Genomic DNA, 72,089 nt, shown 5'->3' on the forward strand with positions numbered 1-72,089 from the left:
ATGCAATACAGATTCAAATACTTTTCACGTCGCAGAAGATATATAGGTACAGGCCTTTCTATACCTTTCCTACAAAAATTTCTGTCGTTATCGTTTTTCTCATCACGTGTCTTTCGCTAAATTTCTGGCGACAACTTGTCGTAAGATCCGGCGCGTCATATGAATTTTGTTCCGGAATTTGGCACGTAAGACCTGCTTCTAAGGCTATTTCCTGGTATCAAAACTTTGAGCGATGTAAGTGCGTTATTAGGCGACGAAAAATTATGCGTTGTTGTAGTATTATACACAGATAAACTACTTAAAATATTTTTTCTACTTTCTTGTTATATCTCAAAGCTTCATCGTTGCCGTTTGTATATTATGCTTCTGTTCCTATCACCATAGCACGGTTGTATGGCCAACAGCCCACTTTGTGACTTCTGCGGGTGCAATGAAACAATCGAGCAACTTCTTTGTCAGTGCTCTCGTTTTAACCCACAAAGCGCGATCCTCTCAGCCACCCTAGACAAACTGGACAAGCTCCCAATGTCAGAAAACAAGAACCTTGGAAACTGGCCTACGCGAACATCAGCGCGATCTGCTATGAAGGCGCTGCTGCGATACTTGAAAGACACGGGACTTTCTGACAGATTGTGAATGTACACTGTGTGACGTAGGACTGTACGGTGACACTGCGTAAGACTAGGAACGCCTTTGCGGCTGCGTGACAGTGCCCACAGAAACAGTTCGTGTGTACGTGCGTGTGTGTGTTTAGGTTTTTCTTTTCTTTTTTTAACCTTCTCTCTCTCACCTATTGCATCCCCTTGCTCCTCCCCCAGTACAGGGTAGCCAACCGGAGATAATCTCCGGGTTAACCTCCCTGTCTTTCCTTTGCCTTTCTCTCTCTCTCTCTCTCTGATATCCACTCTGCGCAGGATAAATTACATTAAGAACAAAGTTCACACAATATTTTCTTTATTCGTATCTTGTTTACCTTTTATTCTCTTTATCCCTTTCCCCAGCACAGGGTAGCCAGCCCGTACTTGCACTGTCTAACCTCCCTGTTTCTCCTTCCATTCTTTCTCTCTCTCTCACTACATTGAGAGCTTCGAAAACAAAATTTCTTCGAGATCTTCCTGCTGTCTTAGTTCACTCTGGGACCACTCTAGATTCCATGCCTGGTAAGTAAGAGCAGCGAACACATCATATACTTCTGGAAAGCTCCTCTAGTCTTTGAAAAATAAAGGATTTTGACTGGACACTTGCTGAGGATTCCCTTTACTTCTTTTTGCTCTTATGTTCATTTCCTTCCTTCGCTTATCCAAGGGTCGATATATAAATAAACATTCCTTGCATCTTAAACGCAACTATCAATATTTACACAGTATACCTCTCATCGACTTGGCCAATAAACGCAGGGGATTAGAAAGACAGCTATTCGTATCTCAAACGAAAACCCTAGCGGAAACTTACGTTTCCTCGAAAAAGACTGTCGCCTTCTTTTTTTCCAATCCAGTGCACAGGACGAGCCTACGTTATGTACACCCAAAACCGCGAAGGAAGCGTCATTTGCGCGCGCAAGTAAGAACCAGCCCAGCCAACAACCTGTAAGCTGCGTCCCGACGGGCCATCCTGTCTCAAGCAGTTCTCGCTAATAGCCACGGGCCAACTCGCCGTCATTGGACGCAGTTTAGGCAGCGTCATTTTTTTTCTCGCCGTTCGCGACTCGCCAGACGCTGTCCGTGCTTGCGCGAAGACCGTGCGGAGGGAGGCCGGGCAACTGGCCGGGCGACCGGGTTGGGCGGAAGAGGTGGGGAAGAAGGGAGGTGGAAGGGGCCACAACCGAGCGTGTTTTCCACCTCAAATATTTAGCTGCCGTCACGCCCACTTCCTCCGCGTTGCCGCGACAGCGGCGGTGCAGCGACGCGACGACGATTCAGCTCCCGGCCCGGTGGCAACGCTCTGCGCAGCTCGCACAGAAGAATGGAGTTCACCTGCCCACCGTTCTCCCTCTCTCTCTCTCTCTCTCTCTCTCTCTCGCCCTGTGTGCATGTGTGTGCGTGCGCGTGTGTGATTATACATACTGCCCACGCGGCCGGACAGGCAAACGCGAGGAAAAAAAAAATAGAAACGAAACCGAAAACATGAAAGGCTTGGCCGCCGGCGTGGACGCACGGTGGCACATGTTGTCCGGACGAGGCCGCCCATCCTTTTGTACACATCCGAGCGTATATACACGGTGTGCTTTTATTGAATTTTGTTCGTTCTTTTGGTGCTAGAAGGAGCAGAGACGGGCTTGATGTATTCGCGGACTACGAAACTAACCGGCAGCTCTTTCTCAAGCTGGAACTGCAGGGTTGTGAAGAAAAGGTAAGGGTCAGTGATGATATATTAGTCAAAACAGGCTGCCCTTAGGTCGAGTGTAATCCACACGTTGACGTACTGTGCTGATTACAACTTGCTTTCAATTTTCAAGTAACGCTCTGCTCGAAAAAGTTATTGCCACAGCCGTAGGTTGTCAAGCGTGTGCCAACAGTGGCCCATCTCATTGGCAAAGTCAGCGTGATGCGATCTATTTAGTAATGCGTCGCGCCCGTAGTCACGGCCCTCTGGAGGGACTTTTGCGATATAAGGAACTGAACTGAAATGTACTATTCGAGAATGCGATCTTTTGTTCATCTGGCGTGTCGCACAGGTTTGAAGCCACTCATCCGGTTATATCAAATTTGTGTTTTCATTATACAAGCTTCGGTGAAAAAAAAAAAAAAAGAAAGAAACAATTTAATTGCTTCGTCTTGTTGTTACCGGGATAATCACTTGAACTGTGTCAGCCTTTTTCACGCGGCTTGATACAAAGTAAACGCGTAGGAGTTGAACTTGTATCTTAATATTGTTGTTCATTGTTATGCCAGCCCTCACCAGGACGATCAATTGACTATAACGCTCCTGCCGAGCGTTGATTCTTTAAACCACACTCATGGGATACAGTGTTGATTGAGGCATAGAAAACGTGCCGGAATATCGTTAAGAAATGATGACTTCTACACCGCATCGCGTTTTGCACGCTTTGAAACTTCATCACGTAAAGCTGCCCGTTGCTGTGAATTGGTAACGTCTTGCATTCGCATTACAATATCTATATAAATTTGACCCTCTATACATATATTACGCCAGTTCTTCTAATAAGTATATCGTACTGTACTCAAATACTTACCATAAATATTTCCTGTACATAAGGCTGTTTTCTCGATAGATTACATGTGTTCATCGGAAGTTTTGTGAATTTCGAGTTATTTGATAATACAGTACAAGTAGCGCGTATAAAATCTAGTCGCACACCGTTGATGTCGACAGTGTGCTCTCTTTTCGGAACATTATCGCTTACATTTTGAGGACATCTTCAGATAAAACCCTAATGACCCCATCATTGCCCTTAGCTTCACTTTTACTTTAACATTACTGTTTAACACAGCATCACGATTGCTAAGTCCGGAATGCGCGAATAGCCATATTTATTGCAGGTTTTGCCCATGGTTTGTTCATGTCGGTTCCGAGATTTTCTCTACGCGCACGCTCGTGACCCACTCAGATCCGAGGTGCTGTGAACCACGGGACCGGTCTCCAGAGCAATGCAATTAGCGATTTCCTCATAGTGGGCGTTTTCGCCGAATAAACCACTCAAGCATCGCAGATGACTGCCAGCTCCTGCTGAACCATACAGTTTGCATCTAGAAACTAATTATTTTAAGTGGAAAATTGCATCTTTCAGAAAAAAAAAACACGTTTACTTACAACGCGGACGCAGAGATATATATCAGTCTGAAGGGCATTCACTTAGCCAGCTAGCCTGCCCTGGAAGAAAGAGAATAGGGCGTAGAAAAAGGAGTGATGGATGACACAAAAGCGCTGAGAAGAGGCGCATGAACACCTACAACCGCATGAAGAAAGACCTGCAGGGGTCCACATTTGTGCTGTTTAAGAAACGTGTTAAGATTTGAATGGCCTAAGAACCACATATACATTCAGGCGCGAAACTGATATATAAGTTACTTTTATAACCACACGCCATATAGACCATAGCGGCAGAAGCGGCCACAGTTGTCAGTGAGCATTTTCCCTTTGTTTTGTTCTCTTGTCTCCGTTTCAACTGAGTACGAAAAAGAAGGTTCGCATGGAACCACGATTAACGGAGTAATCTTAGTGCTTAAAGCGGTCATGTTGAAGCGATTGAAATTAAAAATTAAGGGATTTAACGTTCCAATAAGGCCCATGGTGGTATATGAAGGAGGGTTCCGGGGTAATGGTGTTCACCTGGGCGTCTTTAACGTGCGGCACAGCACACGAGCGTTTGTGCATTCAACCATCTTTGGAACGCGGGCGCTGTGGGCGGGCAGTCGAATCCGTGACCTCGTGCTAAGCAGGAGAACGCAATAGCCGAGTCAACGTGGCGAGTGTGAAGCGATCTTAATGCAACAGTTTAACGCTCAGTCTTCCACTCTTGTCCCCTTTCACAACCACTCAGATGTCTCATTCAACCCATTATCCATCAGTCGGCGCGAACGCCTGCAGATCCTTCATCTTTCTCGCTCGTGCTTTCCAAAACAATGTACTGCTCGCGTTATAAACAAACTATTACATGAACGGAGGCGATCGTTAGAATCTTTCGAAGCCTTTTTCCCCAAAGCCGCGCCGCCACGATCTCATCGGCCGATTAACACTTCAAACGCGGAGGCCGAAAACAATGGGCGACGCAACGTTTTGATAAGCCGCCATCGCCGAAGTTCAGCGTGCGACGAGAGAAAAAAGAGAAAAGAAAAGGGGGGGGGGGGGGCTGAGGAAGAGGAACGAAATGTGTGCGGATGCATCTCAGAAACGGAGCCTTTTCTAAAGGAAAGGAGAAGCGGGAGTGGGAGAAAGGGGGGAGTTCACAAGCACGAGCGCCCTCGAGCGATGAGATAAGGAAGCTCTGGTGTGAACTGGGCGGAGCTGGACATTATATCCCCCCCTCATCCGCTGCTGTCGGCTCCACGCTGGTGCAGCCTATCGGCGCTCCTTAGATGTTCGCCGACGACGCGCCGTCCTCACCGGCGAGCCGAGCGCTAATCACGCTGATCGTTAACGCATGATAGCTCCATGTTTAGGCTCCTTGCAGTGTGCGGGGCGGTCGAACCGCTCTTTTGTCATGACTCGCTTTGTTTCGTCGTCGCCTCCGCTGCTTGAGCGCTAGCTGTTGGGTTGCTTCTTCATTTCTGCGGCGTGCCCCTTTCCGGCGTCCTGTCTGACCGCTCGCGCGCCGTCTGCGATTTCCTGGCATCGGGTGTACTCGTTGCGTGACGCTTTGACGCACGGCTCGAGGAGAGAAGTTAACGCTTCGTGTTGGCAGCTTCGTTAGTTCCTGTGACGCAACAAACTGTCTCTGGTAGCGCCTTGTGTACTGTGCTGCTCGAACGAGTCCTCCCTTTTGGTTTTGTTGGGTGATGCTTCTCTGCCGGTATTGGTGGCCTAGCGTTCCGCCCGCCAGAAGTCAAAAAAGCTGACTCTTAGTCTCCACTTATCGCTGATTGCAGCCGCCTGTGAAAAAAATAAAGAAAGAAAGAAAAGATATGACGAGAGAGAGAGAGAGAACGACGGAAAACGAAAGGAAGCAATTGTTACGGAAAATGACCCGAAGACTTGTCTGAAGAATAATGAGCGCACTGCCCTTGCCTACATGAAGGACAACTCTATAATCATGGCCTCTAGTGTATAAAACTTACTGTGATGGCCGTTAAAAGCTCAAAATGGGATTTTCTGAGTTCATAGAATTCTCTAAGCAGATATACTCATCGAATGATGAGTTTGCAGGTTCTATTACCGTCTGTCGACCATCGTGTGAAACTCCTTCGCCTATCTTTGACTTTTCCACACACGCACTTGAACAGAGGAACAACCAGACGCCTTTATTGAGTAATCACATGGCCACTGACTGTGCTGTCCCCTCGCAGGTCTATGCCACCTGAGTGACTGTATAAGGCGATTCCCATCATTCGACGATTATGGATTGACATCGCCTAATGAGAACCACTTACATTCAAAGCAGTGTGGTGGAGAGCATTGCGCGATCTAGCGCACCCACCGCATACATGTGATATCCGTACCACATCTTCTGTCGCGTGCCTCTCTATGCCACACCGCTCCAGCGCTTCTTTTCTGCTCCATCGTTCTCACTTGGACAGTTGCCCCGCCAAGAACATACTTGCTTCCTTAAGACGCTGAAGGCTGCTTTCATTTGTATAGTTATATCGCACGAAAATACTTACGAATAAAGGAATGACAAACTCGACCCACCCACGTCTTTAGTTGCACTTTCCATAATACAGAAGAAAAAAAATTCATCGATGCCGACACTAACACTATGGAGCCAACATTGAGGAAAAAAAAAATGGTCATGTAATCTCCTTATTGCTAACACTAGTGTCCCTGCTATAGGAGCAGAGTTGCGCCTCTCTTTTCCCTGCGCCGCTCGGGCCAGTCCTGTATATGCTGCGGGAGCATATGCAGGGACACTATAAGGCCATTACACGCCGAGTGCCAAAATAGTGCTTCAAAATATTACGCCCATCTACGCCGCGCAGACAACCGAAAATTCTAAAACCCCGCTCGCCCTTGTCAAAGCGGCCGATCTCTTTGCCGGTTAGCATGGAGAGACGACGTCGCACCTTTCGCATACTGCATCATTAGTTTCACATGAAGAGCAAAATCCAGCAGGAACGCGAACTTTAAGGTTCCTGTGAAATGCAGAATGTCAGTATAGAATTCCTCCACTGCTTTCGCTATATTTTCGAGATTGGTGATGATATTACACTGCTTATCTTTCGGTGCATACATCTTGTTTGTCTTATGCCAAGTTTCTTTCTCACTGATTTCAGGCTGCCTCCATTTTGTGCGGCTTCTTCAGTGTTTCTCACGTTATAGTATCGAATATCACTTATTTTCGCCTTGTTGATCAATTTTGACAGTTCCATGAGTTCTATCTTACCTCTTGAGTTGAACACTTTCATTTTTTGTCGTTTCTTAGGTCCTTTAGGTCCTTTGTTACTTGGGAGAGCTTGCCTACTGGTTGCCTTGGTGCCTTGCCTCCCACTTCAATTGCTGCCTCTGAAGCCAACCTAGTAACGGGGTCATTCGTTAGCTCTATGTCATCTTCCTCTCTCTTTTCCAAGGCTGCATATTTGTTTGCAAATGTCAACCTGAATTGGTCTGCTTTCTCCCCTTACTGCGTATAGATTTACCTCTTTCTTCTTGACCAAATTTACTCTTTCTCTCTTCACATTGAGCTGAATCCTAGCCCTCACTGACCTTTGATCACTGCACTTTACCCTACCTAACACTTATACATCTTGCACTATGCTGGGATAGGCGGAAAGTATGAAATCAATTCCAGTTCTTGGTTCGCCATTAGCGCATTTCCAAGTCCACTTTTTGTTCCACCGCTTCCTGAAGAAGGCATTCATTACTCGCACCTTATTCCTTTCCGCGAGTTCTACCAACATCTCTCCTCGAGATCGGCCGTAGTCTAAAATGAGGCAAAATGTTCCATGACACTGCGGAGAAGCCGATTTAACGAACGCGACGTCGTTTTTTGTTTTCTTCAGTGCCATTAACATCGCAAACCGTAGCTTCCGTCAACGTTTATAAAACTTCCGTAACATGCACGACATGTAATGACATCATGACATGCCATGACATTAATAACATGATATGCATGACACGACGTGCATGATATGAATGATATGATGACATGCATGCATGCTATGAATAATATGCCATCACATGAATTACTTGACATGGATGGCATGCATGACCACAACCACATACCTAGTGACCCAAGGTAATCCATGACAGGACATGAATGAATGGATTCTGTCGCCAGGCCTTGCCGCATAGCTCTGAAGCAAAATTGCGGACCTTTGCACAACTGTACTCCCTTTGAGAGCATATGCAGGGACACTAAAACTGACAACGCCGCCATCATATGTCGAAAACTGCAAAACAAGCTGACGGATATACTTGTCATTGGCTTGTACTACAAGGTACGTTTGCTCATGATTACTATACTCATCATCGGCTGAATTGGCAGAAATTCTGATGACGGCCACACTCGTCAGCGTTTAGAAGACACTAAGAAAACGCATATCGCGCACTAGCACGTACCAGGATGAGTCCACCCGCGCCTTTTACACTACATCCGGGATAGGTTCATTTCCTGACGTATGTACGCCTCAAATTTTCGGCCCATCGAATTATTTACACTCTGCTAACACATTACAGGTGGCGTGCGTGTCGGAGCAGTTCATGTTGCTTTTCATCGACTGCCTCTCTTGCTGTCGACTGAACAGGACGCCCGCCTTCTGAATACGCGCCAGCGCAACAGCAATCACCACGAGCCGCGTTTTCATAACGGGACGGGCAAGCGCAGGCCATGCGCGGGCTGTGATGAGCTATACGTACAAGACCTAACGGGTCTCTGATGAGTGCGGTATAATAGCATGCATCAGGCGCTCAAGCGCCCGGCCTTGCGCACGCGTCGCAGCGTCGAGGTCAAGGCGACGTTACGGGAGAACCGCTCAACCGGTATACACACATCGCACTCACTGTCGACACGGAAACTTCATAACACACGCGCCCGAGGCAGAAATTGGAGAGGCACCCTCGGCCGCACGCATTGAGTCCAAGGCACGCGGTAGGTGGCGCGACGAAGAACGCATATACTGCGGCAAAGAAGTTCTACCGCGGTCATCATTGCTTTCCAATAACCGCCGCTAATTTTCGTGCTAAGGTGTTCGGTCACGCGTCCTTTGCGCCTTCGTTTTAGCTCAGCCTTGGGCAGTGTACGTATGTGTCCGAAAGTGCGACGGTCTATTCTTTCCTTCATTACCACGGGGAGCGCAGATGTAGGTCGAGGACCTCCGCACCCTGGAACTCGGGTCGCGAGCGTAGTTTTTGTGCAGATGTCAGCGTACCGAGGACAAAGCTGTGATTATAGGCAAGGTTAGAGCTCGCTCAAAGCTATCGGTTTGTGTTTCTGAAAAAAAGGAAAAAAGAAAAAAGGAAGGAAAAATAAATTAAAATAAACATAGATAAAGAGGAAAAAAATGTCAAAGTTGGTTTTATGGTTCGCAGTCGCAAAGTAGCACCTGCAGTAAAGGATCTTAATTGCATTTCCACTCCGTTTTCAATTATTATTATTATTATTATTATTATTATTATTATTATTATTACTACTATTATTATTATTATTCCCGTCACTCAAAGCTGACGCTGTGTACTACGACCTCAGCAAAGCCTTTGATGTAGAGAGAGAGAGAGAGAGAGATGAAGAGGAAAGGCAGGGAGGTTAACCAGATATGAGTCTCCGGTTTGCTACCCTACACTGGGGATGGGGGATAGGGGATAGAAAGATGACAGAGAGGAAAACGACACAAAAGGCGTTCGCAAAGGCCGGTAGATCGCAGAAAGCGCAATAGCGCTTGCACGGCCTTCTTCTGTGCCGTTAGCTCCCTTCGATGTTCTTGAATTCTTTTTTCGGATAGCGGTTGGTCGTCCAGTTGGTCAAGTTCGTGGCGAAGGCATTCCCTCTGTGGACCGTGCTGCGGGCAGGCGCACAGAATATGGCCAATTGACTCTTCATGGCCACAGTGGTCACAGGTTGGGGTGTCGGTCATCCCTATGCGGAACGCATAGGCTTTGGGAAAGGCAACACCCAACTACAGTCGATGCAAAAGCGTGGCGTCTCCACGGCGAAGCTGTGATGGCGCTCGAAGACTTAATGTTGGATCAAGCGAGTACAGTCGCGTATTCCTTAAAAGGGGTCATTCCATTATGACATGGTGTTCTGCCGAGCAAGCAGGCGGAGCTTCCGTGCTGCGTCAGTTCTGGAAAGTGGAATTGGTAAGTGGTGCTCGTCAGTATGGGCTGAACGGGCAGTTTATCGGCCTGTTAATTGACGATAATCCCGCAGTGACTTGGAAGCCATTGGAAAGTTATTTTATGGCCTGCATCACTTGTATGGTGTATCGTCTCGGTAATGGGAAATATTAGCTGTTCGTGCGGTCCGCGTCGTAAAGGTGACAGTAGAGACTTCAGTGCCACTTTAGAATCACAGAATATCGTCCACTTGTGTGGCTGTTCATTACCAATGTATTGAAGGGCACTAACGATCGCTGCGAGCTCTGCTGCCGTCGACGTTGTCGCGTGAGTCGTCTTAACTTTGATTGTTGTGGCTGTCGCTGGTATCACGATTGCCACCGCGGAGCTGTTTGGCAAAACAGATCCATCAGTTTAGATATGTGTAGAATCCCGGTAGTTCTCGTACAGAAATAGTAGCGTGAGCTGTTTAAGGGCTGGTGATGATAGATCAGCTTTTTTCGTGATGCCAGATATTGTGAGATTGATTTTTGGCTGAGCGAGGCACTATGGAGGAACCGAAGGTCTCGCAGCCGGAGTGAAACAAGTTGGCAATGATTCATCATGTGCGGTGATTGTTTGGCTGAAAGATGTGCGAGGTCTGTCCGCTGGTAGAGAGGTTAAGTGGTGACGAGGAGACCTGATTAGATGCATTATATGGGTCCTGAGCACTTCAATTTCAATGTGGGTCTTCACAAAGTGGTCTCTAGCCATTGCTATCGTATCCGCTGTTGATGCACTCTGAGGCAAGCCTAGACAGATCCGGAGCGCTTGAGCTTGAACACTTTGTATTGTACGTAGATTAGTTTTACCTGTGTTGGTTATTGCTGGCAAGCTGCACCGCAGAACGCCTAGAAAAAGCACGCTGTACAGTTGTAACGTGGCACTTGTCGACATTCCCCAAGTCTTGCCAGTGAAAAACTTGAATAGGTGGCAGATGCCTGTCAACTGTTTTTTCACGTATGATACGTGAGGGCTCCATGATAAGTCCCTGTCGATTATGACGCGTAGAAACTTGTGTCATCGGACGTGTGGTATTATTTGGCCATTTATCATTACGCCGTAGTTTGTCATGGGTTTGCACGTAAATGGCACTAGTGCGCATTTCTCGGAGGAAATTTCCAGGCCTCGATTACGGAGGTACATAGCAGTTTGGCTGGCGGCTCTCCGAATTCTCGCTCGCAACTGTAGGCGTGTTACTGCAGACGTCCATATGCAGATGTCATCCGCGTACATTGATAACCTGACTGTACTTGGCACGTGCTCAAGGAGAGCAATTAGAGTTAGATTAAATAACAGAGGGCTAAGTACACCGCCTTGGGGGACGTCGCGGCAACTATAATGTAGAGAAGCATGGCCTTCCTCGGTGCTTACAAAAATGATCGCATGGAGAGATAGCTCCGTATCCATTGAAATATCCGACCACCCATTCCTGCGTCTGTGAGAGCAGAGAGGATGGCTTCATGCGTAACGTTGTCATATGCCCCTTTGACGTCGATGAACAAAGAAGCGCAGAGACGCTTACGGCATTTCTCATGCTGAATGTAGGTGACCAGGTCGACGACGTTATCGATCGATGATCGACCATGTCGAAAGCCCACCATGGCATCCGGGTAGGTGTTGTGGTACACCAAGTACCACTACAGGCGTCCTAGGACCATCCTCTCCATTACTTTGTCCACACAGCTTTCCAAAGCGATCGGGCGATATGACAGGATTTCCAACGGCGACTTGCCAGGTTCAGCAGTGGAACAAGGTGACTTGTCTTCCAGCTTGTTGGTAGCCCACCATCTCTCCAAGATTCATTGTACACCTCAAGAAGAACTCCTCTCGCTCGCTCCCCCAGGTGACACAGAGCTCGGTAGGAAATTCCGTCAGGTCCTGGCGCTGATGCACGGTTACACAAAGCTAATGCTGCCTTGAGTTCATGGATTGAGAATGGTAGATCCATGCGGTGATCACCTGGTGGCGGACTCGAAGGCGCTGGAATGTTGGGACGTGTGAGTTGGCCGGATAATCAGGCGCAGAAATCCTCTGCCACGTCAATCTCCGGTCTCTTTTGATAGAGGGCAAGAGCCCTGAATGGGAACTGCTGTACGGGGAGTGTCCGGAGAACGCGCACCGTTCTCCATAGTTGGGATAAAGGATTGTGTGGATCTAACGATTCACAGAAGGCAGTCCATCGTTGCGATTCGAGCTTGTCTAAGGGGCGTTGGATCTTCTTTTGCGTGCGTCTGGCGGTCTGTAGGTCTCCATTGTCTTCGTACGTCGGTATGTTCGTTCAGCACGTCATCGGATTGCTCGAAGTCGTTCTCGTTCCACATCAAATTCCGTGGGTTTCGAAGAGCATGTGAGAGTGCGCATAGTGTCTTGTTCCGCGCTCTTGATTGCCTCTTCCAAGTCGAAAGATGGATTGGCGTCGCAGTGCTCTTCCATCACAGACTGAAATTTAGACCAGTACACTCTTTGGATCGCATCTCGTATGTTGGAAGGGGACAATCCTCTGATCTTGACGTACGTGGGGCACGTGGGGTCGCTCCCGTGCGTCTTTATGTTCGAAAACCACCGTAATTTTCAAGCTGCTATTGTAGCTTTACTATGCAGCTATCTGCTCAATATGTCCCAGTTTGTGAGTGTCAATAATTAATAGTCTTTTGTCTGTAGGTGTCCAGTGATGTGCCCTAAGGTTCCGTATTAGCTGCCTTTCTCGTCTTAAATTTCATGAATGACCTTTCTTCAACAATTAAAAAGTCTTAATTTCTACTATACCCTGAGGACATCAAAATATTTAAGGACGTACACAGTATTCAGGACTGCCGCGCTCTGCAGTATGACCTATCGTCATTCTCTGAATAGTACTAGCTAAAAGGTGCTACGTCTCAGCCCGGCCAAACGCGTTAATTCGACGTTTGTCACTAGGCAGCCCGCACCCATCCATCAGCGCCTACCAAGAAGTCAACGCAGCATTGACACCGACTGCTGACGGGTCCACAAAAGGCAACCCCCACCCCTACCTGACAGCCTGAACTAATAAGGAAAAGGGCCAACGTCAAATGCTACAGAAGAACGACAGTGTCAACCTTGGATTCGCAGGTTGCTATCCTGCCACATATTCCATGCTTTGGAGGTGCACCTCGAGCCGCAACAAAGGGCTCATTCTAAACAAATAAAAATCATGAGTTTGTCATAATCGCGTAACACTCTTGCCTTATTCTGTTGATCGTGCATAGTTGACGAAGGTTGTTGAACTAAGCGACTTCAGTGGGTTTTTTGATACTGCGCTAGCTCTTCACTCCTCTAAGAGCGTAGCTTCACTTGGCCTGCGCACGCTTGGTTGTGTCTGCAGACAAACCAAAGATTTCGGCACCCTATTACTCTTTCTCAAATTGTTCCCATCTATCTGTCTTCCATTACCTGAATACGCCGCAGCGGTGTGGAATGTCACAAAGAATTCAAATGACATTTTAGTAGAACGCCCAAAAAAATTTTCGTTTGAATCAGCCTACATTTCCGCCACTTAGCTGCAAAGGTAGTCATAGCGGCGCCCTCATTTTATACAAGATCATTCATGGAATTATTGCATGTTCGGATCTACTAGCTTTTGTTTCATTGTGGTTTCCGCAGGAGACTACCAAGGAGCATAGTCCTTTCCAAGTTCCTGCCTCTTTGAGCAGAGACTCCCCTCTTAACAGAATGCAACCTATACAATTGCCATTTTCTCTGTCATGATATCTTTCAAAACCTGTTGTCTTCTTTCTGTTCGGAGCTTTGCACTTTCTCTTTAGCCTTCTGTCCAGCTGCATTTCTCTGCTGTGTTGGTGGTGTAGGTGGTGCTGATGTTGAAGCAGGCGGGGTTAGCCTGACATACATAGCCGGCAATTGTTCCGCCTGATCCTCCTTCGAGTTCCGCTTGACCCTTCGAGTTCCGCCTGACCCAAGCTTGTGTCCAAGTACCAGGGTCCCTACCGTGTCATCAGTCAAACGTCTCCTGTGAACTATATGGTAGAACCCCTTGAGCCGCCTTCCGATAAGCGCCGCCGAGGGCGCGAAATCGTCACGTTCAGCGGCTCAAGCCGTACTTTGACCCACCTGTGCTATCTTGCCCGTAGGTCGCCGAGACGGCTCCTCTTTCCCGGGGAGGCAATGAAGAATAATGAGCAGTAGGCACTGCTTAGAGAAAGACGACGACGACGACGAGTGCTTGGAAGGCTTGTGCCTGTGTCGCCGAAGCTCTGTGTCCTCTCGCTGCGGTGCTCTGCTATCTGAGCGTTTTAGCAATCGAACTATAACGCCTCTTGACAATATATCTTTGCCTTGTGTCTCGTTTGTTGTGTGCGCGTTGCGGTTTCATAATAAATAGCTACCGACTAGCCCAACTTTCAGTACTTTTACAACTTATAGGACATTTTCCTTGAACCCACAAAGCCCCGCAATAGAACTTTCAGAAACAAAATCGAACTTATCTTGGCCTTGAATGTCTAATTTCTCGTATTTTCACACGCAACACCTACGTACTAAATGAATGGCCGAGTAAAGACCAAAATGCATTTGTGCGACCTCATGAGTTCTCTTATTGCACATATCACATTAGTAACGTTCAAAAAGGTCTATAAATTTGCTTAAGTGACTCGAAGCTCTTCGAACATTCCGTTTGTCAGGAAATATAAAATCTGAATTTTTTATTTAACTTTCGGTCTAAGCAGAAATAAGATAAGTAGGTCCAATGACCCTTAGACAAGGTCAGTTACAATATTAGTTCATCTAAATGCCTTAATCAACCTTTAAGGCAACCTTATAAACCAGCATTTTACACTTTCTTTTGGCCAACATGCTTCGCAATTCAATGTGAAATTAGGCTTTCGTTCATATAAAAAAGGAAACAAAAACATTAATGAAACATTTTGCTCTTAAACAAGATTTTTCAATACACTTTTCCTGAAGCAGCAGGGGCACACAACGCACTTGGAACATACTGGGTATCGTTTGGCCTGGTGCGTCAGCCTCGTGATAACTCGGTAGATAATACACAAAACCTTACAATTGGTATTTGGAACAGACGCCTGATGCACTTATTTGGTAAAGTGCCTAATAAAATGGGCACTGAAACTATCGTAAGTAATTAGTCTGTCAAACGGGGAAGTGTGTTATAGTTGAGGTCGTCATGGTACGGCAAACTAATAAGCAAAGATTACAACATAAACAGTAGAACCTTTCATACGGGCAATAGATCAAGATAGAAAGCGCATCCTAATGTATATACATAGACCCTGAAAGTGACGAAAACAGAAAAAAAAAACGACTAACGAGGCAGAACAGTGTACAGCTGTTCGTTCCCGGAGGGTGAACATGCTAAGTAAATCGAAAGGCGTTGGCTTTAAATATGGTAATTAGGGCCGCTAATTAGAATAACACCGCCGCTCATGAATCGTCATATAGATATATGTGTTGCACCTTGAGCTGATGATGCAAACTGGGACAGAAAGGCATATACCGTGTTTTTATAGAGGCATAACGACGCAGAGAAAGCACAAACGAAAGTGCCGATACACCTCCTCATCCCTGTTACGCTTAGCACTGCGCTAATTCCTGCTTACATTTTCCCGTTGACCTAAAGCAAACACGTTTCCTGCAGTCTTGGACAAAAGAAGCATCGCGCCGCGCGCACACCTTAAATTGTCGCCATAAATTTCAAACCCCCCACCCGTGTGGAATGTTTGAATTGCGCCTCTGCTGACAGGGAGAATCGCAAGCTGTTGCTTTACTTTTTGCAGGCTTTAAATAGCACCAGAGCAGCACTCTTGGCCCGCTATACGGGGCGCTAAATAACGGCGCTTTGTTCTAAAGAAGAAAAAAAAAAGTAGGAAAAGAGAACGAAAGAAAACACAGTAGGAGTGAGAGACACCCTTCCATTCCTCTTTCTTATCCACCCTCCTATACCTTTTTTTTTCTTTCTCTCTCTGTCTCGCTCTTTGTCATTGCTTCTTGTGTATCCGCTTACGTGTTCGTGTCTGTTGTGCAGATCGAGTTCCCTGAATTGCATTTCAAAAAAGAAAAAAAAAAGAAAAAGATCTAAAAATAAAATAGAAAACGAAAAGGAAAGAAAGGAAGGAAGGAAGAAACAATCGTCGCACCGCAACTCTTCAAACAGTTTGGTTCTCAGTGCTCGGTGCTATCTTTACACATGTTGGGTTTCCAATCGAGCCACCCGACCGAGGAGCAAAGAAATTTAAAGCCGCCAAGGCATGCGACGAAGAAAAAAAAGAAACAAGTCGTCCCTGTACATGCGGTGGAAGCACAATATTGGGCGAACGACGACTCGGCCCCAAGTGCCTGGTTCAGCTCTCCGCGCCGGAGTTGCGCAGACGACAGCCAAGGCTATTTGTTCTCGAAAGACAATATTGAATTCTCGGCAGCGAATTTTTCAAGGTGTTATAGCCTCTGCCGATGGCTTTCTCGCCAGCCTGGTTCCAAATGAATTGGAACTGTTCATTCCGGATCGCTGATGTCAGCGGGACTATTTGTTCCCGCTTCGCTTTCGCTTGACACTGTCCTTCGGCTGCCGCCATAAAAACGAGCTCTCGCCTCGCTTGAGTGCTATTGGTTTCCGAGAGGTGCGTATGAGAACGGTTTATATCTTCCCTTGAATTGTTTCTTCGAACCGCCGCTATAAAACACTGTAGCGCGCAGCCTTTAACTGCGCTGCACTTTATGCTTTCACTCCTCCGTGCTCCTTGAACAGCGCGGGGAGTTGTACTGGTGTTTCTTTTATATTCAAAATCAATATCTTGTACTGTGTAACTGTGTTCTTTGTGTGCGTGCTTGTGTGCCGGCGTGTGCTTATGTCTGTGCGCGCTTCTTTTCTTTCGCCCTAAAGCACACGCTGAATCGACACTATAAAGTTACTGCCGTTCGCTGCGCATTCCTTATATATCTGCCCCTGTAAAGAGCGCGTAGTTGCCGAGATCGCACTGTGAGGTCCCCATAGGATGCGATGGTGCTGATATGAAGGTCCTTGTATGTATACAGTTCACCACAGGCAACCTCTGGCGCCACACTTACCAGAAGAGAGCATCTTGCCTGAAGCTGGCTTCGGAGGTTGCCACAGACAGCGTATTGTAGCGAAGTGACGCAGCCGTGAGATATCTGACGCATCAACTCACCAGGGAGACGGAAGAATGGGGATGAGCTCCGGCAGGGGAAGTCCAAATCCGCAGGTACGACGACGAGAGTAGCATTTGAACTAGATTTATTCTCTTGGTATTTACCTTAAGTTTAAACTGTACAAAATATATACAAGCAAAACGATGTCATACCCGTCGTCGTCGGCCTGCCTGACCGGCCTGGTCTCCCCTGGTGAAGATGCGCCGTCTGCTGCTGTCTACTTGCTCACCCTAAACTACCCCAAACTATTCCTTAAATAAGTTTCCCCAGCATCCAAGAGACACTTTTCTCCACCAATGGGCTACTTCGTTACTCCGACCAATCAGGCAAGCCGACATCATCCAATAAGCGGCAGAGTTCAAGGGGTCAAGAAATGGTCGCGTCAACACTCCGTGCACAAAAGCGCTCTGACCATAACTAATTGGCCTTTGACAGCCGAGCGTGAGAAGACGACGCGACATGTGCAGGTGTGACGTCAGGTGCGGCGGGGGCGGCGGCCGCGCGGCAGCACTGTCCGCGGCGCCGTCGAGGTACAAAGGTTTGCCCCGCGTCAAGGACCCCACAAAATTCCCCGAAAGACAGCAAAGAAGGCCGCGTTACATTGTCTTCGCGACACCTCCCCCCTACGAAAAAGAGTGTCCCACTCGTCACAAAGCACTACTACAAAACCAAATTAACAATTTAAACACGTACAAATTAAACACGTACATTTGGGGATTCATATAAGAAAACTGAAGTAACCGTAAGAAAAATGGAACATCACATAAAACAAAGCACCAAACACGTTTTAACAAAATGGAAACAAAGTGGACAAGAAAAGTAACACCAAAGTTCATTCGCGCGCGCTACACAAGAAAATTAACAATGAAGATTATTCGCTTGAGCTGTAATACACATCAATGTCTGTGTCATACGAAGCGATGGTTCGAGGCTCAGCCTCCCTATGAAATGTCCTCCAGTTGGAGTAAAGTTCAGTCCCGTGCGGTTTCTTGGCTTGTCCTCGATCACTAGTCGACATCTCACACACACGATTACACGTGGCATGCCTCCGGTCACCACAACTACATTGACGCACAACGCGACGAACACAACACATTTTCTTTTTCTTTGGACGTTCGTTATCAGATTTGCCGTCTGCGTCGTCATCATCGGAGCACTCCCTGACGTGGCACGGTCCTAATCGCGCAACATTAAAAGCGTCGCGTTTGTTGCCGGTTTGGTCGGCTAGAATCTGAGCAGAGTCCATTTGGTGGGCCGCTTTCTTGGCATCCTCGGTTCCGCGTTGAGTTCCTTGGCCCACCTGAAGTGGTGGCTCATTTTTGAAGGTCACAAAGGGGGCGATACTGGCTGGCTTCCTGGGGGCGAGTGGCTCTTTCTGGCAGTCAGAGCAGGAGCGGACATACTTGGTGACGTGGCAAAACATCTTTGGCCAGAAATAGCGGCGGCGAACTTTCTCCCATGTGCGCTTGACACCGAGGTGGCCTGCCGTGATGTCGTCATGGCAGTGCCTCAGAACCTCCGATCTCAAACACTTGGGGACAACGAGTGCTGCGCGATCTTCCTGAAAGCCTTTCGCTCTTCTGTACAATACACCGTCGACCAGCCGAAAGCTCCGTGCCGTTCTTTTCATTTTTCTGACAACGGGCGCACTCGGCTGTTCTAGGTGCTGTATTATTTCTTGCAACCAGGAATCCTCTCTTTGCTTTTCGCCGATGTCCACATGATCCAGCACGAGCAACGGTAAGGGATTTTCGTCGCTTGCTGGCGCGGAATCATGCGGCAGTCGGGGAAGCGTGCGGGAGTTGCCTTGCTCAAAGTTAGAGCGCTGCTCCTTCCCCTGGGGTCCGTTTTCCTGGAGCCATTGCCGGCACTGGGGCGCAAAGTGGCCGATGCGGTCGCATAGCTGGCAGCGTGGTCGCTCGTCGTCGTCACGGGTATTTCCCGCTGGCCAAGGCACTCGAGGACGACGTACATCTTGTTCGATACCTTTCAGGCGGTCAAATAATGAGGCTATAGAGTCCGCGATCGTCCTCAAGTCCCTGTCGCGGTCGGTGGCCTCTCGCGGGCAGTGACGCTCTGCCGCAGCGCAGGTGGCGAGACATGTTGGAGGCGGCTGCACTGTTGCTCCAGCGGGTGTCACTCCGGCGGCAGGTGCCGAGGCGAATGGGTAGCACGACTGCTGGCCGGCAGAGAAATAGGTGCCGGTCGCTTCTGCTTGCGACGCACGCACCATCAAAAAAGCTGCCCAATCAATTCGGCGTAAAATTTCGAGGAAAGCAGAGCAGCTGTCCGGGTTTGCAATAAGAATCTTTTCCAGCACGTCCGGACGCAATCCGCGCATGAGGTGCCGCATCCGCTCCTCTTCCGTCATAGATGGATTGGCTCTGGCGCACAGCTGTACAACGTCATAATAATAATCTTCGGGAGATTCTGATGGCAGCTGCGTTCGGTTTTGGAGCCGCAAATATGCGATCTCAACTGAGTGGCGACTTGTGAAAGACGTTTTTAAGAGCGTCGCCCACTCTTTCCATGTATTAGGGGCACCCGTTAAAATTTGCGTGGTGTGCCACTTCTTTGCATTGCCCTCTAATGCCAAATATAAAAATTTTACTTTCGTCCCTTCAACCCAGTTGTTGAGGGAGGCTACGTATTCGTAGCAAAGCAGCCACTCGCATATTGACTCTTCGGGCGTGCCTCTAAAGACTGGCGGTCCGATGAAAGGTTCCGCTTGAGGGATGGACATGGTAGCGAGGACAGTAGGGGGTTCGGTCATGGTCGAGCTGTTAGAGCTAGGTTCTTCGGGTTTGTTGCCACGGCCGATAATATTAGTGCGTGGCCTTCGGTACCCAGCACACTCCACCACTTTGTAGCGAAGTGACGCAGCCGTGAGATATCTGACGCATCAACTCACCAGGGAGACGGAAGAATGGGGATGAGCTCCGGCAGGGGAAGTCCAAATCCGCAGGTACGACGACGAGAGTAGCATTTGAACTAGATTTATTCTCTTGGTATTTACCTTAAGTTTAAACTGTACAAAATATATACAAGCAAAACGATGTCATACCCGTCGTCGTCGGCCTGCCTGACCGGCCTGGTCTCCCCTGGTGAAGATGCGCCGTCTGCTGCTGTCTACTTGCTCACCCTAAACTACCCCAAACTATTCCTTAAATAAGTTTCCCCAGCATCCAAGAGACACTTTTCTCCACCAATGGGCTACTTCGTTACTCCGACCAATCAGGCAAGCCGACATCATCCAATAAGCGGCAGAGTTCAAGGGGTCAAGAAATGGTCGCGTCAACACTCCGTGCACAAAAGCGCTCTGACCATAACTAATTGGCCTTTGACAGCCGAGCGTGAGAAGACGACGCGACATGTGCAGGTGTGACGTCAGGTGCGGCGGGGGCGGCGGCCGCGCGGCAGCACTGTCCGCGGCGCCGTCGAGGTACAAAGGTTTGCCCCGCGTCAAGGACCCCACAAAATTCCCCGAAAGACAGCAAAGAAGGCCGCGTTACATTGTCTTCGCGACAGTATCGTGCCGAGAGAATCACAGTGCAGTGTGGCTGTCGGTACGGATTCGTTTCTAACAAATATACAGCACAAAAACATGCAATAAAGAGGCATATGCAAGACACTTCCCGTGTCTGCACCTGGCGTTCCATGCACATAACTTGTTCCTAATGCGATTATAAGTAAGCAAATGCTTATTGTGAAGATCTCTTCTATTTTTCTCCAGATATTTGACGCAAGTCTTTTGAATGTAGACTCGCTATACTTACGCATATCTTGCATTTTATATACCATATTGCTTAAATTGCGAAAATTCCCCAGCACTCAGGGAATCTCACAAATGTCACCTTATATATCCTTAGGCTGTTAAAGTAAAATATTTGTTCGCGGTCAAGTCCATCTTCTTGCGACGTTTTACATAACATGAAGGCGTGCCCCCTGTAGCTTGATTTAAGTAGTTATCAAAAGGCAACACCATCACGACACAAGCTTGAGTCGCATAGCCCTCATGGGTAATGATTAAATGCAATGAGCACGTCCAGCACAAGGAAGGAAGAACGAATATTTCGTACGGCCAGCTATAACGTTGCATTGTTAGCTTCAACGCCGCAGGAGGGGCGCTGCACTTCCAAAGCACGCACCTTTGTGTTTGCCTGCTCGCGGGTGAATTCACGCACCTATGCGTTTCGCAAGCGCAGCGTCGCCGCCAGCGCTCAGACTGCACGGCAGGCATGGTATAGGCAGTAAGTCAGCCGTCTCGTCGCGTTCTGTGTGCATATGCGCTGGACGCCCGGCCAGCAACCACAGCGCTCGGAACATGCAAAGCATCAATCAGACTCCAATCAAGGACGCAAAACAATGGCCCAAACCCGTGTAAACACGGACCATTCTCTCAGAGGTGCGCGCTCGCACGTTAGGAGGAGTCCACTCCGCTCGCACGCGGACGCAAACTGAATTTAGGCTTTCCGCAAACACGGCCGTCCGAAACGCAAGAACTCGATCTCAGCTCGGCTGCGCACCACGTTCCCGCTCACGCTCGGCATCTTCTATCTGGAGGCTTCCTACCTTCCTGCTCGTTTATACTTTTGATATCCCTGTTGTTACGTCGAAGCATGGCGCAGCCGTCGGACACTGCTGGGGGCATAGCGGCACAAGGCACGAGCCCATTCGAGCGCGAATTATGGTTCGTCCACGGCGAAGATAGAACGGACCGGAAGCCCGCGGAACGCAATAAGAAGATAGGAGACAGCGCTGCATCCCGCCCGTGATCTCTCGTGTGCCACTTGGAACGCCCCCGTGGTTGCGGCTGCCGCACGTAAAAAAACGCTTCCGAACGAGCAGGGCAGAACAAAGACAGATGCAGAGATACGTGAGAAGATACAAATACGCACACCCGTGCGTGAGCATCACAGTGAAAATATGGACAATGTGGGGAAGAGGCTAGGAAAGACCTCCCACGTATGACATATTTATACAGAAAACACATAATTCGGCTGTACTTACTTGTTTCCTGCCTTATATAGCGACAGGAACTCCGTTATTACATAGCTACATATAAAGTTTGCGGGCGCTGCTTGTTCTGACCTAAGCAGCTTTGTCAGCTGATGGAAGAACAGATCGTGGGAATACGGTCGCAGAAGGTGAGGACGTGGAATGGTTCATTTGGTTATCCGTGCAGTTTGATGCGGGAAGAATGGCGTTGCTTCACAACGTACAAAAAAAGGTCTTCCACACGCGAGCTTCGACGACGTAGTTTTCCTTGAAGGGCCTACAGTAATGCAGGAAGGGAGTTCTACGGCTGTTTATTGCCCTTCTTCGAGACAGAGTTGATCAGCGTTTGGTGACCAGTTAAACCTTACTGATGCAAGACCACCACCACTGCATAATACCGTTAATACACGAAGGCGACCACGAACACTGCGACTGGACTTTGCTACTTTAGTCAGCGTTCCTGTGCGTGTGTGCGCGTATCCGCTTCTTATTTTGGAAAAATTCGTTTAGTTACTTGATAAATGAGCGGACGAAGTAGTACTCTGAGGCAGAACGAAGTGTCAGCATTGGCTTAAGTTGAAATTCGAAAACAATAAAGAGAAACAAAGAAAAAAAAAACAGAGTGAGCTCCTAAAAATAAATAAGATGCCAAATAAACGAAAGTTGTAGACATTATGCAGCACAATACGGCAATCACAGCACTGACAGCCTACAGAATTTTATGCTAATTACCGTAGTGTACTGTAGTTAACACACTGATCGATAAAGTCCTGCCAGTGTTCAGGCGACATCGGCATGATGCAATTTTTCGATTTTCTAAAGGAACCACATTGCCTTGAAATACTAATGCGTAGTATATATATGGAGTGCTGGGTCTCTCTTTGAGCAGCGATGCGCGCTGCGTCTTTGATTGCATCGCTTTGTTGCCTATGCTACAAGAGATTTAGAGGACAACTCTGGCCATAATGATGCTTCGAAGAAATCACACGAGTTGTTCTAGAGGCCCAGCGCGTGTGAAACCCTCTGCAAAGGTCAACTGCAGGGATCAAGGAAAAGACGTAAATCGCGGCATCAGATTAACGTTCCATTTACTGGGACCTTGACGCAATCCACGCCTTATAGTCCTGCTCCGAGACAGTTCACTTTTACAGTGCCGGGTCGAAACGACCGACCTTCCAAGTCGAGCTGTGAACAATTGCTTATGCAGTCGAAAAGGACAACTGCACGGGCTTCATACACTAATAGAATTATGTGCATTTTTGAATGGCGCATTAAGTGGTTGTGTAGACAGCTGGGAGATCTTCTCATCTCAATAGCTATGCACATGAAAAGAAAGAAAGACTAAAATAGCAAACAAACAAACAGTTAACATGGGACGCCACTGACACCCCCAATTCCCGATTGTGCGCAGCGTGCTTCAAGATCAGTATACTTGCAATATGCAATATTGCAAGTATTGCAAAACCATGCAATAATTGCGCTGCAGCCGGTTATTACAATATTAGCATTCCTTCTCAAAAGCGTGGCAGTTTGGGCGAGTTGGTATGTCATGATGTTTTTTATGCTTGTAGCGAAGCTCAGAAAGAGCAAGAAGGAAGGTGGAAGGGGTAATGAAAAGGAACGGAGAACAGAGTGAGCGCTAGTGTTCTCCATTCCTTTTCATTACCCCTTCCACCTTCCTTCTTGCTCTTTCTGAGTTGCGCTACAAGCCTAAAAAAAAATAAAAAAAAAATAAAAAAAATACAGCATTCTTTCTTTTCAACTGAATTTTTATTCACAATATTTACAATATATATTGTAAATTTTACAAGTATAGTTGCAAGTATACTTCTAAATACCAGAGTCACTAAGAAGCAGAGGAAAAAGAAAATTCGGCAGAGATACTTAAGACTGCTTACGTCTGGGAATTCGAAAGCATTATAGTTTCCTTGGTGAAATGCTTTTTTTTTTTTTTTCATGCGCGTTCCTGTCGCAAGTTCTCGCAGCGTTCTAACTGCGCCTCGGTAATGCCAAACCAAAACGCGCCAAGCGTCTCAACGCGTTCGCTTGCCCGCATAACTAGAAGGACCGCTCAGCGCTGTTCAAGTGGACATTACTGCTTTTTATTTTATACACTCATTTTACACATTCATGACGTGGCGCCACTTCCTTCCCATTGACTGCACCGTCGCGAAACCAATGACGCACGCACTAGGCAACACATTTAATTAGTAATGGGGCATGCAATGCTTTCGCACTTATAAACAGTTTACAAGTGACGAGAGCTTCAGAATACTTGCTAATTTGAAAAGAGTTTACGAGATATAAATGCTTGCAGATATAGTAGCGATAAAGATGTGACATGAATGCCTACAAATTAACGGCTGGTATTTTGCAGGTATAAAATTACGCTGGTGATCTATTTTGTTGTGCGGAGAGGCTAGGAATTGCGAAAATGGTGAAGTATAAGAGAGAAAACCGGCACGGGGCCGTGAGAACCAGAAATAAAAAATGTTCACTTGTGCGTCTGTGTTGCCATCTGGCGCCCGACGCGCCTGATCGTACGAAGCGCAGTATCGTTCTTGTTTCCTAGATGGCGCAAGAAGCACGGAACTCGTGCAAGTATGGTGGCTAGAGGGGGAGGTGTCAGCATTGGCTGGGCTGCGCCGCGTATGTGCGTTGCGGCGTTTTTTCATGACAGCGACAGGTGGCGCGCTCGTCGTCTCCAAGATGCCTAGCGTGATGTGTTTGAGAAAAGGCGTTGGTTTGAGCAATCTCTCCGGCTCCAAGCGCGCGTCGTGAAGTCTGGTGAAGTTAGCTTCGCGTTCCCCGCTTTTGTTTGTTTGTCATAAGGAGTTCTGAGTAGCCCTTCCTGACCCACGCCACTGGAAAAATTTTGGTCGGTATGCAGAGTAAGCTGGATGATCTCCTGGATGTGGGCCACCTAAATGAAGTTCACGAGATGGTAAAGCATTGTGATGCGATGCCAGATCATCGTGAAATGGTGGGATCAAATAGCGACTCTACTACGTTAGCGGGTATGTTACTAGGAAAATGCTAATGAGAACAAAGTACGAAGAGTGTTCTCTAGCTGTTGCTTCAAGCAAAAGACTCGCGCTTGCTTCCGGAAGAGTCGTGCCTTACCAACCACATGGATAGAGGTGGCCTACTTTACCCATCTCAGGCACTAAATGACTTGGTTGCTGCGATGGAAGATGCCTTCGCGCATTGTTTCAGCTTTAACAAGTTGAAGGCTGACAGCACCATGGGCCTTATTTCCTGCCTGCCAATAAATAAGCTGGATATGGTTGGCTGTGCGCAGCATAGCGTAGAAATCACCAACCAAGTGATACGGTTTTTTGTCATCACGAGGTTCCACGTCCTTGTCGCAGCATAGAACGCATCGAAGCAAGGGAAGCGAGAAAAAATGAAATACCTCAAGTTGAGGCGCACAACATAACTGCAAAGTTTATATCAGCAAGGCCAACATAAAGCGTTTGTATATGTCAAACAAGAATTGTTCACATCACATTGTATGCCCAGCAATATCTGCATATCTGAACAGAATTTCCCACCCGACAAATTATTGTTTGCACTGCACCTTGTTCACCGTTTCTGGGTATATACCTGCATTATATATTGGATTTGCGCTCCATTTCGTGTCATATTGTTTGTTTGAGAGCTAACAGCCATGTATATAGAGTCGTGAGCATTATTTCATTAACAATAAATATTCTTTTTTAAGCCATTTTTGGCATTATCTGAGCGGTACTTAATATGCGAACTTAGTTCTTTGCAGGTTTCTAATATTGGAAACCAAATTTCCCTTAACGCTCTCATTAAGCTGAGTTTTGACCATTGGTGTCTACAGTTCTACCTTTCATTGCAAAACTAAATAAACTTGAAATAACCATGGTTCACTCGAGCGGCCCGTTTCAGCTGAGGCGCGCACCAACCAGTAGACGACTAGGACAAGCGCCTGTAGCTCAAGACACTATTAAAGTCACGCCAGACAGGTCTGCATACGGCACCCCATAATAGTCCCTTAAAATGTTAAAGCGCCACTGGCAAACTGCAAACAACCGCCTACTGCGGAAGCTTTCTGTTTGGTGCAATTATGAGTTTCACAAGTGTTGCACTGAGCGCGAAGCTAAAGCGCGGCGATAAAATGACCAAAATTTAGTACATAGTACGTTAGGCCAGCTACAGTGCTAAAGTCGCCCAGCCTTGAAAATCATTTTCCGATGCGTGTATTGCGCCCCAAGAAGCCGCGGAGCGAGAAAGCACTTTACAGTGGAGCCAAATAACCGCAGCGGACCTTAGCCAGCGTACGGGAGGCATCTCGGAGCCGACAGCAGCGCCGCCGCATCGTCCTGAAAAAATGCTGCCTCTCCGGTGCTCCGATGCCGACACCTCCCCCTCTAGCCACCATAGTGCAAGTTCAACGGACGTTAAAACAGAACTGGCGCAATTTTCACGCAGCACCCATGCGTATTTTGCAGCTTATTTCATTCTCCGTGTTTCTTCAAATACGAGATTGTTTGCGTGAACCGCGGTGCCAGGTTTGGAATCCAGCGTATAGGATCGGGGCCTGGGGCGTTCTGTTGATTGAACCCCACAAGGAAATCAAGTTTACAGAAATTCGGACAGCGCATCCGAGTGAAGTGCAAAAATGAAGGAAGGCTCCTGTGAGAGCCATGCATCAAGCAAGCTCCCGCTTATCAGAATATCGGCATTCATTTTCCTGGAGGTGTTTTCCACTTCTGCTGTTCGAAGGGATGTTCTGGAGTTAGACAGCTTTCTGCAATCATCTTTCGACTTTTCTTTGATGCAGTTTATCATCCACCCCACACGGTTTCGGCTAAGTCCGCAGAATATTTTAAATCTAGCAAGATCCATTGATATAGACGTGTGCTTCAACATAACTCATGAAGATGAACTGTCTGATCGTGATATCATTACAGACTCTCTCGCAGTTTTACTTAACAAACGCCTGTGCTGCGATAAGTAAATTCGATGCTACAATAGGTCCGATGTTGACAGAATCAACTCAGGCTTTCTATTCATCTTTGAACAGCTGCCAATCACCCACCGCTAACTCAACTGGCCATAGCTAAAATCACTTTTATGACCTCATTCGCCGTTTCGTTCATCTAATGTCTTGCCTTCGTAGAGCACCATTGTTTAACATAAAGCTAGGGCCCCTTAATAATAACAATAATAAAATGCTTGTACAGGAAAGCCGACAAGGACTCCCTCTCAAATTCTTGGCACCTTTGTAAGATCTGCGATATCGAATACAAATCACTGTTAAACTCTTCTGAACGACATGTTGTTCCTCATGAGATATCTTTAGGCTCACTGTATTCTCAACATTTTTGGTGCGAATAAATCCAAGTAGTTATCCCCATATAATATTCGTTAATGAGCACCGAAAAATTTATTGTTCATGGTCAGAACGTTCTGATTTGTAGGATAACGCCTTTTTATCTGTATTTACGCATGAAGACTCTACGTCATCACTGTCCCTGGACGATATGATGAATATATTGATGCCAGAAATTTGTAGTGCAATAGATTCGAAGTGTTAACCGTGCAATGATTTCTCTGCGAAGCGAGTAGAAATTATTAAAATAGAATTTTCAGATCTGCGCAGTCTCCTCTTAAGACGGACCCGCATGACACCGATTACAGCAGGCGATGGGACTAATGCCGGTAGAAATGAGAAACTGGAAGCGCATAAGGTTTCTGCAGGAATAGATCACCATAATCACGTCTATTTTTATGCCCTCTGCAGAATGAAGGCCTCTGCCAGCGATCTCCGATCACCTTTCTCCTGTGCTTGCTGATTCCAGCTTGTGCCTTTAGGTTACCTAATTTCACTACCCCACGCAATTTTCTGCCGTACTAGCTCAAATGTGCTTCTCTTCCCTTGGTAGCCATCCTGTAACTATAATGGTCTACGAGTTATCTGCCTTAAGCATTACGTGGCCTGCTTAGCTCCACTTTTAGCTATTTCTAGTGTCCACTGTCCACTGTCCACTGTATTGTAAGCTGGAATATTGGTTATCGCCTCTGATCCACAGCGCTCTCTTCCTGTCTCCTTACGGCACGCCTAACATTTTTGGTATACCATAGTTCTTTGCACGGTTCTTAACGTGCTCTCGAGCTTCTTTGTTAACCTTCAAGTTCCTGCCCTATATATTAGCACCGAGGAAATGCAATGATAGTACTCTCCTTTCGACGACAGTCGTAAGCGCCCAATCAGGATTTGGCAATGCCTGCCGTATGCACTCCAACCCATTTTTATTCTGTAAATTTTCTTCTCCTGATCAGGGTCCCCTACGAGTAATCGATCTAGATGAACGTACTCCTGCACATGCTCTAGATCATGAATTCTTGTTCACTTGCCAGTCTATTGAACATTACCTTTGTCTTCTGCATATTAATATTCAACCCTAATATTACAATTTCTCGGTTAAGGTGCCCTATAATGTGTTGCAATTCATCCTAGCGTTGCTGAACTGGACAATGTCATCTGCAGACCGAAGCTTGTTGATACATTCGTCGATCATCCTCACTCCTAAGCAGCAATGGTTACTTTGTGCAGAAGCCTGAAATTATTACTCTAATACCCGCCCTCAGTACGTAATCGGTTGCATAAGCCATAAGTTCTCTCTCTTTTTCCTTTTTTCTTGGGGGTGGGGGGATCATTTGTATATCATATTTCGTGTTTGCTACACGGGCAGTCTGAGTAGTCAGTGCAAGGCTATTGTGCGACATTCAAGCAGACACATTGGTGCGAGGAATACCTATATTATTATTGTGAGAACGCTGGCAACGTCGAAGGAAAAAGCCAGTCACAAAAGACAAAAGACAAGAAGAGAGCTAGGTTCACACTACAACGACTGGACTATCAACTGAGCTTTATTAGAAACGGCGTAGTCCCAGCAAGGCTATATACCAGAGCATGCGCAACAACAGCATCATTATACATACAGCATCAAAAGACAAGATATCACATCTATCGCGACCGACCGAAAAATGCAAATTCTTTTTCAAGTAAGCGCACCGAGGTTGTACTAATGCAGTCGTCACCTAATAAACTGATGTAGTTACGCTTCCAGGATTTCTCGTTCTTCTTTGCCCTTGCCCCTACCAAGAATAGTTACATTGCTGAACAATGGGTAACAGCCACATTCATTGTAATGGCAAGGCAAGTTCGCACCGTTATCGGGCCCCAGGGAGGAGTGGTGCTCACACGGCAATGTTGACAGCTTGACAAGGAAAGCGACCCTCCCCTCAATCTAACAACGCTACTCACACAGTTGCGCTTCGGCTTGCCAATAGGGCATACTCTAGGACCCATCGACGCACTTCTCTGTTCGTCGAGTGTGCCTCTGCCATTTGAGATCCTTTCCAGAGCTACTTCTCTCATGAACTTGAACATCTACAGAACAGCTCGGCCCGCTTTATTTATTCTCATTATTCACAATACGCTGGCATTCCTGCATTAAGAACTCGCACACAGCTTAAATACTTCCAAAATAAAACGTATAGCATGTCGCTTAATACTTTATGCTAATTATTTCATCCTCCGAACGATAGCTAAGTGGAATAACCTGTCATCATACACGCACCCTAGCGCGTAGATTACGCTTATGTGTCCGCTACCTATTTGTTGCACGCCTGTTTGCATTTCACTCAGTCGATATATTCTTTGATCAATGTTTTGTTCAAGGTTATATCCTAAGTGCACGTAAGACCATATTTTACTAAGATTTGTGTCTGTGTGTGTTCTTGTTATCTAACCATAGTTCTATTGGTGGCTGCAGCTTCGCTAATCTCCGATCCCCAGGCTCTGCTATTTTTTGTAAGCGATTTTATATTTCGTTTGCTTTTTAACGAATTCATTACTGCTTATTTGTACTTCTCAGTACTTATCTTCATTTGTCAGTATGTTATAACGTTGTGTTTGGCTTTATTTCTGCTGCAAAGTGAAAGTGACAACGAAGAAAAATAAACCGCGTTGGTCGTGACGTCAGACTGACGTCATCACACGTGCCAGAGCTTCTTGGGAACGTCTTGAAAAAGGGCTGTCACTGAAGAAACGGGCGCAGTGTTCCCGTTCTTGCGTGAGCGTTATTATGCTCCTGGCCGTCCGGCCGGATGCCGTACCTGCCCCGTAGCAGTCATAACAGTGGCGACGAGCAACGAACCAGCACCTTGATGACGGCGAACACTCCTGCCATGGCGTACCAAGTTCCACAGTTCGACAACGCCAAGGACTAGTGGTCGTCGTACTACATCAGAGTCGAGTCGTACTTAGAGGGTAGCGACATCGTCGACGACGCTAAAGAAAGAGCGCTTCTCATCTCGGCACTGGGTTCGAAGCCTATCGACGTACTGAGTGGGCATTGTGCCCCGCGCGGAAGGTGAGCGAGTTAACCTACGCGGAAGCGGTTACCATTCGCGAATAGTTTTACGCACCCACGCCAAATGAGATAGCCGCAAGCTTCAAGTTCTCTACTCGCATTCAAGTGGAAGAGGAATCAGCTCAGCAGTTTATCGTGGAGCTTCGACGCCTGGTTGATAAATGCAACTTCGGCACCATGTTGAACCGCCTGTTGCGAGACAGGATAGTGTGCGGAATTCGCAGCAGTGACGTGCAGAAGGCACTGCTTTCTCACCCGTAGCTAACGTTGCAGGAGGCAGAAAATATCGTGCTTGCAGCAGAGGCTGCACGAAAAGGTGTTCAGCTTATGAAGTAGACGCAGCCGAACGAAGAGCCCGAGCTTCACAGACTAGCGGGCGATAGACAGCAGCGACAGGCAGGAAGAACCTGCACTCAGGCGAGTGGATCGTCTAAAGGCTGTCACCGGTGTGGAAGCCGCGAGCACGGTGAGGCGACTTGTGCCTTTAAACACGCCAAATGTTTCCACTGTAGGAAAAAGAGGCACCTAGCTGCCGTGTGTCGATCTAAAGGAAAGCGACCGCAGCAGAGCTTGGCGCTGAGCAGTGGCCCAATGGAAAATGCCGAAGCCGAGCTCTCCGCATAGTTGTATACACTAAAGCCGCAACGGACTCGTCAGCCCGGTACAACGCAATTTTTGCTGTGGCGGAGCCGACATCGTGGCGGAAATTGAGACAAGCTCACGCGTGTGCGTGATGTCCTGGGACGTCTACTGCCAACGTCGCACAAGCTGACCCTGCCTTGAAAAATCGAGCTTGAAGCTGTCATGGTACTTTGGTCCTTTGCCTATAGCCGGGAAGCTAACGCTCCCAGTTTCATACCACGGCACCAATGTTACGGCGTCACTGACCATTGTTGGCGTCTCCGCATCGAGCCTGTCATCTCATCCAGGCACTGAACAACGAAGTGGCTGCGGTATTGAGCGCGTCCAGTATTAAGGAGCAAGGGCTAAACTTGCAAGCGATCCTATGTGAATACGAGGTCGTGTTTGGACCTGAAGTGGGTCTGTTCAATGTTCCTCCCGCTCATCTATACATAAAGGAGGATGCGTTTACAAAGTTCTTTAAAGCCAGGCCACTTCCACATGTAATGCGAGAAAAGGTTTCTGACGAGCTGGACAGGCTTGTTAAATCCGGAGCACTGTCTCCGGTAGCTCACTCAGAGTGGGCGACGCCCATAGTTCCGGTAATGAAGAAAGACGGAACAGTTCGATTGTGTGGCGATTACAAGCTAACGGTAAATGCCAGCTGTGTGACAGAGCAGTACCCACTCCCAGTAATCAATGACCTTTTCGCTGCAGTGCACGATGGTGACTTTTACAGCACATTGGACCTTCGAGACTCCTACAACCAGGTTCCCCTGGATGAGCAGTCAAAGAAGCTGACTGTCATTAACACACATCGTGGATTATTCTGCTTTATTCGCCTGCCATTTGGTGTGTCTTCTGCCCCAGCTATATTTTAGCGAATAATGTACAGCGTCATGAACGGGTTTGCGGGAGTCCAGGCGTACTTGGACTACGTTCTGGTTGCCGAGAAGGGGAATGACGGGGGAAAGAATTTCAAGGCAGTTCTCCAGCGCTTTCGAGAGTACGGCGTCAAATTAAAGAAGGACAAGTGCACGTTCAGGATGCCTGAGTTTTCGTACCTTGGCCACAAGATCAGTACGGGAGGGCTGCACCCTCTGGAGAAGAACATGGTTGGTATCACGAAGGCGCCAACCCACAAGAACGTGAGTGAACTGCGTTCCTACTTGGGTCTTCTCACGTATTACAGCAAGTTCCTTCTCAATATGACCACTCTGCTATCCCCACCCTACGATATGCTAACGAAAGAACGTCGCTGGAATTGGGGCTCTCAAGAACGGGAAGTTTCAGAAGTAAAAAAAAAACTCTTTATGCAATGCCAAAATGCTTACTCACTTCGATCCCTCACTGCCGCTGCGCTTGGAGTGCGATGCGTCACCGAATGGTTTCGGGACTACCTACTGGGAAGAACATTCACCTTGATCACAGATCCCAAGCCGCTGGTGGGTCTATTTCGCGAAGATCGCCCACGCCCATCATGGCTGTCGCAAGAATTCAGCGTTGGTCCTTGCTGCTGGGACCATACCAGTACAAGATAGTGTACAAACCTGGCTCGGACAACCTGGATGCAGACCCACTCAGTCAGCTTCCTCTAGAAACCACCGAGGACACATAAGAGGAGCTACACGAGTACGTACACTCGCTGCAGCAGCTGGTTGACACGCCCCTATCTTCGCAAGCAATGAGACAGTTGACTGATAAAGATCAAGTACTTAGAAACGTCAAGTCCTACGTGCTTCATGGTTGGCCAAAGGAGGGCAAAGCACCCGATCCGCGGTTGGAGCTATACTTCGCACGAAAGAGTGAGCTAACCGTTTACGAAGGTCTCATTTACTGGGGTCACAGAGTCGATTCCCGAGGCTGCTCGTGTTGACATGCTGCAACTCCTGCACGAAGCGCACCAGGGAATGTCTGGAATGAAGGCATTGGCCTATGTGGTCGTGTGGTAGCTCGGCATCGACGTAGCTATCGAACAAATCGGTAGGAATTGTACTACATGCATACAAGCTAGCGCGATGCCACTGACGAAAATACCAGTAAGCTGGCCACTAACGCACGAGAATTGGTCACGTGTACATTTGGATTATGCTGGTCCAGTGAATAACGCCATCATCCTAGTGGCCATAGATTCACATTCGAAATGGATCGCAGCCATTCCAGTGCGTCATGCCACAGCGCAATCGATAGTTACATCCTTGCGTGAAATCTTCTGCGGGCTGTGCATACCACGAACCATTGTGACAGACAACGGAACTCAGTTCACGTCGGAGACTTTCACGAAGTCTCTCAGAGAAAATGACATAAATGATTTTCGCACGGCACCATATCACCCCCAGTCGAACAGGCTTGCTGAACGCGCCGTGCGGACGCTGAAAGATGGCCTCAAGAAGGTTCGGTCAGGTGACTTGTCTGAGCGATTGGCTAAACTGCTCTTTAGCTACCGTAGAACGCCCCTGGAAGATGGACGATCACCGTCGCAACGTTTCTTGGATATCAGATCCGTTCTCGGTTAGACACGTGCCTTCCATCGCCCGTAGCCTTTCCTATCTGTCCACAGGCAGATAAAGAAAGCAAGCTGAACCCGGGAACTCCTGTCTGGGCTCGCAACTTCGGAGAGGGAGAAAGGTGGCTGCGAGCCACAGTGAAAGAAACAAGAGGATCGCGAATGATCACCGTTGAAACGGCAGAAGGTGAGCTTCCGCGTCACATGGATCAAGTCGGTCCTCGATACAGTCCTGTGCCGGCACAACTTTCGCAAGGTCAACCAGCTGGTGCGCCGACGCTACCAGAAGAGGCTGAACCAGCTGTGCTTCGTAGATCGACCCGTATAAGAAAATCCGTACAGCGGTACTCATCTTAAGGAGGGAACAGTGCTGAAAAGTGAAAGTGACAACGAAGAGGAAAAAACCGCGTTCACCATGAGGTCAGACTGACGCCATCACACGTGCCAGAGCTGCTTGAGAACGTCTCGAAAAAGGGCTGTCACTGAATAAACGGGCGCAGTGTTCCCGTTCTTGTGGGGGCGTTATTATGCTCCTGGCCCTCCGGCCGGGTGCCGTACCTGCCGGTAGCAGTCATAACAATTTCATACTACCCCTCTCATTTGATACCCTTTCGAGGGCTACGAGGGGTATCCTGAAATAAAGACATAAGAAACCAACAAATTGGTAAATCCTTTCATCCTTGTCACCTATATCACTAATAAATAAATAAATAAATACATAAATAAATAAATGAATGAATGAACAAATAAATATCTTTATTATATTTCCCAGAAACAGCTACCGAGCCTTCATAGGGCGAAACTCAAAAAGTAACATTCGAGACAACATGTACAGCGAAGACAGATGTGTTAACCAAAACAATGCGAATATAAAAACATATAGGGAAACAGAATATGATGAGGCGGTCTTAAGACAGGATAATCGTTCAACATGATTATCTACATATATACAAAACACAGGAAATGAACTTTTAAAAATATCAACCCTGGCAGAATACTTACATGTTTTATGTTCGAAGTCGAGTCATAGGACAGTCTCTAATGCAACAAGGCCGTGCAGGAAACACGCAATGCCGCCTGGTACAGTGCTGCGGCCCCAAAAGTTTCACATGATCAAGGAGCTTTGGACAATTTATAATGTCCTGAACCGCCTTATAGAGAAACAGAAAGTGTCATTTAATAAATCGTGATTTGAGAAGTGTGAGTTGAGGTACATTTAAAATGGCTAACTTATGTTCGCCAGAACGGCAATATGGGTGGTAGAAAATAGATATCAATTTATTCTGGACCCGTTAAAAGAACACAGAATCGGATTTGCGTGTTCTACACACAACCACAGAGGCATACTCTGGTAGCGAAAGGCACACAGTAGAACGCAATTTCAGAAAGGCAGCAGGGGACTGGAAGCCATGCGAGATATCACAAACAATACTAAGGGATCGAAGGGCACGTTATTTCACATACTAAGCGTGTGAAGAGAAGCATTGCGTCTTGTCGAAGTACACACTAAGAGCTTTCAAACCATTGATGCTGGGCAATGAAGCATCCCGAAGGGTGTGTGGAAATCCCACATGGTATGTTTCCCGCGTATAACGTAATACCACAGTTTTGGAATAAAGAGTAGCTTATTGTCTCTGCGCCAGTTTGAGAGTGAGAAATTAATTTTTGGAGGTTAATGCAGTTGTGAACACCGTTGACAGTCTAATAGCTTGAAGTCGTCAGTGTATAGAAGGAATGAAGAGTGTCGAATTGCTGACGGAATGCCATTTCTGAACAGCAGGAAGAAAAAGGGGCCAAGAACGATCCTTGAGGAACTCGACTAGAGACCACATAGTTAACAGAGCTCTGTCGAAGAATGCTAACGAAGCACAGTCTTTTGCTTAGGTAATCAGGTATCATGACAGTGATGGAGGAAGGCATGTCAATTTGCGTTAGCTTTGTAACCGGGAGGTCACGACAAGCTACGTCAAATGTTTTACTTAGGTCAAAGCAAAGAGTTTCTAATTGGGCCCTGCTATGTACTACACCAAGAAAAGCTCGAGAAGAAGTTGAGGACCGCGCAAGTTGCGATGGAATGAAAAATGTTAGGCATAACGCTAATAGACAGGAAGAGAGCGGTACGGATCAGGGAGCAAACAGAGACAGCCGATATATATCCTAGTTGACATTAAGAGGAAAAATTCTGTGCCCTTCCGCTCTGTGAACAAGGATGACCAGCGAAGCTGCATATGTTAGCCCCCTAATGGCGAACTTCACCTCCGCCGCGGGTCGGCCCGGTATTGCACTATCTTCGGTATCGGCCCACGTATAGGGAGTGCTTAACGCCTGCTTCACCTCGACAGTGGGTTGGCCCGGCATTGCACTATCTTCGGTATCAGCCCACGTATGGGGAATTTTGTGTCTATACACACGGGAACGATCCTGGTGGAACTAGCCCTTCACAGCTTCGCTGTAAAATTGAGTACGGCTTTGTATGTGTACCTAATTAATTAATTTGTTGCGGTGGCCAACGCGGGAGCAGCCGCATGAGCACGTGCACGTGGTTGCGCCGAGCTGAGCGCCAACGAGCCAGCTGTGGAAGACGACGACGACGCTGAAGCCAACCTTGATGACGATGATGATGGTGATGGTGCTGCTGATGATGATGATAGTTTTGTGTTAACACACGGACGGGATCCTTGGGGAAGTCGCCCTTAAAGCTTCGCTGTAAAAAGGAAGATGGACAAGCCACGTAGCGCGCAGTGTAGGTAGCCGGTGGGCCATTGCAGTTAAAGATCGGGTGTTAAGGGAAGGGAAGCGCAGTTGAGGACGCAGAAAATTAGATGAGGTGATGAAATTAGGAAATTTACAGACGCAATTTGGAATCAGCTAGCGCAAGACAAGGGTAATTGGAGATCGCCGGGAGGGGTCTTTGTGCTGCAGTGGATATAATAGGCTGCTGCTGCTGATTATGATGCACCACATTGGAAGCATGGGCCATAAATGCGACCAATTTCAATGTTGCGGGGCTTTCTGATATAAAGCCGTGCTGTCCATCCATTAAAATATTTTAAGCACAAACAGTAAGTAAGGAATACAATACAGATTCGGACACTTTCGACGCAACGCAGAGAATATATGTAGGCCGGTAGCTAGCAACTGCACTTCTAGCACCCGATTTGTGTACGGGCACTACCCGTGCGCCTTTCCAAGCGATGGGAAGCGATAAGGACGCGACCAGCTTTGTACTTCCAGGAGGAATAATTTCGACGAAACACGCCATAACACGGAGCAAAATATACAGTATTTTTTGCTTTTTCAGGTAGAATTCACGTTTGACATAAAGCTATTTCAGGATGAGCAGATAAAACAACTTTTGGAGAAAAAAAAACTCATTCAGTTTTGTGCTAAGGCCTCGGCATTTTGGTAGAAGATGCACACGTCTGCTGCGTCACTGCTACGCGACTCTCCTTTTTGTACCGTCTTGCTTTCGTGCCGTCTACCACGAAACAGCTTGAACAAGCAAGACCTTGGCTTAACAACAACAACAACAACAACAACAATAATAATAATTGTTGCTGCCATCTTACAATAAGCGTACATCAGAACGCAGTCCCGTCAAAGCCAAGGAAGTGGCTTGCGTGACTTAGCCCGGCATGTCGGCAAACAAAGACAAAATGCCAACGTGTACAGAAATGAAAAACTGGTGTAGCTTATCACAACAAAATGAAACAGAAACTCAGCTGAAATCAGTGACGAAAGCGATACAAGAAACAAGAAAAGGGAACACGTAGTATTATACACATCTTACAGTGCCTTCAACAATTTTTTTCATGTTTCGTTTCGTTGTTGCAGTAAATGTATGATCAGGTAGGTCATTGAATATTCTTGGGACATAAGCATACCTACTAGCTTTACCAAATCTTGTGTTGCAGTGCGGTACCATAAAACATGTTTTCCACAGTGCACGGGGAGCAATACATTCCTGTTTGAAATCAGGGTTCTAAAAATGCCTTACCACAACTGTTTGAGTGAACAAAGTTTTAAATGACGGAAGACCCAGATGCATAAACAAGTTCACATTGTCGGCCGAGGAAGAGTTATACGCAATGGACTTCAACATATTTTTTAGAATTCTGTCAATTCGACACTGCCATCGAGATGAGCAAAACCCGAACAATGTAATGCCATAACGTAACATAGTGTATGCTAAGGAGTGCATGATAGTGATTTTTACAGGCATCGGAACAATGGATTTAATGTTAAAAGGCAGCGATGAAACACTTCTGAGCCTGCCGCAAAGATATGTCATGTGATCATTCCATGAGAGGTCACTGTCAAAGAAAAAAACAAAGGCAATTATTGGAGTCCACATATTATACGGGGGCACACTGACACGATTGGCAAGTAGGACAGTGCGGAAACCAGGGTAAACTTGTAACAGTTGTTTAAAGTGGATTTCTAAAACATAACATTTTTGTTTTTTCCTTGTTTAATGACAAACAGTTGTTAGCAAACCAGGTCACTGCATCGAACACACTCTCTTGAAGTAACGCAACTGCTTTTGAGTAAAAGATATATTTAGTTAAAAGGACAGTATCATCTGCATACTGAAATATCATACACTTCGATACAGCTGAAGAAAAATAATTTATAGATATGTTAAAAAGTAGAGGAGACAAAATAGAGCCCTGAGGCACTCTAGTTTTCAAATGTAGTTTGTTATTGATGAATTACTGGTTGTCTAAAAATATCACCTGCGAGCGGCCAGGCAAATAGTTTTTTAGGAACTGGTAAAATATCCCCCTGAAGCCGACCAGGTATAGTTTTTCCAGCAGGAGTTTGTGGTTCACAGTATCAAATGCTTTAGAAGTATCGAGAAACAATGCACATGCAAACATCTTTTGTTCTAAAGCTGTGTTTAATTCGTCTGAAAATTCCTTGAGCACACCAGTGGTGCCGCGTCCCGCGACAAAACCAAACTGACGGCTCGATATAACCGACAACTTATCTAGAAATGACGTCATGGTTTCTAAGAGAATTTTTTCTATGAGTTGTGACATGATAGGGAAGATCGAAATAGGTCGGTAACTGTCCATAATACATTTCTTTCCTCCTTTGAATAATGGAGATACAATAGCCGTTTTAAATTTCGCCGGCATTGTAGCTGTCTCTAGGAATCCATTAAGCATGTCAAGAAGAATAACCGATAGCGCGTTGAAGTTTCGTTGCAGCAAATATACCGATATACCATCTATACCAGCTGGCTTATGTCGCCTAAACAATACTACTATTGTTGCGAGTGCATCAAATGTTATCATCGGTAAGAACGCGGAAGCCGATATGATTTTTTCCTTTCCAGAGCGGCCAGCTGGCACCGTTGAGGTTGCTCCCGAAACGTGTGCGAAATGTTGATTGAAGATTGTGGCTGTCTGTTCAAGATCACATGGGAAAGCGTCGGCTAGTTTTGAATTGGCAGTGTCTTTAACGCGTAGGTGGTTTATCAGTGGCCACGGCTTCATCGGGTTTCGAACAGATAATTGAAACTGTCGTTGAAAGTAGCGTCGTTTAGCGCATCGTATAAGGGCGACGACTTTATTCCTTGCGATTCTGTAGCTAGCGCGAAGCCCAGCATTGCTTGTTTCCACTGCAAATCTCGGTAGGCGATTGCATTCATGATATCCACGGTAAGCCAGTTATGATTTCTTCTCTGTTTAGTTATAACAATTCGACTGCAGGCTTCTTGAAAGCTGCGTATTTGCAAACAAAATTCTTCATAAATCAACACTGGCACCCCGGAAACAATCAGTGAAGACCAGTCGAACCGGCCGATCATCTCATCCATATTGCGTTGATCAACAAAGGCAACGCGCGTTCGCCTATCTGAGCTATTTACTTTCCAACTTTCATTAACAAACCTTGCAAGTACAGTTACAGAAATCAGGTTCAATCAGGTTCGCCATAAGCCATCACGGTAACTTGTGATAACCAAAACGCGACAGTCAGCAACAAGACTAGCCAAAAAAAACTCACTATTAAAAGAAAAAAGCGTAAGAATGACACTGAAAGCTATTTGCGGAACAATGAAATACTAGGCCCGCAAAGAGGTAGAAACCGAAGACACTTTTCATAATGACGTAGATAAGAAAATATGACGTCCATAATCATTCCACGTATAATTCATTTAAGTTTTTGCAAATATCGCGTATAGATTCACAAGAAGTAATTTCGGAGGGAAGAGCATTGACTATGTCGGGAACATTATAGGCTCGAGTATATCTACCAAATCTGGTACGTAAACGAGGAAAAAGGGGGTTAACCAAGGGCCCCTATTTTTATTAGTCACTCATAAGAAGCCAACAAACACTGACACCAAGGACAACGTAGGGGATATTGCCTGTGCGTTATAAATGAAATAAAGAAACGATAAATTAATGAAAATGAAAGTAGGCGAACAAACAACTTGCCGCCGGTGGGGAACGATCCAACAACCGTCATCGTTCCCCACCTGCGGCAAGTTGTTTTTTCATCCACTTTCATTTCCATTAGTTTATCGTTTCTTTATTTCATTTATAAGGCACAAGTAAGTTCCCTTATGTTGTCCTTGTGTCAGCGTTTCTTGGCTTCTTATGAATCTGGTACGTGTGTGAGGAACCGAAAAGCGATTGTGTGACTTAAAAGACGACAAAACACAGTGGGGACTTTAAAGGTATCGGTCCACAAACGTTTGACTACCACTGTTTGAACCATGTAGGTTTGAACAAAAAGTAACCGTAAATTCGGCAATCATAGCATCTGAAAAAAGTTGGCATGCATACGACACAAGTAACACTTTCGAACATATACATTTTAATAACCTATTTACAAGTTGATGCCAAATAGCAGAAGAATGATCAAGTGTTGTAATTCCTTATCTGATTGAACGAGCGAATAAAAATTTTCCTGATAAACAGAGGCAAAAACACTTTGATGCGATACAATAAACTGAGGATCTTATGGAGTTTAGCGCATATATGTAAGGAATGTGAATCGAAAAAAAGAAGGCCAGAATCAAACCATGTACCCAAATACTTTGCTGAGTAACAAGAATGTATTGGGGGACAAGAACAACTGACACATTGAGACAAGTAAATAAACTGAGTAAGAAAGTGACACGCCCTTGAGTCGGCTATGGAAGCGGCTATGGAAGCAAACCAACTTTCATTTAGAATGGTTAATGTCAATCACATTGACATCAAACCAGTCTATTAATTTTCCAATGTCATTCTGAAGCAATGAGAATGCATTTAAAGAATTCATGTGTGTGGCTGCAATTGCAGTATTATCTGCATATTGAAATAATTTGCAAGTGGCTAGCACATTGCACACGTAAACGTACTGATTAAAAGTAAGGGAGCGAATATAAGACCTTGTTGCACACTGGCTCTCAGAAAAACGCGGGAGATGCAAATGTTTGAAATGGAAACAACTTGGGAGCGACCTATAAAATATTGCTCAACAACATAAAAAAAGACCACGAAAATCTAAAAGAAATAATTTGGTTGCAGTGGTCTGTGCTGAGCTCATATCATGACTCATGCATGACTGTTGCGTAGGGTTTACGCGACAAGCTTTACGTGTGCTTGAGGTGTCCTGTTGTTGTGTGGTCCTTGCATGGCTACGAAATATCGCTTTGCCTTGCAACTGAATTGTGTCACTTTAGTACTTCGAACTAGCCCATCGCACATGCATTGTGCTAGTTAAAAAACGCTGCTCAGACTTGGAGACGTGGGATGCGTAGACGCTGCATTGAATAATTTCAAGCGTTACCCTGGGGCTTTTCTTCACGTCACAGGGCTTCCCACAATGATGCATGTTTTTGTAAAATAACGGTTCTAGGGAGCAGGGTAACGAGTCTTTTTATTCGGTCCTTATGTGACAGAAAGGTCACCGCAATACAGGCGCTGGAGAGACAAAGGCTTTGCACACACACACACACACACACACACACACACACACACACACACACACACACACACACACACACACACACACACACACACACACACACACACACACACACACACACACACACACACACACACACACACACACACACACACACACACACACACACACACACACACACACACACACACACACACACACACACACACACACACACACACACACACACACACGCACACACGCGCGCGCGCGCGCACGCACACGCACGCACGCACGCACGCACGCATGCGCATGGACAATCCCACACTCCAGAATGAAATTTGTACAGACCACCACATTGGAGAGCTATCAGAGAGATTTAGACTTTTCGTCAAGCAATTATCATATACAAATTATAGGGTAACCGGAGACTTGGACGGCAGTAGCGTAGAGTGAGCCTACAGTAACAAAGCGGGTAGCGACTTCTTGTAAATACTTGCTGAACCATAATGCGTTTGAAGGAACATAACAAAAAAATTGTCTGCTTACAATTATATCTCTGCCAACAATTTACCCCATCAGTTAAGCAGAATATGTTAGTGCAGTATCAGCCTTGCGCTCTGTCGAGTTATACTCTGCGTCACCAGATGTAGCTGCCAGCGTGGTTGCTGTTGTACACTTCTGCGGTAACATGGTATTCCGCAGCCGCTAGCACCTTTATGGACAAGCTAAGTCTATCATTGAGAACCGTTTCGCTTGTCCATATAGGTGTCATAGCTTACGGAATGCCGAGTTACCGGAAGCATAAACGGGGGCAGCCAGGTATGTGGCGCCACCTGGTCCCGGCGGCTTTAACCAGAACAGACACATTTAGTATTGTTGCAACCAACCATATTCTACTTAAGTTCTGCTGTAAAGAGCCGGCAGCGACATTATCTTCAATACGCAATCATTTTCCTTATGTTCGTTCGACAAACACGTCTATGTGAAAGAAAAACATTTATAGGGGGTTTTGGTTGAACAAGACTTCACAATATGTCGCTATCAGCATTGATAGTGCCGTTCGCGAATCCGGTAAGCCGCCATTACGTGAAGGGTCTGGAATGGCCTTCCTTATCAAATCGCTGCCGTCAACTGCTCTTCACAATTTGTTCAATATATAACAACGTTATATTTACAGAATTGAGTGCATTATAACACTTGTTTGTATATGTTATATCCCCATTCATTATGTAATATTCCTACTACGGGGTCTTTAAGGAAATGAAATGAAATAAGAAAGGGTAATTATATTTTGGACAAGCTAAAATTCTCTATTAGCGTACATACGTAGCATTGTGAAGCGTCATGGTGTTTTTTTCCTTACATTTTTGTCAGGGTGATTTCGCACAGAAGCTTCACGATCAGTTTGGAAGGGACACAGAGGTCCTTTGTTCATTATTTATTTATTTGAAAGCCGAACACAATAATCAATTTATCTTGCCCGTCCGCATTCTAAACGCGAAACATTTCTTGGCGAACATCTGCCACTTTGACAGCATCTATCTAGCCGCCTTTGTGTTGGTGGTCTCATGGTGATTTTGTTACCTTGGTATGCGCCAAAACTGGCATAGTATGACAAGAGTGTATGACCAACATAAATGACCCACCATGACATGAAATATTAGGAAATGTGTGTCATGTAGGTCATGAAACAGTCGCCTACATCGTGGTATGTACCAAAATTGGCATTGTATGACATGAGTGTACGACGTATATAGATGATAGGTCATGACACGAATGTCATGACATGCTTGTCATGTAGGTCATGAAACAGCCGACTACGTCTTGGTATGCACCAAAATTGCCATAGTATCACAAGAGTGTATGACGAACATAAATGATAAGTCATGACATGCGTGTCATCTAGGCCATGAAACAACCGCATACGTCTTCGTCCTCTCATGGTCTTTTCGTTAACTTGGTAGGCTCCCCGCACACTCCTACGCATAACATTGATTCCCACACGGGGAGGGATTGGCCGGCTTTTTTTACATCATTGATGTAAAAGAATAGCCACTAACATAGCCTGCGGCAAAGATGTTTGGACACCAGGTCTTGCTAAAACGACGAGTAAGACAACTACACAACGTGGGTCGTCAGAACAGAATGTACCCTCATGCAGTTTAGACAGGTGACTTCACTGAGGGGAAGGACTGAAGCGTAAATCAGTAGTAGATTTCTTCACTATGGCGTAGATCCAACGAAATGAGCTCATCAATGCAGAAGAAAAGATAGCGCTAAACGAAGTCACTCCTATCTCGGTTCTGTTTTCCCTACCAGACTCTGGCCTCTTGGTGTCTAATGAAAGGCACGACTTTACGTTGAATTGGAACACATCCGAGTTAATGCTATTGCCGTCGCTGGTAAAACTGCCACTGAAACTGCCTCGCCCAACTTCCAGTGAATTCATTCCAGCCTGCTATACCCACAGAGTGAACATTTGGCGTATCTTTTATTTTCTATCTCACGGTTATGAAGCTAGTATCAAGCGTCGAGTGCACCCAACTAGATACATGTCTTCCGCTTCTGTCCTTGATTCAGCTACTTGCGGTATTCATAGTTCTCTTTTTCGTGTTCTTCACCCCTTTGATATTCTATTCGCGGTCGTGCCCACGCACTTTCTAAGGCGTCTTGGTGGCAAGCCGCGACGCTTTTGTCACGCGTTCGATCCGCGATTTCTGCGGTTGCGCCGAACGAGCGGAGCGGCTTATCACGACCTCCGCACGCCTTGCCGGATTCCCCACCTCCTTCCACCCACCACCGACCCTGCACCTTTTGGGAGTATCGCTTCATCCGAAAACAAACACACCAAATAGTGGCCTGGCAGACGGGCGCCGGCAACTCAATAGCGAGGGCCACATTCCTGACTCAAAGGAGCGAGATGCTGCGGAGATGAACCGAGCATCTTGACGCAATATCTGGCAGACGTTTTCTCTGCAGTCCTGTCGGTTCTGCTCCTCTGTGCTACGAGCATGCGTGGGCAAGGAGTGGATGTGCGCCCTGTAGCAATTTTGAAAGTGGTTGATTTAGTTATGGTGGTTGTGGAGGTGGTAATGATGATGTTGTAACAGGAGTGTTTAGCCTGGGAGTCGAGGCCGGCGATTGCTCCGCCTGTAGCGACACTTCAGGTGTACAGTTTGTAACCACGCGTTTGCACAAATATCCAATAATGCGAAGGAACTCAAGTGAAAGGCCCAGTGTTTTTCTTCGGTACGATCTGGTGGCCTTCTGAAAACACTAAATGTCGTACGCAGTCGCGTGGGCACCTTCTCCACACGATTGTGTACGGCAGTATGGTGCTCTCGTGACTGCATAAAGACCGCTTACGGCCGCCTCTGCAATGATGGAACATTCCCGCAATGGCTACTTCGTGCAAGTGGATCGCAGCTGGTGCGTTTATTTCGCTGTCAACCCGCTGACCGGGACAACCTAAGATTGTAGTATCATATACACCATTGTCCAACTGAATGAGGATTTTTTTAGATGCGCCGGTCAGTTATGTTCGCTCATTTCCCTGACGTCACGGCAAATATCGGTGTACTAACGATAACACTTAGTCTACACTGATATGTACATATACTAAGTCGCTGACAATGGCTGAGAATCGCCATTGTGTAGTGTACGGAATGCTCGCGATGAGTTGCATCGTGTTTTATCCACCGCGGGATTCGCTTTGCAGCCGGAAGTACAGTCTTCAAATCTGATTTATTATTACGTGGCAGGTTTTTCGAGCTGCAAAATAATTGGTGACCCTTGGAGCAGCGCCGCTAGTTCTTTCCGCACAACGAGGGAAGTATTAGGCTTCCTCTAAGACCGCGGCATTAACATCTCCATGATTGTTGTTGTCAGTGCCGGTGCTTGTTTCTTGTGCATATTGCCTGGTGTGTACTGCGCATGAGTAGGTCATTTCCTGCATCACCTTTGTCTTCTTGAATTGCATGCTATGCGAACGGCCAGACAAACACCTGCAGCGTTGTTAAAGAATGCATCTCTGCTGCGCTAAATGGTGAACTGCCGAATGAGTGCCCCACCGCGCATCAGCATCTTTTGCGCACTGCCTGCCTGCATGGTGTTGCCTCCGAAAAGTATTCACGAACGCAAGGGCTCACTCTGTCTACGTAGTGCCGGATTAAGAAATTTCGGGGCCCGGGTCTAACTGCATCCTTAGGGCCCTAATGACGACGACGATGATGATGACAACTGGTTTAAGACACTGAATTTTTCGAAGCCCACATGTTACGTTCGCTGAATAGTGATAAAATATGCACCATCTTTATGGGTTCGGGAAACTAATTTTTTGGCGTGATTTCAAGTATTTTTAACGCTTATTATCTTATGTACACGTCGGTATGTTTAAAGCGTTAGTCCACTAGTCCGTTAGTCCGTTAGCGTTAGTGCCGCATCGGCACGCAGCACGGACCAGATAACAGATTATATTCTTAAAAAAGAAGGGAGAGAGAAAGATATGAAGAGGAAAGGCAGCGAGGTTAACCAGACATCAGTCTCCGGTTTGCTACCCTACACTGGGGATGGGAGATAGGGGTTAGAAAGATGACAGAGAGGAGAACGCTCAGAAAAAAAAACACGCACACATGGAGACACACACACACACAAAAGGCGCGAAAAAAAAGAAACATTTTATTAGGCATTCAACCTTCAAGTTATAAAGGCATAACATTCAACAAAACGTACTGCATGTACGATTGTACATACGTACATTACAATGTACGTATGTACAAAGTGGGCAGCAAGCATGGCCAGCAATGTTTTTAAGGCGGAAGCCTTTCTAGGCCACGGAGTAAGACATTTAGGAGGTGAAACTCCCGTCAGCGCGAGCGAGCGCGGGCGACCAGATAAGGTCACAATTGTTTTATGCGCCGACGGGGCCGTATGCATTGGCGGCGCCATGCGGCGCGTCGTAGAAGCCGCAGCGAAAACAAAAAAAGAATGCGGCGCTCGGGCAGGCGGCTCCGGCGCGCGGCGCGCTCTCAACGGCGGTAATTTCTTTCCAGGCCGCCAGGCGCCGCCAGCACGATAACGGCTCCGCGGGCTTGTGATCTTTTCTGGTCGCCGCAAACAGCGGAGTTTCCACTCCTAAATGTTTCCTGCTCCGTGTTCTAGGCTCATGGTGAAGTTTGTGTCAGCAGGCCTCACCGCCGGAGTGTCCGCCGAAGCGTCATCACGCCATATGAAGACAGATTAAAGACAGATTAAAGAATGAAAAAAGATTGATAATGAAATTTAGTGAATGATAACGTTATAATAGAGATTTGTAAAGGTTAATAACTACTTAATGACTAATAATGACTACGGATGACTGCGAAATGACCACCATGTGTAACGACGGCTTGTAATGAGCACAATTGATTAGAAATGAGTAGAAATGTCTAGTAATGAGTAGTAATGACTAATGTGACTACTCCTGATTTGTAATGACTACTAATGAGTACGAAATGACCAATGTGTCTAAGGATGGCTTGTAATGGCTACAATTGATTACAAATGACTAAAATGCTTACTAGTGAGCAGTAATGACTAATAATGACTGAAATGACTTGCCATGTCTGGTAATGACATAAAATGACCAATATGTCTAACGACAACTTGTAACAACAACAATTGATTAGAAATGACTAAATATGATTAGTAATGACCTGTAATGACTAATAATGACTGAATGACTTGTAATGACTACCAATGACTACAAAATGGCCAATATGTCTAACGACAACTTGTAACGACTGGAATTAATTAGAAATGATTAAAATGCTTAGCAATGACCAGTAATGACTAACAACGACTGAAATGACTTGTAATGACTACCAATGACTATGATATGACCACCATGTCTAACGACGCTTTGTAAAGAACACAATTGATTACAAATGACTAAAATGCTTAGTAGTGAGTAGTAATGACCAAATGAAAGACGAGAAAGAGAAGAGGCAAAGAGGAAGAGACGAATGATAAAAGGAGGAAGAGTAGGCTTTTGCCGTTCACCTCTTAAGAGAGATCTTAAGAGACCCTGTAATTTCTTTCAAATGGTCCGACGGAGCCCTTGAATGTTCGCGGCCCGGGAATACAGCCCCCATAGCACCCACCTTAATCCGGCACTGTGTCTACGTCGTGCATTTCCGAACCATGCACCGCGATGCGCCAAGCGGATACTTTCACAATAATTAAGTGGTTATCACTTTAGGCTCCTTACTGCACATTATCGCATGAGTTCATCACTAAATATCGGCTGTGGCCAAATATTTGTTTTCCCTTGTCATGTAGCAAAGATGAGACTGACAAAAAGGTAAAGGCAAAGATGTGGCGTGACGGCGGCGGTGGTAAGACGGTGAAGCCGCGGTCCAGCTGAAAAGCTGAACTGCATGCTGTAGTGTCATCTACGGCATGTTGAAGTGTCGCCATTGCAGCAGCCTTGCGGAAACTGAGTTCCTATCAGCCTCAGCCTGTAGTTCACTTTTCAGACAGCGAGGCTGCGCTTCAAATATTACTGTGCGGGTTTCACCTGTACCAGTTCATTCAGCGGACATTACATGCTGTTAAAGTATTACTGAAAGTCGGATTCATCCTCGTGCTCCAATGCGTACCTTCCCATATCGGCGTAGCAGGCAGCGAGGCCGCTGACAGTCTGGCGCGCAAAGCGGTACAATTCAAGTCCACGATGAAGGCTCTCCAGGACGAAAAAAACAGAAAGAAGGCTATCTCAAGCCACTTCCATTGGTTGTGGTCTCCACCACATCAACTCTGTGTGATTAAAGGACTTACCAGAACTGGTGCCGCTCTCCTTTATCGCATCCGCACAGGGCCAGCGCAAACTCCTACTTGGCAGTGCAAGAAAGGACTTGACCTATAATCGTCGTGTGTGCATGGTGAAGCTCTTGGTGACATTGAGCGTTATGTACTAAAGTGTCTTCCATTTGAAGCTGAACGCAAAAAATTAATAGATAAACTCAAGCGCAAGACCGCACCGCATTGAAATGCAAGTGACATTTTGTTTCCGTGAGGACACTGGAAATTAGGAGTTAAGGTCTTCATCTCCTACTAAATTTCCTCCGTGATACAAAGTTGGGAAGTGAATGGGTCGTCGTGGTTCGGAAAACGCGCAAGGTATTGTGCTCCATGTCAGTTTGTTTTTGGAACCCGGTGTTGTTTAGTTATACTGCGAAATGCTTCGGACCATATCACGGTTTTTAGGTGGTGTTCAGGTGGAGCTATTGCCGGCAACCTTTACAAGGCTGGGTTCACCTGTAGCAAGCAATATCCTCCTCCTCCTCCTCCTCCTCCTCCTCCTCCTCCTCCATATGCTGTAGCAATAGAACGCACACGTGTACCGTGATTTGAATACACGTTGAAGAGCAACAGGTGATCAAAAAACTAATCGGGAGCCCCCAGTTACCGCGCTATTCATAAACCGCTATCCATCGTCGGGACTAACCTTCATGCATTGAAGTAATTAAAAACATATTATTATTAGCGATTTCCACATGGCAGCCTTTGAAAGCGCATAAGGCTGTTGGAAACACAGTGCGCCAACTCCAGGATCGGTTGGGACGCACGGAAACTCGTTTTGTGTCTGACTTCGAGTTGCTGTGTTGAAATGATTTCACTTTTTTGAATACCGATTCGTCGCAGCGCTCAGCGCAACCGTTCCGTTCAGGCCACTGCGCATTGTCCCCGGCAGAAAAGGAAGGCGACGAAAAGAAAAGGAACCTGGTAAAGGAATATGTGTCGATTCAGTATGCAAAGCACACAAACCAGTACTATATCGCACGGATTCATTTCGGAGCCCCGTTGAACATTCAAATTTTGATCGTAAATAAGCTTGGCGATTGCTATATTATTGAGGCCTTCTTGCTCTGTTTGATAACTTAGTTTCAGTACGGTCGCATGCCGGTGGCTTAATCGAATCTTCATGCGTTGATTAATAAACAACGAAAGAGCAGACCTGATTAAATTTTGGTTCACCTTTGTACTCATGCGTGATTTCATGAGCAGACATATGTTGGGCAATAAAAGCTCGTATAGTGTACGTTTCTGTAAATCCCTGGTGCTGTGCCCAAATTGGTTAATTCTGCACTTTCGTGTTTTCCTATAATGCTAAAGAGATAGCCACAGGCGAATGTTTGCAGATTACTAACTACTGCTCAGAATATTAGCATATTGGTGATGTGGCTCAGAAAATTTCGAGCCTGTATGATAAAAACTGAAAACTTTCCTCTTCACATGTGTTGCTTTTACTGAATATTTCGTGACTACCTTCACTCCGTGCTGCCATTCTTGTCGCGTACACGTTGTTAACAATTCTTCGTCTATTAATTTAGTGACCACCAGTCCCACGTACACTTTGGGGAAAATACAATAGCTGTAGACGTAATTTCGACAGAGCAAATGCGAGAAATGCGTGCACGCTTAGCCTTCAGGCGCCGTTTAATGCGTAGGGGATACAGAACAGATCACTGTAAGAAATGAGTTATGTATTCAAGGCCTAATAAGGAACCCAGGTAAGTGATCGCTTGTGCCTCCCGTCCTGTCCAATCTAAAAAGCGATGTTTCAGGGTGGGACTGGTTCAGGGCAACGGCCGGTTTCTATAGACGTGGAATACGGCAGGTGTTCGTTTCTGTGCTACAGGGTCAGGCTTTCTGTAGGAGTACTTCTTGGCACTTCTGAGTGGACGTACTAAAAGCGGGAAAGCTATCTCCATGACGTGTATTTTAACACCATTTTTACCCTTTCCAGAAATATTTTCTAATAACATTTTGCTTTCAACACCTTCTGCGCCAGGTGTAGAATAACATCTTTGGCGTTTGCAGTGAGCGCTGCTTAATGTGACCAAATTCAACGTTCGGTACTAACAACGACTCAGGGACACTGTTCTAGAAAGATCTAATGGTCAGTGCAAAAGTTAGCCTGTTATTCCGGGATCGTGTACTTGTAGCGGTGCTTTGAGGTCGATTAATCGAAAATGCTCTTTATGCGACGTCTAATTATTGCTCTCTATCGCTGCCAGCCTGTCGTTTGCTCAAGGCCACACCGCTTCATGTACTGAGCGTCGCCGCCGTGGAAGCTTATCAGTCAACATGCTGACTCCCTTTTTGCCTTCGACGTCTTCGGTGCGCCTCTTCGTTGGGCGTATATTGATCACACCGCTTTTGCGCAGTGCTTCTTGGCCGCCGCGCATTACTGCCAGTGGCATCCATCAATTTTGTACCAAACGAAACTTTTTGCGGGAGACTTACACTGCATATGTCAATACACTTTTTTCTTTTTATGCATTACTTTTTTATTCAAGTATTCTAATGCCCCATACGGGCGTGACATAGAGGTGTTCCAAGAAATCAATGATAGTTACAGTTCACGAATTCAAACAGATAATCCATGGAAACAGATAATGCATTCAAACAGATAAAGCAAAAAAAAAAAAGAAATACAATAGCACATCCAATACCTTGAAGACCCATACGGGCATTACAATAGGTGTCGCAAAAAATCACGTTTGCTTAAAATGCATAATTGAAGTGGCAAATGCTTGTTAAAATAAATACACATTCCCGCAGATACAGCATGTTGCAATAAAAAAGAACACACTTAGAAAATTTTGAAGCAGTACAAGGAACTCGGCGCAAACCTAAAGCTAAGTCATGTGCGCAAGGAACATCAAAATATTGCGAATAAGAAACGCGAATCAAGAAATGGAGCAAGAGAACACACTGACGTCTTGTACGAATGAGCAAGAGAATTCTACGTGTGTGCGATCAAATAGTGCTTTAGTTTTGCTTGGAATTCGTCATGACTCAGAGCGGATATGATTTCATTTGGGAACATGTTCCAGTGATATAATCCAGAAAGAGAGGTGAGTGGCTGAAGAAGTTAGTGCGCACGATAACTTGCTGCACATTATAGTGATGGTCCAGGCGCGGGAAGATACGATGGGCGGGCTTGATGTCGCATGCGCTGAAAGATGACCTCCAGGGATAAAGCTTGTGAAAATGGCAAAGAAGTCGTATCGGTCTTTGATTTTTTAACGAGGGCAGATTTAGAGATTTAGAGTAATGAAGCGGGCGGCTTTGTTTTGAACTGGTTCGAGCTTGATGACGACGTACGACTGATGCGAGTTCCAAATAACAGACGCGTACTCCATTTCTGAACGAACCAGTATCGTATAGGTCAATCAATTAGTGGACTTGTTTGCCGAGTACAAGTTACGCCTGATGTAGCCAACAGTTTTTCACGGGCTGCTTGTGATCGCATCGATGTGTTGATTTCATGAAACGTGTGGAGATAAATGAATTCCCGAGTATATTATGGTGAACGCATTTGGCAAAAAAAAAAAAAAGCAGTTACTCAAATAATGGGAAGGCTTCAAGTTTGTAGCTCTAGTGAAAGCTATAGTATCTGTTTTTTAAACGTTTAATTCCATTTACCAGTGCTTGCACCAGCCCGCAATTTTCGAGAGGTTAGATTGCAAAGTACCAGTGTCGGAAGGACTAATTGTGCGTCTACAAAATACGCAATCATCTGCAAGTAGTCTAACTGAAGATGTAATATTATTGCTAATGTCGTTGATGTATAGCAAGAATAAAAGCAGTCCCAATACAGAGCCCTGCGGCTTCTCAGATTTTACTACTGCTCGCCGGGGAAGAAAATTAATTAGCAGTTACTAATAGGTACAGTTTATTTTAAAAGTTAGTTATGCAATTCATCGTCATAATTTTATTAACATAGTAAAGTTCCACTAATAAACGGTTGTGAGCTACCTTGTTGAAAGCGTTCGTAAAATCAATAATATATGGTGCCCAGTTGTGATTAGTCGTTAATAGCTTGGTATAGGTGGGAGACTATACCAAGCGGGCATAAGTATATCTCGCACGAGCGACCCTGTTGGAGCACGCGTGATTTAATGAAGAGATGATTGTGCTATGTAGGTATATCGTAATTGCTGAAGACAGAATGGGTTCTAATAATTTACATGATATTCTGGTCAGTGAAATGGGTCTGTAGTTAGAGGCAGGTGATGGGGCACCGGACTTACAGATCACGCTTTCAAACAGACAATGCATGTAAACAGATAATGTAAATAGATAATGCATCCAAACAGATAAATCAAAAAAAGAAATTACAACGACGCATCCATAACCTGAAGACCCATAGGGCCATTACAATGGGCGTTGCAAAAAAAGAAAAAAGAAAAAGACATGGTTACTTAGAACGCGTAATTCAAATGAAAAATGGTTGTTGAAATAAACACACATTCCAACATATACTACATGTCGCAATAAAAAAAAAAAAGAATAGAACCAGAAAAAGAGCCGGGATCCACGCCCTGTGGGAATCGGTGTTACGCGAAGCAGAGTGCGGGGAGCCTACCAAGTGAGCAAAATGACCATGAGAGCACCACGACCTACGCGGCTGTTTCATGACCTACACGACAACATGAGATGTCATGTCATGACATCTCATGTTAGTCATACACTCTTGTCATACTATGCCAATTGTGGTGCACAACAAGTTAACGAAACGACCATGAGAGCACCAATATAAAGGTGGCTGTTTCATGACCTACATGAGACACATGGCATGATATTCATGTCATGACCGACCACTTATGTGTGTCATACGCTCTTGTCATACTATGCATATTTTGGTACATACCAAGTTAACGAAACGATTATGAGAGCATAAGACGTAGGCGGCTAGATAGATAGATAGATAGATAGATAGATAGATAGATAGATAGATAGATAGATAGATAGATAGATAGATAGATAGATATTGTCGAAGTGGCAAATGTTCGCCAAGAAATGCTTCGCATTTAAATATTTGAGGTAGTACAAGGAATTCAGTGAAATTATGCGAGTCAATTTTCATCCGTCAGGAACGCATCCTGAATCAATAGATTGTTGAAAAAGAGAGGCGGAAATGCCATATATCACTGGTGTAGTTATTTTTAATAGTTTTGGACAGATATCATCTGGACCTGGCGCCGAGCTGTAGAAAAACGATCGATAGCAGCTTATATGCCTTTCCGAGTGATTATGATATCATTCAGACTTACTGCTAGAAATTTAATGTATTTCTTTATTTAGAACTTACATTACAGCGAAACTGCTAGTGCGACTAAAGCGCCCAAAAACATTACATGGCAGTTTTCATTTCGTAAAAAAAAATGTTTTACGAACTGTGAATGTTTCATTAGTGTAGGTTAATGATAGCCTTTGTAGAAATTTGTTTATTCAAGCGTTCCAGTATGTCGCAGACTGCCGTCATCCGGAAAGCTTCTCAGCGTCCTAAAACAACAAAACAAGACATCAAGTTGGAACTCGGTGAAAGCCAAAAGCATGTTAAGCATAATGTGCAACAAAACCTGCGTGCGTGTTAAATGCAGCCTTTGTAAAAATTTGGAGGACGCTTAAGCTTGACCTTTAAGAGTGGAACGAGATAGCATTCAAAGATCCCTGGGTGATTCTCACGCGTCCCAGCAACTGCAGCCGTAATGTTCGCCGGAAAACGCTGGCGGCGAACGCTATGGACGAGGATGAGCTTTGTGGTTCTTTATTTGATGGTGTGCGAGGAATCGAGTGGGCCATGCCTCTTCTAATGAGACAGACCTCAAACGGCAGCTCGAAAACACTGTCGCGTTAAAGGGTGTTCTGTTTGAGTTTCCGCGTAAGACAGTCCAACGCTATATATCATGTCAGTAGGTTGTGTGTAAGCCGCACTTAATGATTCTTCTACTTATTTTACCTTGATAAAGTCAAATAGTTCCGTAATTTCCTTGAGCCACATGGAAAGCCTACGTGATTGAGTATGCGCGGTTAGAAACTATTTCTTTCGCAGTGACGTCCGACGCTGGACGACGGAGGCGGGACGCCGGACATTGACGCCTGATTTTCTGCGACACGAGGCGCTTAGCGCCATCGCGTTAAAAATCGTTCAGCAAGTGCTTGAAGGCGTTACACGGCCATATTACGCTATATATCCCCGTATCCCAAGGCAAGTCTACGTTGCAGAAAGTTTATTACTTAGTGAAATTAAAGGGGACTTTGTGAATTATATAAGTTAAAGTATGGTTTAATTGCGGCCTTAGGAATAAATTACATATAAGAGAGTTTACATGAGTGGTGCAGAATGCGCTCCACTGCCCCGGCATAGTTGCACAAATACCACCAAGATCAAGCAGCAAAAATGGAGGGAAAATGTGCCAAATCAGCATGCGAAGTTATGTACGTATGGATAAAATGCAGTCTTTGCAAATATTCCGCTAGCAAGTGCTTCAAACCGTTACCAGAGATGCCGCGCTCTAGTCGCCCGGTCAACGGTCCAACACCGCCACCTTTGGCGAGACCGACACCACTTCTCTCGTCATCCTCTCTCCATGTCTCCCCGTCGAGACTAGTATGCGCCCTCACAATCGTGGTCAGCCCTGGCTTTGGCAGGGAAGGTAGGCGGCTGAGGGATATGGCGGCGGAGGGATATGGCGGCGGAGTTCTGGCCAGGCAGTTGGGCGTAGAACTCGGGCCCGAGTTCTACGCCCAACTAACACGGGCGCAGAAGCTCGGCGGCCTCGGGCGGCAGTTCACGCTCCGGTATACAGTGGCGACACACAGGAACGGCTTGGGAGGAAGCCCCGGTTGGGTGAAGCCCTGGTGGCTCGAGTCTGGAACCCGACGGCCCGACTTCAACTCCCGGTCCGGTGGCCGACCTTCCCCTGGCGTCGCTTCCTGGAACTCACCCGCGTCTTCTCCTGCCAGCGCGCCTCGCTTTTGTGCCGCTCTGGCCGATTCGTCGTTTGCTTATTGGCTGCTTAACGCTCCGTGGTTTCTTCTGATTGGATTGTTATTTTTCTTTTAATTTCTTTTCTTGCGCCGCGTGTTCACATGCGGGACGCTGTTCGACGCTGTCGTTTTCCAACCAGCACGGAATTCGCTTCCGCGCGCGCACTACTTGTCGTCTGCTTCCTGCCCTTTCCAACCACCGCACCGCGTCGCGCACTACGCACATCACAGGCCGTTATCGGCTGTTTCCCAATGTTCCGAGAGAATTGTACGTTACAAGTCTATATTTGGGGGCAATGGGGTTAAGTGTAATGAGCAGGGTACTTATCGTTCCCAGTCTAATTGTAAGCTTTGCAAATAATTGCTATAATCTCGTATTTTTTTCTATATTGAGGTGTTATACAACGTTCGTAGTAGGTTTATCTGGTGTCCTCGGTGAAATAAACGATGCAACTTGCTTTTTTTTGATTAAGATTCGGGGCAGGTTATGGGTAATGTGCAGGCGCAGTTTAATGTGTGTTCGACTAATTATGGTCATAGAAATACATAAGGTATGCAAGCGGTTTGCAAAGTCTTGCGCTTTACGGATGACGCAGAATTTGGCCCACCGTTCTGGGAGAGCTGTGAACGCCACCGAGTTCAAATTTATGGAAAATGAAAGGAGCATGTCATTAGAAGAAGAAGAAGAAGAAACGTTATTAAAGAATAGTCCGGCAGTTCTTGCTGTGGTGGCCTCAGGTGACGGCTCGAAGTCCTTGGACTCGAGCGGCATCTTCGGCTTGCCGGACGGCCCAGAGCTGGTCTGCCAGCTCTGAAATTTTGATAGCCGCCTCGCAGCGGCGGCGACGCCTACGCAGAAGGTCCCCGGCGGCTCCCGCATCCGGGGCGGCGTCGGGAAGAAGCGAGCTCGAGCCTTCCCGTACTCTGGCAACGGCCGCGATTATGGACGCGTCGCGAACGGAGCTGGTTTGATTACCGTTGTCGCCGGCACATTCCCAGAGCATGTGTCGCAGCGTTGCTCTCTGTCCGCATGTTTTACATGCGTCTGTTGGATATAAACGCGGATAGCAGTGGTGTAAGATAGCGGGGCTAGGGTAGGTGTGCGTCTGGAGCAAGCGTAAAGTTACGGCCTCGTTCCTGTTCAATTTATCGTGCGGTGGCGGGAATGGGCGTCTTTCGAGTCTGCAGTGTTGGGTGAGGTCTCTGAACGTGGTTAGGCGATAGCCCCACGCCCAGTGTGTTTCTTGTTGCTGTGTTTCTGTTGTAGTGTCCCGATCCGAGAGATCCGATGCCCCGAGTGCGGATCGGATCATTATTGTCATTATTGCCGAAGTTCTCGTCGTGGAGTAATATACGCGTGGGTAGCTTAATAAAATTTTATACGTATAATTTATAATTTATACGTATATATATATATATATATATATATATATATATATATATATATATATATATATATATATATATATATATATATATATATATATATATATATATATATATATATATATATATATATATATATATATAAGTATACGCACGTTTATATATATATGCGCGTTCAGCATCAAAGGCAACTTCTGTGATTCGCCATTTATCTGCTTGAGTGTGGTACCTGCCACCTACAATATATTGTAGAAACAGAAATGCCGTTTGGAAACGATTTAATAATCATCGTTCTCACGCAAAGCCTTTCCCACACATTCTGCTGTCAAAGCACCTATGTACAACTGGACACCAGTTCAGCGGTTTTAGAGTGCCCACACTGTAATCTGGTTTTCCTTCTCAGCACGATCGTTTAGCCCGCGAATCTTACCTGATGTACAAGTATGTAGGCTCTTTCTTGTGGTTTCAACGAAAACATCGGAAAATTAACCTGCATCGCAAGTTCAGATTGATCAGTTTTATATATATCTTTGTTTGATCCGTGCTCACGGCGGCCTTTTGTATGAGGATTTTTTATATTGACAAGTTTAGATTTGGGCCCTGCGGCTGGCAGCTCCGGCTATAGGATACGTTGCATGAGTCACGTGTTGACTGGTGCTATGCGGGCATGACTATTGCAATTTTGAGACGGTAGAAAGTTTTCCTTTTTATAATGCATAATATACTAGTTTTCGCACACGTATGCATTTGAAATACTGCTGTCTGCAGCAGTGCGGAAGACAGGGCTCGCGGTCATTTTTTAGTCGTCTGTGGTTTGTGCTTTTTTAGCATCGCATGGTTATGTGATTACATGAAGTTAGGCTTCCCATGTGCTGTGATTTGTACAACTGCCCGGTTATTTTTACATTTTTTTCACTGTGTACTGGTTTTGCATATTGTTTGACTAGTGCTTGATTTCGCGCAAGTCGTGTGGGAGAAAGCGATAAGGGTCTAGTGGGGCCTTAGTATATAAATATAACGCAACTACACTTGTATTCACTCCGACGAAGTCCGGTTGTCCGACCGAAAAGTCAGTAAAATGATTTGCCATAATCTATAACACACACACACACACACACACACACACACACACACACACACACACACACACACACACACACACACACACACACACACACACACACACACACACACACACACACACACACACACACACACACACACACACACACACACACACACACACACACACACACACACGCACGCGCACGCACGCACACGCACGCACGCACACGCACACGCACGCACGCACGCACACACGCACGCACGCACGCACGCACACACACACACACACACACACACACATACACACACACACACACACACACACACACACACACACACACACACTGTGGCAGATGGCTCAATTGTATTTTATACGCCGGTCTACTGGAAGCGGCGCACACTACTTGCCCAAAAAATTGAAACGCAAAATCGGCCAATTAACAAGAATTCACTAATTCGCTTTCTAGCTAATTATCTTATGACCCATATGACAATTTACAAATTATAGCAGTGGACTTTGCAAGGCATTGGCATGAAGCCAATGCCAATGCAGAGAGACAGAGAGAGAGAGAGAGAGAGTTTTGTTCTATACAGAATTTTTCTCTCATAATTCATTGTTCACGTCCACCTGTTATGCAAATAGCGTGCGTTGCGGGGATCTACGTTTCGGTGAGCGCAAGGCCAGTGGTAAGGACAATACAATTATTCTGTGTACTTTGACATTCATGGGGCACAACAACGTCGCGGTGATTAGGCATAGCAACGGTACTGTGTTGCATAATACACTTCTTTCCAAACCAAACTCCAGTGATGAGGAGTAGGAGGAATATGGGACGAATGCTAGGCTGCCAAGAACGTGTGCTGACGTGCTTCAGCAGAACAGCAGCATGACCTTCTTACGCGCTTCTTCGACAATGGTTCTAAAGAGCAAACGTTTGGATGTTGTAATACAAACAATGAATTACACACAATGGAACAGTTGTTCTGCATTGTGCATACTGTAGTATGAAAACACGTCCTGTTTGTCCTGCCGCAAATACACTTTTCGCTGTCGCCCAATGAAACGCGCTCTTTAAGCTACTACAAACGCATAAAGAGAGGTTGCGGCACCGCCTTGTTCGCGCTTGCCGGCGCACTTTTGCGGCGGTGCTGGTGCGTCGTCTGCAGCCACGAACAGCGGGATTTTCCTTCAAAGGCCTACGCTATGCGTGTTTGACGTGGATAGCGTACGCACACTATTACGGATTTCAACATGGTCAAAGGATCACTCCCACCTTTGGCTGGTTAGAGCGACTGTAGGGGCGATCACATTGGGCCAAAGCCGCACTTAACAGCTTCCTTGGGAAATAACAAAAGAGGTCGCTTTGAATTTGAATAATGAAGCGGATGGAATTTGCAGCAAGAAAAAGAAATAATAGTAAGAGAAAACACATAATAGAGCTTCTTTTTTCTTTTGGCCGACAAAGCAATTTGATGATATAGCAGTCACCTAACCTGACCACCCCGTTCTATCGCCCTTTTCTATTGACTGCATTCCGAAATTTATACATCTTTATTTTTACGCCAGGTGTTGTACATGGCAGCCAACTTTGGGGCGCGAAGACTTCTCTTTCCGCTCATCAATTTCATTGCAGGGCTAATTTCCTCTTTTTATTCGTCAAGAGAAACAGCCAAGCACGCTATCAGTCGATACATGCAGCTCTCGAATTAGGTGCGGCTTTCAAGACTTTAAAAAATGAGGGCGCATTAAAATGTGACTGCCTTCAAGTTCGTCATTTAGTCAACTGGCCCTAAGGTACTAATAAAAGAGTTAATCAGTAAATAATTGTTAATTAGTCCTCTGAAGCTCACGTTATTAGTGGCAAAGTATGTCCGCCTTGCTTAGGAACTGTTTAGACTGTTTATAAAAAATTATGTTGTCTAAAAAAATACCCTGCATTTGCTGCAGTAATGATGTTTAAGCAGCATTTATTGTTTCATTGCACAATTCTGTAGAGACAGAGGCTTTAACTAGCAATCATATGTAGAGGCAGTATATAAAGCTTTCATGCGACGTCACGTACGCAGCTTCTCGTAGTGCTTGTGCCCAAACATGGCACTCACCATGACGTCAGTGAACCTTATCATTGCGCGTACAGCGTTTTATCTTCTTTTATAGTGAACCTTCTCAGCGAATTATCCCTGCTGTCGTCATGTCGCTTGGTGCAAGACGAGCCTTTGGTGCTATCGTGGTGTCACGTTTCTTGTTTACGCAGCTTCTTGGCCATAGAGTTTCATACAATTACTAGAGGGAACTATCGCGATAAGTGACTACGGGAGCTGCATGCAGGGCGGCTCAGTCAGCATGGGAATGATGGGTAGTACATGGATTTGCTTAAACTTTGTCCTTACTTTAAATGGCTTCGTGACTTTAAATTAAATTATGGGGTTTTACGTGCCAAAACCACTTTCTGATTATGCGGCACGCCGTAGTGGAGGACTCTGGAAATTTCGACCATCTGGGGTTCTTTAAAGGGACACTAAAGGTTAATATGAAGTCAACGTGGACTATTGAAATACCATCCCAGAAACCTCGAAACGCTTGTTTCGTGGGAGGAAGAGACTTATTTTAAGAGAAAATGCGTTCTGAAGCGTCCGCGTACCTCTAGCGCAGTTAAAATCACCCGCCCTCCGATCGAGGAGTATTGACGTCATGGTCTCATAGTGACGTTGCGCCGTCGGTGAGTAAAACGGCGCCCGCAGACGGCGCTACGGCTTTTCTGCGCAAAACGCAAACGCGTGGCCAGAAACAGCCAAGACAGAGCCGACAGCAGCGCGAAAGCGGAACTATGGTGGCTAGCGGAAGGGAAAGTGCGCGATGATAAGCTTGTTCTTTATTTTATGACGCCAACTTCGACGCTCGTTGCAATGGACGACCCTGACAACGACCCATTGGCTCGCGATGCTGGGCTCGAGTTCAGCGATTTAAGCACTGATGAACGTGACCTGCTGCTGAGGGCTCGCGCTGCCGGCGTCGTTGCGTACTACTACGCCGGCAGCTTGCTTTGAAAGGTACTCCACGCGACTTCAGTAAGTCGGCGTTGAACTCGTAATCCTCTGGACGAAAGTGCAGCGAGCACACTATGTGATTTTTCGGCTCTTTGACAGCGCGCTGTGGCAGAGGTACGGTACTTAACCATTTCGAACGGAGAGGTTCATTCGTTGGCACACAGTGATAAGTAACGTTGGATTCGCCACTGCAACTGCCCTTGGCCAAGTTCCGCGGACCGTTCGCGCATCCCACGACATCACATGGACGTGGCATTCTCGCTGCATGTTCCAAATGCAAGTTTCGCGAGCCAGCAGGACCACCGCAGCACGACGCGATAAAGAAACAACTGACAACAAACTCCAAAGCGCGCGCGGCGCGAAGTCAAGCGCTCAGAGTCGAGCGAAAACGAAGCCTTTCGATCACCCGTACTACTCAAGGGTAACGTCAAAATGTTATTTTTTCTTAGAATCGAATAGAAGTAGGCAAGTAGCATTTTCTTCCGTCTTATAACTTAATGAAATGATCTTTTTAATACGAGTAGTTGAGTACTAGTGACATAAATTGTGATGAGGAGTGCTTTCGTCATCGGGCTAGTACCGGAATGTCGCTGGGGGGTCTCAAATCGTGTCATGCATTTACCCCAATTTCTTGGTTACCAAAGCTCTGTTCGCGATAATATTGACGCCTTAGACCTTCTAGAGCATTGCTTTATCACTTTGACTTGACTTTCTGGTAACCTTTAGTGTCCCTTTAAAGGCTTCGTGACTTTGCAAAGGGATCCGTTTTAGGAGAGTATTGTGTTATAAATAATTCAATAAGCATTAGAAAAATTGTCCGATGGTAGGACTCGAACACAGGACTTCTAGTGCAGTAGTCCGACATTCAAATCATTACGCCATGAACGCATGGATAACAAGAACCACTGCGATTGGCAGCAATTATACATGCTAGCAGAGTTTTATTACCTTCTGCATTAAAAAAAGTATAACTTGCTTTGAAATGTAGTCAAATTTAGGCCAAGATAAAGCATAATAGACGCAACCACAAGAACTTTCGAAGCCATAAGGACGAGGATTAGGCAAATCCATCTACTATTCATCATTGCCAGGGTGGCTGAACGATTGCAGTGCCAGAGTTCTCTCTAGTAATTGTAAGAAACCTTATGCATTCTCGTGGAGCTAGCATCCTAAAATGGCGGCCACGATGACATCAATGAAAAAATATTTATAGGCGACTATTCATGCAGCCGATTCGCCCATATGTGTATTGTCTCCAGTGGCGCGATGCGCCGACGTGGAAGGCGACTGTCATCCTCCACTCTCGCAGCCGCCACAGGGTGAGTGTGCGGCGGGAGACGTAGTGACCTGTCCTTCCCGAGAGGTCTGTCACAGAATTTAGATGGCTCTCGCGCGACAGCACGTCCGTCTCAAAGAGCTATAGCACATGGCGTTCGACGAAGAACGCGCCTCGGAACTTGGTTGCGCGAGGTCACGTGCCCTCTGCTTTGATGTCTTTTTATCAGCGGACAAAATTCAACCACGGCCGACTACCACGAAAACGGGCGCAAGAGAAAGCTACTCGACTGAAAACCAGGGAGCAGCAAAGAATGAGTGTACGTAGTACATACAAGTGCTGGCCGGGTGGACGACGCTGGTTATCCACCATGGTCTCGATGATTTGCTCGTTGGGAAGGAGAGACCACGCGAAGGGCCCGTTCCGGGTGATATTTCGCTATTGACCGCAAAAGGTGCTAGCGTTATCGCTTTGAGCCGTCATAGATACAAGCCGAGCACGTCTAGTAGCCACGAGGTGCCCCTCTTGCGATTGGCGCAAAACTATCTGAAGCGTGATCTCGCGCGCGCCGCTGCGGCCGCTTTTTGTCGAGTCACGTGCGCTGACGCCGCTGACGCATACGGCCCTGTGGCGAACGCAACAAGTTCTTTTTTTTTTCTGCGCGGCACCTTTGTGTGGCCAATCTTCGAGGTTTCCTCCATTTTACGAACTGGGCGCGCTCCCTCAGAAGAGCGTGGCAGAAAACGCCCTCTTTAGAAGGAGACAGGCAAGACGAAAATGAACTCTTTACTTCCGCTGTATAAACGAAGTTTTGCCCGTCGAAGCCTCCACAGCGTCAATCACAAGAGGGGCACCTCGCGGCTACATTCGGATATCGCCAGCGCGTGCCGGCGCGCAAGGATGAAGCGCGGAAACATACAGGCATGCAGTCTCAAAGGGACGCGCATGCGCGCCGGCGTTGGTCTCGACCCCAGTGGTGCGCCGCTAGAAGGGGAGGATTTCGCCACGCGCTCGCGCGTCCCTATTATGTGGGCGAGTGTACGTACTGCGCCGTCTAATCGCGCTAAAGATATATTGCTGCAGATTCTCAGTTAATCTACGCAGTGTCGCAGTATGGTTTTAAGTAGATCTTCACGATACACAGATCTGCCTACTCATTTCACGGACCAAGCATGATGTGGCGTGCCCGTGCGCACCTCGATGCGTGTTTGTCTTAAGGTAGGTAGCTTCCAGTTGCTTACATTCGCGTACTACATGCAGATGCACAGTGAAAAAAAATCTTTTGGCTCCATAGCTTTCGTTGCGCTTCCACAGAAAGTTGTCGCCAGGTGTAGGTTCCGCAATGACCCAGTGACTCGGTACGTCGTCAGGATCCTTCTTTATCTTTATCTTTATCTTTATCTAGAATTGTATGACTTGCCTGAGACAAACATGGGCGCCCGTGTGTCTTCCTCGGGCGTTACAGTTAGTGTCTGCAGCGGTTCCATCGCCCTATACTCAAACAAACATGGGCGCCGCCCATGGAAGACACATGGGCCATGGTAGCAAAGCGCGGTCAGGACTCGGCGTTCTCATGTGGTTGTGGTTTCTCTACCAAGCAGTGATCGATCACGATGTTGCTCAACTTCGGTGATTTGATGAGAAATGGCGTAACTATTTAGCACGGCATGTCCATGGTAAGTGGGAAATTGTCCTGCTAGATTTAGGTCCGTTTGTATCTTGTGGCCTGGAAGCTGCTGTAGTCTTTCTTTGCTGCCATTGCTGCATGACAACATAGTCAAGACACAGCGAGGTCAGTATTCTATTGACAAACAAGAATTATTGGGTTGACTAAGTTCCGTAATATTTATGCCCAAGTGATAGCGTACCTACATTGTGGGACTGCTGCTCTACTTTAAGCGAAAATTTTCGTTTGCAAGTGCAAAAAGAACGTTTGCGGGCGTAAGTGACCGACGTGATTTAGCGTTTACTCCGTAAGTTACGAAGGAAAGGGTGCGTAGGCTGCATGAAAAGGGCAGCCTTGAATTGGTTTAGCCCTTTAATGGACCTTTAGCCTTGCAAGGAAACGATTCTGTCTAAAGTACTCTGGCGCGCCGTCTTTTTTTTTTTTTGCTGTGCCTTATGGACATATTTGTTCTCCGTCCAAGGTATAAGATAGCCCCCATCCACGCAGCAGTTGATATGGCTGCAATAATTTATGTAAATTATGCACCTGGAATGACCGCGCAGAAATGACGCGCTTGCAGCCTGCCTCACACAACTTCGTACACCCGTGCCAGTGATATCTAAAATCCGTCAGCTTTTGATCTTACCTGGTTTTAGAGAAAAAAAAAAACAACACGAATCCAAGTAAACATTACAGATAAAGAGCTGAGTAGAGTCTTATCAGCACTTACAGTACTTAACTACTTACTTCATTCGACGAAGCAGCTCTGGCCTCCACTTTCACATAGTAAGCTTGAATCTTTGTCGTTTTGCGCAAGACTTGTCTGAGACTTCGAAAAAAGCCCTTCTGAGTCCCGAAGCACTCGTTATCTGGCGCTTGAAGTACGGGCATGTTTTCCAGCGTCGGCAAGCGGTCGATCTCCCAAGCGAATCAGAGGGATGTTAATCCCTTTTGGATCCCAAATTAGCAAGGCAGCTTTGTTCACCGTGCCTGTGCTCTCTAGCTGCTTACTTATTGGACGTACTTGGCTTTCCTGCAACCCCGAGTACTAAGATGACCATTCCGTTAGCTCTGAAGGTTTAGATTTTCAGCGCTGAGCGAGAAGTGAACAGTAGACATAATTTTCGAGAGACAGTTATTATAGAGGCACATATGCAAATTCTTTTTTTAAACTTTTCAATCTTTCAGGTCTACCGGAGGATAGCTGACACACTCGTTATCATTGACTGGCAGCTGCAGTTGTTCAAGTTACCCGAAAAACTCTTACGGGCGCTCAACGTCGACACTGTTGTGTATCAACTTATTTAACTAGATCAGCCCGTCTGCGGATCTAGAGCGAATGACGGCATATATACTCAGCCACAAGATGCGTCATGACCGAGGGTAGCTAATTCGCAGAGTTCTGCAAATATTTGGAAATTTCTTTGGCAACAGCTGCTTTCAACATCTTTCAGTAGTTGCTAGCTGTAGAGCTAAGCGAATAATGAGGAAGTTTTAACGCTTTACCGTTTTTTAGTAGTTGTCCTTTATTATCGTAGCGTGTTCTCGAATTTTGTGACAAATTAAGAACCCAAAATTAGTAAAAATAAAAGGTACCGTGAAAGGAGCGTACCCATGGAGCGGTATAGAATGCGATAGGCGACCGTGGCGGAAGGTCGTCAGTTTCTATGTCAGTGTCTCAGCTGGAAAGCCGGAAAACGAAAACGCAAGTTCGGCTTCCATCTACTAGCTGCAGGCGTGGAGAAAAAATTCTGTCATCTACGGGCGCATCAGGACCTGCCAAGCTCAGGGAGCATATGCAAAACGGTATTTGCGCCCTCTTACAAGGCAAGTGTGGGTTGTCGAGACATAGCATTGCGCATGCGCATTCATTTGTGTTTGTGTGTTTTCCAATGGGTAGCCCTCTAGCCAGGCTGTTGTAGGAATCACGATGAACGCGAAAGATTACGCTATACCACAGCGGCGTCTGTTTCGGCCGCTGCGACGTGAGACAATGCACCACACGCTCCGACAGCCGAAACAGACACTGCGCTACAAGTGTTATCTTCTGCACTGAATGCAATTCCATTAGCAGACGGGCCAGAAGCGGGTGCATTGGAAGCCATACGACAACGTAAGGGCGTCCATGCACAATGTCATGTCTTGATACCAAGCACTTACTTTGTTAGAGGGCACAAGAATGCATTTTGGCACGCGCTCGCAGACGCCGCGGTATCTCGTCCCCGTCTGTACTTTCCATATGACGTGCTTGAACCAATGTAAGTATACCTGGTAGCAAAGATTCCATAGAGACACATAAACTCTCAAGACATGGCAGTTCATTGGAGGTTCAAGGGGCTCAGCGCCATCTGTGTGACCAGAAAACGCTTCCGTTGGAACAAAAAAAAAAATATTGTGACGTCGCATCTGTTATAAACAGAAGTGGCGTCATTTTTGTTGTGAAATGAACAAAATTTGTTTTGATGACCTTCCATTAAAGCTGTATTTTCAAATGCCCCGTAATTTGATCCGATGGCCGTTTCGAGATTCTAGCGCGCAAAGATATATGTAACAAAACGTCAGTCGCACGGGTGATGAATCGCCGGATGCCAAGCTCATCGGATAACGCCGCCGCACGAAGGCAGCTGCAATAATTATCCGGTTGTCTCAGCTGGATACTTCTGACTGAACATCTGAGCTGCGCCACGTCGTAGTTTGTGCTGTGTGAAAATTGGGAACCTCCCAGGCAATGCAATACAAAACGTGCCGCCACATTCATTGGCCGCATTCGGTCAGGACGTTACAGCCGGCGAGACTGCCGTTGTGACAAGCGACATAAACGAATTTGTTCCTATCCTTATGCGCCAACCACGAGACGTGTGTGAGGCTACAATGAGTTGAATGGCCATGCATGCTGGCTTTGCGAAGGCTTGATCAACGCGGTAGCTTTACGCATCGAGGGCTAATGCGCGATGGTGCTCTGAAGACAAAAATGTGATCAGTGTCCACCGTATTTATCTGTCTCGCTTGCAACTTTATTAGTTGCAACCTATCGCTTTTCTTTTTCAAGAGAATTTGTAGTAGTTCAATTCAGCCTCGGGCATTATGACCACCCACCCGGTGATCGGGTACTAGACGATGGTTCAGGCTTTTTGTGAACTATGTCTTTGGTAATACACCTGCCTTTGGTAAAGCTCGTGGCAAAACAGTTGAATACGAACGAGCTCTATGTGCCTGGTCCTGCGAGCGGATGTTAGTGGCAGGGTGAAGAACCTTACGTGCTCGCACAAATGGTTATGGTTCATAAAACGAAATCAAAATGTGCGGAATATGAAACCTACGAAGCGTTGCTTCCTTAGCGGCACATTTAAAACAAAAATAATTTTGTCTGCGCTAGTAAATTACCTGCACCAGGGGCCTTCAAACCTTTTGTCCGGATGACCAGATTGGCGCCTAGTGGCAGTGTAGAGGACCGGACAATAAAGAACAAAAACATTTGTGCAAATAACTAAGTATACACACAAGTAACGGTACTGGGCATAGACTGATAATGCCAATTAACTGACGTGTTTTCTTGTGATAATTTCTTATCTTTAGTTGTGTTGACCGCCTTGCATAACGTCCAGAAAAGAAGCGAAATAGCTGTTTTAGCATTAGAATTTCGCTTGTACCACCAGAATTCTACGAGTCTATCCATTTGAAATAATCTTATACATTGGTGGTGACAAACAACGTTCTTCATATTTCACAGTATGACGCAGTGTTCCTTGCTTGTTAGCAGTCATTCTATCTGCCCCAAGCAGCTATATACTATACTTTATTATAAAAAGATTCTTATCGGATCACTTACGTATCGTTTACGTATTGTTTATGTTTACCGATTACTTAACCTCGTTTTGGGCATTCTGGGCATGAAATCGCTGGCGAAGGAGCTGTACAGGGTTCCCGCTGAGACCGCTAGCTTGCTCGCCTGATTTAACCTCTCCTTGGCGTGGTCGAACGCTTGAGTGTCCCGCACACTGACTTCGCTTCGAGGGTCTGTGCGCCGGCCAGAATCCATGACGTAATGTAAAAGTGAAGCGTCTCGCCTGCTTCGATTCACAAGCGACGCTAAGCGTATGTGTCATCGGAGATGTTTCCGTAAAACGAATGAGGCACGATTTTACAGTATCGATCCGGTTTTTGTACGTCGGTAAGAACGGTTCATTTGCGTTGGAAGCGTGCGTATACAGACGGCGTGCAGCTGCCGCAACATGATTACCTCTACAATAGCGGAATGATTAGATTTAGCGATCGGAGTTGTGGTAACATCATTTCCTTTGATTTGTCACCAGAAGCCACGATATATGGTTGGTACTGCACTAGTGTATGGAGTGGCGCTATAGTTGGTGAGGTGCGGCACGCACGCGGTGGCAGTACTTCGAAGAGGGTGGGGGGTGGGTAATGAAAAAATGCCCCTGTACTTAGATTTAGGTGCAGCCAAATAACCCCAGAGGTCGAAATTAATCCGCAGTACCTCCCTGTGACGTACCTCACAATCACATTGTGGTATTCGCACCTAAAGTCCCTAAATGTAACTTAATTTTAAGTTGGTGAGGCGACATGCTTGAAAGGAGCAGCGCATATATAGATGGGACGGGGCAGTTTGCAAGCGCACACCCAAAGCGTTGACTTTCAAGGAAGTTAACTAACACCAGGTGACCCATTTTTAGGTAGTCCCAAGCAACAGCTCAAGCCGCTGCGGATGCGCGCAGTGCACTTTATTGCTAGTTTGATCTAATTTTCTTCTTAGAAGTAATCAAGTCCAGTCACCAGGGACGATGGTTGTCCGATTCAGTTCGACTTTAGGGCCGAACTTCTTTTAACGTGTTTAGCAATCTTGGGATACTTCGCCCACTTTCCGGTGTCTATGTGTCTGTTTGTCTATCTGACTGTCTACCAAACCATTTTCCCACCAACCAGAACTGCTGAGCAGCACGCGGTCTAACGGGCAGAGCATTGGACTGCTGTGCTGGGGAAACCAGGCTGAAAACCAACTGTCAGACCAACTTGGGTTACTGGCTGTCTCCCCTGGCAATATAGAACTCTTCAACGACAAACATATTAACAATTTCTCCGATGCAGGGAGAAATTGAACCCGCGTCAAATATTTTGCCTGAATATACAGTGTGTCCCAGCTAACGTTAACCAAGGTACTCAAAGGAAGAAAGAATTTATAAAATCACTGTGCGAGACATGGTTATAAGATTTACGGTGCTCACTCGTTAGAGTTATGACGAACAAACACTGTAAGTTTTAAAATTGTATCTTTCACGGTGTTTTTGAGAGGTTTTTGTTTCTTAAACACCTTGGATAACGTTACGTGGGACACCCTATATATATACTCAAACACGCACCATTCCTACACTTTGCCGCTGCGCCCCTAAATGGCTCAAAGCACCCAGAAAAAAGCACGAGATAGGAAACCTGCTCTATAGACGCCTCATGCATAAAACATCTCTGCCGCGGCAATACGGTGTGTCGATACTTTGCTTCAATGCTAATCGCATTAACCTCCACATTCATCGAGACATGGGTTGAGTGAATTTTTTAAAATAGTTTTATTACTAGACGATGCATTTCATTGTTAATGCGATTAGTATTCTTGTGTAGGTTACTTCACCAAATTTTTGGGGGCTGTCTGTCTATCTCTCTGTGCGTCTGCCGTTTTCCAGCTAACGTGGGCCACTGGGAAGTCCGTGGCTTCATGCGCAGAGCATCGGGCTGAGGGAGCCGGGTCCGAAACCAACCGCCAGAGAAAGAGAGAGAGAGAGAGAGAGACAGGGAGGACGTTAACTGAAAGATAGATATCCAGCCACAACCGCCAGATTATCTGGCGTCACTGGCAGTGTGACACTGGGTATGCTCCGCTCATCAGCAAACACCTTTTGCGCCACCTTGTGTTAGGTCATGTGGCACTGCTCATGTGCTGCTCTTCAGTGAACCTCCCTCATGCCAACTTGGGTCCCTGGGCATGCATCAATGGATGCTCCGTTCTTCAACGACCATCTTTGATGCCAATTTGGGGCACTTGGTATGCGCCACAGGGTACGTTCCGCTCTGCAATGAACCGCTTTGTTGCCACACTTGGGCAATTATGCGCCGCTTAGCGTGCACCGCTCTTATATGGCAATAAAGATAATCTATGATTTCTCCGGTGCTTGGGCGGAATATTACCCTCGTCACATATATTCAGACAAACTTCTCTGACTGTGTATTCAGGCGAGTGCCACGCGCGGACTTCGCGGTAGCTAGCGCCGCTGAGTGACCTAGCGTTTCCAGAGGGAAGCGTGAGGTAGCAGCCCTTGTGCATACATGCCTCATATAAGACGCGCCTCTGTCGTGGCAATATGGTGTGTCGCTATACTTTGCTTCACTGCCGATCGCATTAACGTCGACATTCATATCGCGAGACGGGTTCTGCGGCAATTTCTTATTGATGGCTTTGAACTCGTTCTTTTTTTCGCTGCTGTCTTTTACCTTTTTGACTATATTCCTTTTTTTTGAACGACTCATTGTGTGTTTGTGTTCCCGCTGCTATTTTAAAAACTTCCGATTTTTTAAAGGGTTTTGTTTTTCCAATAAAAAAATTACGTTCAGGGCAATGCAGTTTGAATGATACGCTTCGAGGAGGGCGACCACGAGAGTTAACGGGGAATGTCTCCATGCGGAAGTACGAATGCGAAGAACTCTTGTACAAATTCTGTATTTCGAGAGAAGAGCCACCTCCGACAGCGAAAAATGAAATTTTCCCAGCCAAGGTCAAACTGAATCTTACACGCATCATACTTAATTACGGTCATGAATACTGGTAAAAAGAATAAATTACCCATAACTAGCAATACATTTCAAAATAAAGACGATATTCGTAGCATAGCTTCGCCATGTGTTAATTTTTGCTGATGCTGTGGCAGAGATTAAGTTATGTATTTCCAAAGCTGTTCTTACGCCTTAGTACTTTGTAGGACGAACTGCGTGCAATAATGAAAGTGAGTGTATTACCGAAGGTAACCAGCCAATGACCAACTGTTCTAACAAACAAGGATCTCTGCTTATGCGTTCCCTGATGCTATAGCAGATTGTGGGCGTCCGAAGAGTTTGCTTGCTTCAGTTAATGCATTGTGCTGTCCTCAAGACCACCGTGAGCGTCACGGCACAAGAAACCGGCACACTTGCACAAGAATTCTATTATCATTTCGAGCACATGGATGATTGCACAGCAAACGTCGCGTACGTTTTTCGTTTCCGTCAAAAGCAAGTGAGCCAAATTAAGCGCGTCTTGATGACCAGTTTGATGTTCCGTACCTAAGTATAGTGACGCTAATGACTTCGTACATGCACAGTCACTGCGACTAAATTTGTTTCTGGGGAAAAAGAAAGTGCGTTACAAACGTCATCTGTCGCTGCCAGCCTTTCTTATTGTGTGTAGATTCTTATGAAGCTATGAAAAAGAACGGCTGGGAAAATTTCTTTTTTCGCTGTCGGAGGTGGCTCTTCTCTCGAAATACAGAATTTGTACAAGAGCTTTTCGCATTCATACTTCCGCATGGAGACATTCCCCGTTAACTCCCATGGTCGCCCTCCTCGAAGCGTATCATTCAAACTGCATTGCCCTGAACGTAATTTAAAGTCTGGCTCCAAGCCGTGTTTTTTGAACTTGTTTTTCTCGTGCCGGCAATGCTGGACCTACGCTTTCCAGCGTACGGGGGCAAAGACGTGCTAGGGAGAGGTTGGAGGGGAAGGGAACATGCGCGAGGCTCTAAATCCACGTATATAGAAATAGTCCAGACACGAGCTTATAGCACATGGTTATTCGAAAGAATTTTATTTGAAGTGAAAAGAGTGATGGGGGGGGGGGCAGCTGAAAAGGTAATAATACTAGCATTTTTGCCTTGACTTCATAATTTTTGCTTGTGAGAGCACGAAAAAGATTGCAGATCAAAATGGATCAAGGAAAACTTAATTACGTAAGATACGCCGAAGTTATAAAGCTTAAATTTTCAAGAGGCCACAGTTTTAATCATTAACAGGAGCTTCAAAAATAGCATTCACTTATAATATTCCAAAAAATAAAGACAATAATCTGAAACCCGAATTACAGTCAAGGAATGGCAGAAAAAACTGGTAATAGAAGGACATAAATTCTTTGCTTTAGTCTAGATACCACTTTCTCTTTGTCGTTCCGCCGAAAATACGTGCCGAGCAGCCTCTGATGAATATGCCACTGAAGCTGCCCGTGCTGAGTTGCCTTAGGCGTTCAATTCTGATTGGCGG

Source organism: Dermacentor variabilis, chromosome 2 (genome assembly GCF_050947875.1).
Source record: "Dermacentor variabilis isolate Ectoservices chromosome 2, ASM5094787v1, whole genome shotgun sequence".
Taxonomy (NCBI): Eukaryota; Metazoa; Arthropoda; class Arachnida; order Ixodida; family Ixodidae; genus Dermacentor; species Dermacentor variabilis.